Source organism: Cottoperca gobio, chromosome 11 (genome assembly GCF_900634415.1).
Source record: "Cottoperca gobio chromosome 11, fCotGob3.1, whole genome shotgun sequence".
Classification (NCBI taxonomy): Eukaryota; Metazoa; Chordata; class Actinopteri; order Perciformes; family Bovichtidae; genus Cottoperca; species Cottoperca gobio.
Genome location: NC_041365.1, coordinates 8,341,812 through 8,413,900, shown reverse-complemented (window position 1 = coordinate 8,413,900; position 72,089 = coordinate 8,341,812). Strand labels below are relative to the sequence as shown.

At 41.5% G+C, this 72,089-nt stretch overlaps 1 protein-coding gene across 2 annotated transcripts; it reads left to right on the top strand.

Annotated features, from left to right (window-relative positions):
* Positions 1 to 31,888: 31,888 nt before the first annotated feature.
* Positions 31,889 to 60,832, top strand: tshz1 (teashirt zinc finger homeobox 1). Of its 2 annotated transcripts, XM_029443721.1 has the most exons (3): positions 31,889 to 32,039; positions 32,240 to 32,883; positions 56,241 to 60,832. In XM_029443721.1, exons 2-3 carry the CDS (start codon positions 32,844 to 32,846, stop codon positions 59,567 to 59,569), a joined length of 3,369 nt encoding a protein of 1,122 aa, XP_029299581.1. In that variant the 5' UTR covers positions 31,889 to 32,039; positions 32,240 to 32,843; the 3' UTR covers positions 59,570 to 60,832. The 2 variants fall into 2 exon arrangements, with proteins under 2 accessions (XP_029299581.1, XP_029299580.1); XM_029443720.1 differs by lacking the exon at positions 31,889 to 32,039 and having other exon boundaries at positions 32,094 to 32,883.
* Positions 60,833 to 72,089: the final 11,257 nt, after the last annotated feature.

Below are 72,089 nucleotides of genomic sequence, written 5' to 3'. Positions count from 1 at the left end.
AATATGCAGATGATATGCCAATGTTTTTGGATGAGGATCTGGAGAAACGGTTGGTAAGAATGTGTAGTGGAATAATAAAAAAAAAAAAGGATTTTCAAAGAGTCTTCAGGATTGCAGCATTTACCAGAACTCCTAAACATTTGAATTACGTAAAGTGGTAGAATAAAAAACTATAAAAGATTAGTTTACATAGAAGCAACACAGACTTGGATTGAGTATAATCAAGATGTTCACAATAGATCATTGTGTGCACATGAAGTGATTGGTTGCCATTGAAACTAAGCTATTAAGGGAAATTTGTTTATGAGAATATAATATAATGCTTAAATAATACCCCTGTACATCTTGTTTAAATTTTGATATAAAATCTTGTGTAACACATTCATACAAGCCCCTCATGTAAGTGTGAGAGAGAGAGAGAGAGAGAGAGAGAGAGAAAAGCAACAGCTGTCAGGATGTGATGACTCAATTTCTTGACAAGCCTGGCACTGCGCAGCCATTTGGAAACTGAAGGAGATACCGGCTGATGAGGAACTGCCACTGCCTATTAATTGAAGCAGAGAGAGAGAGAGAGCACGTGGAGAGAAGGGCTCGCACAGAAGTTGTGTCATGTTTTATCACGAGTGTGTGGAGAAGTATTCTGTTGCTTTTGTCCGTGCACATGAGTTTGCCTCTGAAGGGGCTGGTTCGGCATTGCCTTTGCTGTACGCACTCGTGCTCCCATGGAGAAGAAACTTATTGATTTTGGGATGCCATTCTATAATCCATCTGTATTGTCTTGTGAAAAGAACAGCTCGCAACAGAACAAGGTATCAAAACATCCATAAAAGCTTCTCAAACCGCTTCTTCTGTAGCGTTCACACCTCTGCTTAAAGGGAAACTTTGCACATATTCTAACACTGCTACGTTCACATCTATAGCGTTACTGCTAACTTCCTACTCAGTACTTCGCTACCTCTATGTAGTCAACCAGTTTCTTTTTGCACTTGATTTTGGATGGTATTTTATATCATATACGTGTGTTATTTAGTGTTTCGAAAGCCTTACATTTACTGTTACATGTTGTCGATGGTTGACTGTTTTTCACACCTGTGTGGGATATACAGTGTTGCTGTTATGCTGTTTGGCCAGCTATCCATGGGAATAAGAAAAACATTCCTACAAACAGCAAAGAGGAAGATAAATATAAGCTAAGAAAACATTGTGAAACTTTATGTACTGTATGTGGCAGACTCCAGAGATCTGAGTGAAGGTCGTTCAGTGGACATAATAGTGTCCTCTATGGCTTATCTTCACTCAATCACTGTATCACAACTGACACGGAGAAAATAGCCCCATTCTAGGTACAGTACAACACACACACACACACACACACACACACTAATCTATTCCCTATGAGATATGCTGTAGATAACCCCAGAAACCATAGGTAACACACAAACAAATCACAACAAGTTCACTTTATCAGCAGCCAAAGGAGACCTGGCAACCTGTCTCATCGCTATTGTTAATCGCTCTCTCTCTCTCTCTCTCTCCAGCCTCCATCTGTCTTTCTCCCTTTTCTTACTCCCATGATCTCTCTCCTTCTCTCTCTTCCCTTCCCTCTCTCTCTCTCTCTCTCTCTCTCTCTCTCGCTCACTCGTTCCTTGAAGCCCGCAATTTAATAACATCAAGTGCTGTCAGAGGAGGCATTGAAAAATGGCTTCTATAAAACATAACGGCCTTAATCAGAGTGCGCCGAGGATTCTCCCTGCTGCCTCCGATCCCCCACCCCCCCTCCCTACTATCCCCCCCCCCAATCCCCGCCTCTAATGAATTAATGTTGAAATATGCAGGGGCTCAGTAGTCATTAGATGTGCGCTGTGAGACGTGATTTAAGATGGCTGCCTTTATGTGTCTGCCAGGCAAGATGGAGCGGGACGGGCCTGGCTGGACAGTGATTGTCTTGGCTGACTGAGTCAAAAGTGCTTTAAGAACACTCTTTGGTGAGGTGGATGTGTTACCAGGGAAGTATCTCTAACACAGTATTGTTGTTCTGTGCTTTTGTTTTGAGCAGGGAAGTGCTTCAAATGTCGAATTTGGACATGTGTTACGTGGACACAGAGAAATGGGCTGATAAGCTCAGAAGATTTATATCCTTACTCCACTGCCTTATTACAGCATGATTTAGTTATGGCGTGGCATTCTGTGATCATATGCATTCCCACCATGCCACCAAGGCCTGTAACAACATGGCTGGATTTGGCTTACTGTACCGTTGGCTCCTGCGGAGAAATATAGCAACAATTCTCAAAGATGATTTCTTTATTCTTCTTTCATTACTTTGTGTCGCTCAAGTCTCACAAACTGTACATAACAATCAATTAGAGTTGTTTCACTCCTACACTCTTGCTCGTTGTTTTCATCTCATCGTTCTGCGTTAAACCTGCGTTTGTGAGCGGCCCCTTTCACATTGTCATTTGATACAATCTCATCATAACAATTATTGATCATCGCTTCTGTAAGGTACTTTAGCTGAACTCTTCCTGTTGTTGCGTCACATTAACAGCTGTCTGCTGACAAGACACCGGGAGACAGGAAGTGTGGACAGAGTCACCAAGGTTAAGGGACTACTTTGGTAAAACAAAAGTTGATCTATTTGTAGATTTGGGCAATTTTATGCTACAGTTTGATCTGTAATGTTGCAAGGAAGGAAGTGTCAAATGAAATGCAGCTTCGATGCGCTCGTCGGAGGGAAACCACTTTCCCATTAGTTGTTTCACATGAGTGTGAACAGTCAGTCTATTATGGATTGGACAGAAATAGTTTTACTGTATAATCAATGTAATAATTAATGTAATTATTCTAGATGAATATGCCAACATGTCTCTGATTTCAGCTTCTCAACTGGCCTTCTTTGTCTTCTGCAATAATATATTGAATATTTTTGGGTTGTTGATTTCCTTGGTTTCACTTTGCTTTGTAAATCTAAAGATAAACTAGTCATTCTTCAACGCGTCACATAATACATAACGTGTTTGCTCATATTGCTCATGTTGAAATTGCTTTTCCAATTGGTTATCTATTGATATTGTAAAATATTCTCAATGAGAAAGCCTCAAACGTAAACGCTGTTATACATCTCACCAGCGCGCTTTACAGAATTCATATAATACATGATGCTTGTTCAATACAAGCCTTACCATCAAACATTCTTCAGACGTGTGATAAAAAAAAAAGGAACATCAAAGTAAAGATGCTGTAACTTTTCTGAACATTTTCTGACAATGTTTCATTACTGCTGGGCAGGTCTATAATCTATTTCCTTTGAGACTTCCTTCTTAAGTCGAGATCACACAATTACGAGAGCTCTCATTCTGACGGCAGGGCGGAAATTAATTAATAAATAAACACTGCATTTTTACATTCATCAACATGCGGTAAGAATAGCTCTAATTATCACAGGTGAATTAACACTTTCATTTTTGTGTCAAAAAATTAATTGTATCCCTTAACAGCTATTCCCAGGGGGAAGTTAAAGAAGAAAATGGGGAAGGTAAAAGGAGGAAAAACAGTGCAGACCACCAGGAGTGCTAATTGCTGCTTTCAAAGCCTTGCATCAGTGTTACCGTCTTTCTACAAGAGTGTACAGTGTCCCACAGAGAGATGCCGTAGGTAGTACCTTGTTACAAATACACGGATGTCAAGTCTTGATCTTCAGGACCTGGCAGGGAAGTTCTCTTCATCTTCACTTAACCAGGCAAGCTGACCGAGAACAAGCTGTATTTAGAGCAGCAACAGCATGGGGTAACTCTTCAAGTGAGACAAGACTTAACTACATAAGTCATTTGGAAAAAATAATTTCTCTTACTGCATACCACTTATGAATCTTTACTTTGATCACGGTGTGCAGATGTTAATGTACGGGTTGATCTATCAATCATAGCAAAGGTTTTGCGACGACCGACACCAAAATGCGAGACGGTAAACATTGGTTGTGTGGTCTAGTCCTTCTGTGATCAACATCATCACACTAAAATCTTCTTTCACATGTTGAGAAGGTTAACTGTGAGGTAGGGCTGCAAGTAATGATTGTTTTCCTTATTAATGAATCCGTCAATTGTTTTTTATTATCGCATTCATCGTATATACAGTATGTTCCCAGAGTCGAAGGGAATGTATTTGTATAGCTTGGTTTCTTTCTGACCAGCACTCACAACACTTTAATTTACTGTCACATAAAATGGAGAAAGGCAACATTTGAAAAGCTGGGATAAAGGAATGTTTGGAATATTTGACTTTTACTGTCAATCGACTGATCAATTAATGGAGTAATTGTTCCAGCTCTGCTTTGAAGTATAGTGTGTGTTCTTTTTTCTTTCAGAAGAAAAAACAAAACCTTTTTGATAAAATGGGTATACTTGCCCGTCTTTTTTCAATTTTTTATCTAAGTGTATGTTTGGTCTTCTGACTGACAGAATGTCTGAGTGAGCGTGTTCTATTTGAGTGTCTTTAACTCTTCTCCCATTTTGTGTGTTAATGTCTGAGTGAATATCCTTGTACTTCAGTTGTGACTGAATGACAGAATGAGTGGGAGTGAATTCCGAGATCACTTCATGCATGCTTACTGTGTGCATGTGTGGTCAACCCACTGGTGTATACCACTGCATTAGCTAGGCCATTAGCACATTTAGCTGTCTGTAATGCCCGACTGTTAGTGACACGTTTGGGTCCCACCTCCACTTAGGCACCACATTTGATAGACAGGACTGACATGCCAGGTGACAGTAATGTCACCATGTAGCAGCGAGCGGTGCCACTGCCCTCGAGACCACATGAGATGTTGTTGGTCTTCCATCTAAAAAGAAATCAGCCAAGTATCCAGTATCATTAGACTAACATTTAAACAAAAGTAAGTTTGATAAGTTGTTGAGACAACTATCTGACCAAAAAGAGTTGTAACCTTCTCAATACATAATCACACCACTATAACTATAACGATATCATTGGGATCACTTTCATAGTGATTAGATGAAAGATAGAAACACTGATGAATACAAAGGTGTTTTTGTTCCACACAGGAGGGTGGATTAGTAAAATGTCTTTTAAACAGATTTTCTATAAGCAATAAAGTGTACTAGTGTACTCTCCTTCCCTCTCCTCTCCTCTCTTCTCTGCTCTCTTCTCCTCTCCTTCCCTCTCCTCTCCTCTCCTCTCCTCTCCTCTCTTCTCCTCTCCTTCCCTCTCCTCTCCTCTCTCCTCCTCTCCCTCTCCTCTCCCTCTTCTCTCCTCTCCTCTCCTCTCCCTCTCCCTCCTCTCCTCTCCTTCCCTCTCCTTCCCTCTCCTCTCCTCTCTTCTCCTCTCCTTCCCTCTCCTCTCCTCTCCTTCCCTCTCCTCTCCTCTCCTTCCCTCTCCTCTCCTCTCCTCTCCTTCCCTCTCCTCTCCTCTCTCCTCCTCTCCCTCTCCTCTCCTCTCCTCTCCTCTCCCTCTCCCTCTCCCTCTCCTCTCCTTCCCTCTCCTCTCCTTCCCTCTCCTCTCCTCTCCTTCCCTCTCCTCTCTTCTCCTCTCCTTCCCTCTCCTCTCCTCTCTCCTCCTCTCCTCTCCTCTCCTCTCCCTCTCCCTCTCCCTCTCCTCTCCTTCCCTCTCCTCTCCTTCCCTCTCCTCTCCTATCCTTCCCTCTCTTCTCCTCTCCTTCCCTCTCTCCTCCTCTCCCTCTCCTCTCCCTCTCCTCTCCTCTCCTCTCCCTCTCCTCTCCCTCTCCTCTCCTTGCACCAGGGCTGTAAAGGCACAGCAGAAGCTACTTTTAAACAGTTTTCTTATTCTTATTATTCATATCCTTATCTTAATTTATTTCTCTGCATAAGTACAGCAGTAATAGGTCATCAATATCCATTGTGGGGCTCCGACACAGCTGGAGCGCGCAGCGCGTGCTTGGCAGCACTGTTTGAACATCGTTACCATTCATCAATGCAGATGCTCACTTCATTATATTTATAATTATTGTTATAGTTACAGTTCTTGGTGTGGACAGGCCTTAAAGCCTGTGTAGCCAAAGCCAGATATACAGTATCTTATTCCTTTGTGCCATAGATCTCTATGCATACAAAGCCACAATGTTTACAATGAACAGGTAGCATCAATGGATACCTTGGCTTTAATTAGTTAATGTCTTTTTACTTCATATACGTACAGCAACGTACAGTTGGAGTGACCAAGAAGATCATTACACGGGTTACATGTGCAGGCTGAGGTGTACATTATCCTCGCTCTCCTTCAGTGTCTGACGGTTTGCTGTGGTCAGACACCGGAGTGTCACTCTTGGATTAATCCGTAAGTGTAAATCCAAACGTGGATGATGAGAAGTGCTCCTCAATCTTTGCTCAATATACTGCACACTGCCAGTTCACCATAAATGAGGCAATTTGATGAGCTAAGTTTGGACACAAGAGCCTAATGGCGGCATTAAAGAGGAGACCTGGGAGAATAGATGGCCGGACATCATTCACTTTAATCACCTGTTTCATTATTCAGTGGATGGGTGCCACCTGGTCATACATGAAGGGTGTCAATGGGATCTGGGGTCTGAAGAGGAGTGAGACATCCTAAAGGGGAGCCATGGCGGGTCCAGTCCAGAGAAACCTCTTTATTTTCAGCGGAGGCAGGAACACATTTGTCTGGCTCAGCGACTGTGTGTTCGCTTTGTGAAAGATAGGAAATAAAAGAAATTGATTATATCTGTGTTGGTCCGATTCATCTTTGGAAATGAGGTCATTTCTTTAATCTCCTTCACTGAAGATTGCATCGTTATGATGAAAATCCAAAGAAACTGTGTTCACAGGGGTTGGAAGGTGCAGCGGTATTACAATCTGTTACTTCCACTTCTGCTTTACTTTATGTGTTTGGGTGATTGAATGATTGGGGGCAGCCAGATGCAGTCTGGAGTCCTAGTTAGGTCTGAATCTGGATCAGTCACTTTTTCTACTTCAGCAAGATGGTTATATCTATGTTGCTTTTTTTGTATAGTGCAGAGTGAATTATGAAATTGAAGAAACATCAAAATGAATGTAAAGGAATAATTGACCCTGCCTTCCTTTAAAGATGACCTATGCTTCTATGAACAGTTCATCTCAGACTTGCTTTTTTTAACAGTATTGTTAAAGGACAGTTCAAGAAGAATTGACCTCCACTATGATTCTGAGTGAAGGTCGGGATACAGGAAAAGTAACCCATGCCTATAGGATGATTCACACCCTCGCATTTCCATGCAGTCCTACCGTCCACATTTCACAGGCGCACACCACAGAGGAGATAAGAGAGAGAGTAAGCTGTCAGCAGGCTGAGTTTGCCCGTCCCCTCTATATTCTTCACATTACTACAGAGGGAACAATGTGTCTGCAGTGGCAGGTGGCCATAGTTCATAATGTGCTGATGCTGACCAAGTGTCACTTTGATCCATGGGATCGGTGAATGGGACGGGGCTGTGGCTCCTGAATCCTTAAGCAAGCAACTGTGAGGTGCTCCTATGGGGACGGTCGGAGACATGATACAGATGAGACCGGCAACTATCTGCCTAATGGCAGACAGATACAAGGCAGAGAGAGGGGGGAAGAGAGATGGAGAGGGAGGAAAAACAGTAGGCAGGACAGATGAAGGGTTGAGTATCACGTTTGAAAAAGGCACAAAGGCAGATACTGCACTTGTCATTCGGTGTTATTTGTCATCACGGGCCTGTAACTCTGAAACTAATGTACTGTATCCGTCCCACAAACAGTAAATGTAAGTGTTTGTAAGCCATTGTGCCGTAACAGTTGCTGTGTGTTTGCATGAACTGCTTGAGGCTGAAGCTTCATAAAAGGGTTCCTCCATTTGGTGGTTAGAAAGCAAACAAAGTCCTCAACACGGTCTGCCAGTATCATTACCTACATATGTTTGTGATAATGCATGATGGGGCATTCTGATATAATAAAGGATGAAGTGGAGATGAGATGGCCAGTTAGCAAATGTTTCTGAAATGTCTTCCATCATTTCAGTTGTATGTATTCAGCTTAAAATATAGTTGGGCTGGGCAGTAGAAACAATGGGAATGCTGATTGGGATAGAAATATATCATATATATGTATATTAACACCTCTTGGTGACGTACTACAGTCTACCGCCGACTTCGCAAAATAGGCACAACAAGGTTGGATGAGCTCGCTAAACACACCACATGCAATTGTTTTTTGGTTTTAAAAGTCTTGAGGCTCCTTGATTCCGCGAAGTCAAGGTGCTCCTTGATTTGTAACAAGGTCACAAGTTGTCGGTTGCATGGTGACATTTTGCTAGCTGTTAGCTGGCTCGGCCGCTTGGAGACCAATGCGAAACAGATTAGTGATGTATAATCCTAAAGTGGTAATAGACAAGTTGTTTTGTCATGAAGTATATGTTGATGGCCTATCGAATAATGACACCATCTGAGTTTAGATTTGTTCCCTATAAGCCTCACTTTCACTTTGCAACTCTGTCTGCCTCAACAAAATGCAATGTGTCCTGTGGTATGTTGCTCTTTTCCATTGAAAGCAACTGGCACTCCAAAAGTCGCCTGATGATGTCATATGCTCAGAAGATTGTGATTACTCTGAGCAGCATTGGGAATGAATTACAATATATTATATTTGAATACATTTCTTGATTTTTCCCTGCTGGCCTGAATAAGTCACACAATGTGTCGCTAGTGGTCGGTTCTGTGGAGAAAGGAAAGCGATCCGGTCGTCTGAGACTGCAATAATACCGCTTGGAAACACTGATATTTTACAGGACACCTACCAGCCAATCAGAAACAAGTATTTTCTGCAGCCATGATATAAGATACTATGATATTTTGTGGCAGTATTTCAGGTTGCACGTGTATAAACTACATATTTGAACATTGTGTTATATACACTGTAGAAGGGGATTCGTATAGACCACAGCAGTCTAGGTAGAGAGATGTACTTTTAGTCTGTAGTGCTGACACGAATAAACTCAACTTTGGAGGGACATAGTTATGACACAGTTGTTTACACACACACACACAGACACACTCCTTGAGGCAGGTTTTGCAGTGAGCGATGAGCCGAGTGAGCGTGATCAAAGCAACAAAGCACAGCAGAAGAGACGCACACATCTTGAGCAAAAAAAAAAGGAAAAAAAAAAAAAAAAGTGTAACTCACACGCATCGACAGAGCTACTTTATCAGTCTCAGGATCTGACTCACCAGCATTTACATATTCAACAAACTGTCACATCCACAAATGCACAGTGGAGCCCGAGGCATTTGTTTGAAATTCATTAAGGTATGAGCGAAATATTTACAGAGTGACAATATATTCATGTCACTTAAACAATGCACATGATAACGTGTAACATGTCTGTGGATTTATTCAAATGCTCACTCAATAAAGCTCGATTGTGAGGTGTTCAATGCAAAATATAAATAGCTTGAAGTATTTTTAGTTAATCGATGAGAGAAAAGTCCGACGATGACACGTTAATCTGTTGATAGATAACAGAAAAATACAACAAATGTAGATAATCCGATTATTTTTTTAAGATGTTCCTCCTACGTCTGAGAAAAATATGTTTCTGCGTGCAGGTAATCATTTCTTTATACGGCTCGGTAATGTTTTCTTTTTCCGGGCTCATATTCAACCGAGAGTCGGTGGGTTTACCCTCCACAACATCCCTGACCCCAGCTCATCTTCTCTCATTGTCCCTCCCTCCTCTTTCATCTCTCTCTCTCTCTCTCTCTCTCTCTCTCTCTCTCTCTCTCTCTCTCTTTCTCTTTTAGTCTTCCTCTGCGATTTATTGCACGGGGCAGGCAGACAGCAGAGAAACCTCCCTGTATGGAACGATCTGTCATCTCAACATTATCATCCAAACACACCGCCTTCCATATTGTGCTACAAGGGCTTGGGCAAATTGCTATTTTTATGGGACATGATAAAGGAAATGCTACCTTATGTTCACATTTTTTACTGCCCAATGTTAGAGCAGGACATGCCATGATTCACTATATTGCAAACTAGTGTGTGTGTGTGTGTGTGTGTGTGTGTGTGTGTGTGTGTGTGTGTGTGTGTGTGTGTGTGTGTGTGTGTGTGTTGCGTGGGCAGCTTGAAAGAGAGAAAATGAATATTGTTGTAAAATTGTCAACCATGAGACAGTTCTACAGAGGTTTCATTCAATAGATCCTCAAGTCATGTCAGTTATAACAGCAACCCCAACGAGGCACATGAGCCTTGCACGGTTGGTTTGAATTAGAGAAAAGAATCAAGTGATAGATTAATTCAATTTACAAATGGCAACACCACTGTGTGTGTTTAATCTCGGTTTTCAAATAGAACACCCATATATGAATTATTTCTAATCTATTTGGGTCAACTACTGGTTCTCGTAAATCAAAAGGTTGGTGCCTCGCAAAGGGTAAAAGGGCAAAATAGAATGTGAGGGAGAGAAAAAAAACTCAAAAGGTAAACCTATTACCATGTTCTGTGGGTAAGATGAGTGCATGTTGACTTCATCTGTCTGCTCTCTTTCCTCCTTTCCTCTCTCTTCTCCTCTCCTGTCTTTTTCCTCTCCTTCAATCCTTCTCTCCCCGAGCCCTCGGCATGCCTGACAGCCAGCGCTGCACCAAACTGACAGGCCCTCAAACCGTGGCCAAGAAAGCGAGCATTAATTAAGTCATTGCTGGACTGTAATTTCCTTGAGAAGTAAAAAAATTTCCTCACACGCGAAAAGGTTACCAAGACCTTTTCTATGTCAAAATTACCATGCGTCATGAATATTAATGCGCTTAATGAAGACAACCTTTGGTTCATCAAGAATGTTCCAGTAGCAGGTGCCAAGCTGATAAACTCACTCGGTGAAGGCTGTTTTTTCAGTTTTTCCTCTATCTCTTTCTTCTTTTTTCAGTTTTATGTCAGATCCTTAGAGAGTCAGTTATTTAAATCAACATCTTCCTATCAGAATTTACTGACTCACATGAAAACACACACACACATCTAAACACCTACGCCTCTTATTCACTTTCCTTGTCCTTGGGTTTGTTTCTTTGGTTTGGTTGATATTCACTGTTTTTCTCTCTGTACATTTAGCATAAGTTCAGTCAAGCCTGTTAGCACGCCAATTATATCCTTTAACATGTTTCAGAAGAAATCCTGAATGTTTAAGTGAGAAGACATTCCTGCTAAAGAGTCTCGTAAAGGTACTGAATGGCAGAAAACCATTAGCTCATTGGCTAACTAGTATTTTATATACAACAATCAGGTCTAATGGCAGTAGTAAAATAATGAAGTAACATCATGTTTAATGCTTTTTTACAAGAAATGCATTGTACCTGCCTGAGCTGTGCTGTCTTTAGTGTCACTGTCAATTACAAGAAGCTAGGGATGTCACAAAACCAGAAATGTAGTCAATACCAATACCAGGGAAATTCCACTATTCTCTAAACCTAGTTTGATACCACGGTAAAAAAAAACAATACACACTCGCTAGTGTTAGCAAGTTTAACAGGTTACAATTCTGTGTTTATTCAAGTTTCTTGCCAAAACTACATTTTACAATATTATAGTTGAACACATCATAATAACATTAGTTCTCCTCCTGCCGATTTCAACCCAGATTTGTTGTTCGCAATGTAGCGTTATAATATAGCATTAGCAGTCGATAGTGAGGTTATGGCATGGACTTGGTGCTGAAGTTCTCGTGACATCCCTAAAAGAAGCCTAAAGGAAAATACTTCCATGTCATATTAAGAGGTTTGTGCATTTCTCATATACAGAAACTTATGTCAACAACATAGATATTTCTGTAGCTTCTCCAGTTTTTGCATTGCTGTCTTCTGTATAACTTGTCACTGTCATGACATAAGAGAGTTAAATTGGCCTCCGAGGAAAAACAGTGATTTGCATGATTGGTTGATTCATATCAAAAATGAATGCTGTCTTCACTTCACACCCCGATATCACTGAGTGGCCACAGCTCATATTCATTTTCATTGTTCAACATTGATTTTGAAAATTCCATTTGTAAACAGTGATGGCGATGCTACATCTTACTGAGTGAGAACAAGTCACCAAGTGTCATTGACGGAGCCTTTGATCTCTCTGCTGTGCGGATGAGCTGCCCCTGTGCTCCTCCTCCTCTCCTGGCACACCGCTGCCTATTATTTCCGTTGTGTAATTGAGATGCAGAAACATTGACAGAACTCATTTACTGCGATGGAGAACTGTGTAATGTGGAAGGGAACGCAGATTATTACATCAACGCGCACGCACACAAAAGCAGACGGACACGCCATGTTAGTAAAAGAGAATGTAATTTGGCACCATGCTGAAGAGCCTCTTCAGTTGTTCTGTACTTGTGGTCTCGTGCAGTATGGGAGGTGAACAGAGGTGAAAACATGTTGGGTGATTGCTTCTTACACTGTAGCATCCCTGTGAGTGTTTGCACAGGTGCTAACGATGAGAATCGCACATCAGTATGGCAGTGAGGGACTGGCTATTGAAATGGAACCGCTCTGTCGTCTGGTGCTTTCATTAAACCAACAAATCACGCACTTAAACAAGATAATGACAAACAAAAAACTCAAATCTGAAAGGTTCATCTGTGTCAAAATGCTAAGAAATCTCTTGAGTCTTCTTTTTGTCTCGCTCTTCCTATTCTTCCTGCATCACGGTGACAAAGAAGGTGGTTCATCCTCTTGAGACAAAGGACCTCACTCACACACATGTGGACACACTCTCAAACACACACGCACACACACATACACAAGAGCACCGAGGTCTGCTGTCATACACCTCTCATTAATTCCTACCTGTCAGCCGGCTCCCCCTACCGTATCTGCCCCCCGAAAGGTGACAGCTTTCCAATGACTGACAAAGGCTCTTTAGGTGATACAGAAGATCCCTAGCAACCGCCGGCTTCTGTAAAGTGCCCCTCAAATGTCACTTTTGCTACTCCGAGACGTGCGCGCACACACACCCACACATAGTATTTTTAAAACAGAGGCCTGTTCTCAAGTCTTCAACCATCTTTGACATCCAGAGGCTACGGATGTCACAGAGGCCTCAGCTCTTAAAGCTTTTAACATCCGAGAGAGATGGCGTTGCTTGACAGTGCTATTGGTGGATGCTATTGTTGCATGTCGTTTTTACCCCCCGAGTGCATTGGATTTGCTTGTTTTTTTCTGTTGTAAGTGGCAGATAAGGAAGAGCGAGAAACAGAACCAAACTTTCCCTCCGTGTCCATTCAGCTGTCACGCGTTGAGTGGCAACAGCAAGCAATATTGGTGTCGACTCGTACCAGTTGGGAAGAGGTCAAGTACATAGAAATGTTGTGTTTTTGTGTTGACGTCGTTCAGCTGTCGAGGCTCATTCCAAAGTGCAACCTTACCTGTGTTCAGTGTTATCTGCGATGCAGAGCTGGTAATAGTGGGCAGAGACGTGTACACAATGTGACTGTAGTAAAACTACACACCTGACTTCTCCTTCAAGACCTTCAAGCGTGTACTAATCGTCTTAATACAAGGGGTGTAACCCAATGTGAACACATTATTTGAATATGCGCACTGGAAATGCAATCTGAACGTCCGGATTTATGTAGTTATATTCGTCCCACGCCACCCCGTCTCTTATTGACAAAATTGACTTTAAACGTAACACCACTTCCTCTCAGAGTAACTCAAATGACTTAGAGTAGTCGAATCTAAACACACAGACATTCTACTTTTTACAATCAGTGAAGACATCCATAACTCTATTTATAAATCCTTTAAAGAATGAGCTCCTCATGACTTGAGCAGATCTACAGATTCCGACTGAGATCAGGGGACTGCTATTAGCAAAAAGCAGCAGGACTTTTCATTATACAGACCAACAAACTATATGTTTCACCCGAAAATTACTCTACTTTTTTAATTGCAATTCATTCATTAAAAGGTAGTAAATAACTTAGTGGCTTAAAACATATATCTATGTCGGCAGGAGGGCCGGGAAAAAGCATCTGGAACTCAAACTTTAAAAGATTTCTTTGCTTTTTAATGACATAGTTAAGACGAGTATCAGCTTTATACTGGTTGCTGCAGTTTGAAACGGGGAATTTATGTGTGAGAGAGGGAGTGAGGGAGAGAGAGGGAGCTTATCAAATTAGCAAGTATTCCACACTGTGACTCAAATGAAAATCACAACAGGGTATCACTGCTTAGAGAACAAAAGGCCTCTGGTCTGTTGGTACGCTGTAGCCTTTCAACCAAACTAAAGTGGATGGTTTTTGCAGATGGAAAAGTGCTCCTGTGTAACTCAAAGGGAGGAGCATGATGCATACTGACTTTACTGGGTCTGCCCATGTTTAAAATGTACACTTGTAGTACAGCAAGCATGCACTAGTGTTGGATCGAATCAAGATGTTGGCTTATCGTGTCTGTGGATGCACTTTTCCACCGAGCGATGCATGTATGTTTAGTGGCACTAAACTGATAACACATCGGATTTTAATAATCATAATAACCTTGTTAGATGTTCGCTGGATTTAAGAGCTTGTTAAACAACTCAGATGAGTCTTGAGTCTGAAAGTTGTCAGACGTTCTTCACATGAAAATCTTTGAGAGAAAAAGATGAGACGAGCAAGTGATGTTAAGATATGAATAAGTGCCCCAGAAACCAATTATCCCAAGAAATGGAGCAAAAAGATTTCATATTCTTACGCACGCAGAGGATGTCGTGCAGGTTTGAATTAACTCCATCAGTAAACCAGATGATTACATTCAGTAAACAACCACAATGTGACGAGGGCTCTGAGCAAAGCTTCTCTGCACCCCACATTTCAATGCAAATAGATCAAATATGCAGGTGTAGATGTGTAAGACTGACACGTGTAGTATGTCTGTCAGTGGTGAAAACGATAAACTGTTGACCTGAAAACTATCTACAACCCTGATTCTGTTGTACACGAACACTGAAACCATGCGTCGGTTTACACCACGCTGCAAATGTTGACCTACCTCTGTCATTCATCAACAGGAGAGTGGCTGGCGATAAGATAATGTGACTGAAATATTATGTTATAACGCGGTTTTTCTCCTCGTATCTGTCATGTAATCTGTTTCTAAGGTTATCGACTGCGTCGGAGTCAATAATGTTGATCTTTGAACCTTGCTGCAAGATGATAATGGAGATTCAGTTTTACATTCTCCAACACCAAGGGACTATCACCCTTTAAGAATGAGGGAAATGTTGAGAATATATAGCTCAGGGATCCCTGCAGAAATTAATTATATAACCTATTGTAGCATGCCTCAAAAGTTCACGGTGCATGAAAAACTTAATATGCATGGCCTTCACCTTTACAGGCTCATAAAATCGTAGAGTTGTGCTTAATTTTTTTTTATAATGTGACAGAGATAATTTATTAAGACCGGCATATGTTAATAGCACTCTACATGGGTGAGACTTTAAAAAGTTGGGTTTGATGTCCACTCACACAACCACGGAAAGGTCAATACTATTTTTTAATACGACTCTAATGATATTCATGTTCTTCTTAGTCGCCACTTTTAAATTGGACTTTGTGGATAGCAGTGGAATTAATACTTCTGTATGAAAGAAAATCAGGGGTTTTGTGTGTGTATGTGTGAGTGTGTGTGTGTAAAATACATTATTATAGTGAAGGTCTTCTGTGATTACAGTACATGATTTAGTGGGATAACCTGTGTGAGTGGACAAAACATAAAGGAAGAAAAATGGTGACATTATAGGCTTACAGGATAACTATACTCAGACACTTTTGTCATAAAAGTATATTTGATTCCACTCGAACCAGATGCTTCTTTCATGGCAGTCTGGAATGTGAAACATGTGCCATTTAACACTTAAGTAATACTTTTCTTAATAAGTGACCTGGAAGCAAGTTAAAGTTCATAAATAAAACGTGTTTAAGGCGTAGCGTATTTGTTATTTTCAGTTTGTATACTTCTTTAGTGTCGACAAGATATCACATACCTCACTTTTCTATTCGACCCATAACTTCACGGTGCTGTCAGTGTGAAAAACAACCTTAACTGAATATGAAAGAAAGGTGAAATGGCCGTTTTAAAACCCTTTTTTTATGCACATGTATCAGCTGGACTGATGAAGTCAGGGCATTTGTATGTTCTCAGACCAGGGCAGGTCTGGCAGGTCTGGCTACTACTTGATTACGCCACTCTGACAACCCAGCAGCCTGGTAAGGTCAAGCCCTACAGAGTGTCAGAGAGGTGGGATGATGATGTATCTCTCTGATGCCTCCGTTTTTTCACCTCTTGACTTTGTTGTTTTTCTCCTTTGTGTCAGTGTCAACTTTTTCTGCCCATCTGCCGGGGACGTGTCTCCCATCAGAGCTGGACAGTCCAAACTGTTAACCCTCTGCATACCTCGGCAGTAAAGACGTTTCTCCTTCTCGTACTTTGAAATATCTTCTCTACCATTTCTTTCTGCAACTTTCTAATGATGTAACCAACACATACCGGCTACATTTGACTCAAAAGTGAGATCCTTTCTCCAAATATTTAAAGTCTGTTTAAATGAAAGACATTTGTTGTAACTTGATGAGTTTAACAGAAATGTACCCACATTCAGTTTCCATGTTGTACATTTCATTTCATTTAGCTGCCGCTTTTGTCCAAAGATGTGAGATATTGTCCTTCGCACCAAGAGGGCACAGTTTGCATGAGGTATTGCACAGAATGAATGGCAGCAGGTCTCTTACAAAGCAGTAAACTGGGATGCTACCGGTCTGATTATCACTTCAGTTATTATGACTTATTCATTATGCATATGAATCGCTAACCTAATCCCAGATGTGTGCGGTGATTTAAAGAATACAGGACTATTCTGGAATATAAACAATCACAATATGCATTTTCTAACCTGGTGTACCTGTCCTCTCTAAGCTTTTCTGCCATGCTTGAGATTATGTTTTCGTCAAAGCCCTGGAGGGTTAGGGTTAGGTGGTTTAAGAAAATGAAGGTTTTCACAGTTAAATTGATACCATCATAACTTTGTGTCCCGTTAATGACAAAATCGTGGAGGTAAATGTATTAGGGGTCAAAGTTCAATTTACTTAAACTGTGGCTGCACGTCTTTGTGAAAAATGAAGAAACTGCATGCCAGTATGGCTCACGCAGCTACGCTCAAATACATGATGTCACACCTTGGTGTAAATGTATATGCTACCTTAACCTCGTGAACAGTTTCCCCCCCCCCCCCCCCCCCAAAAAAAAGACATTGTTTGAAATGCCCACACTATTTACTATCCATCCTCAAAAGAGTTAGCTCTTTAATAACAAGTCTTGTGTCTCACGACAGGCATTTAAGTGCTGCGTTCGACTGTCATGGCAGCACATCTATTCATTTGTTTATAATAACAGCATCACCGCATTCAGCAAATGATTGTCATATCGTTTTAGAATGAAACAATACACAGAGACTAAAGCTTTATAGCAAATAAAGTATACATAAACATTGTATTTATTAACTCGCAGACGCTGCATTTTCATTACAAAAACAAATAGATGTACTCTTCTGCAGGATGATTGCAAGTGGCTTGTAGGTGACAACGGCCGCTGTGATCCGGATGTCTTGCCCTTAAGCCAGTCGTCCTGTGTGCTGCTGCCTCTGTGGAGACGTCTCTTGTTGTTAGCATGTAGTAGTGGATGTTTCAGCTGATAATGCACAAGACTTCGCTGGAGAAGCCGAGGTCAGGGAATCGGCTATTGTTAGTGTGACCTCAGTCATATTTTCCATTTTGTCTGAAAACAAATGGGTACAAATCACAAAATGAGAGTGTAAACTGTACAATAAAACCCACATTGGTAAATCTGTGTATTTGTCAGGTAATGTGACTCAGGACGACACAATGGGATGCTGCTCTGCCAGATTTTCTCTCTTTTCCCTCTTGGTGTTGGTGAGTCTCTGCGTCAGTGTCTCTGTATGAACAACGGGTAAGGAGGGGAGAAGCTTGTGTTCTGTGTGTGTGGGGGGGGGGGAGTGGTGCATGTGTCGGTGCTCAGGTGGCAGATACCCTAGGTAAATCATTTCAGATCCATTTATTCAGACGCCTGTGTGCAGACGACACCTGCACAACGCTGCCAAAGAAGTGCCACAATGTCAGCAACTTCGTTTGCGGCTCTGACCCCCGGCTGGCGTGTGTGAGAATGTGTTTGTGTGTAAATATATATATATATATATATATATATATATATATATATTTACACTGTGTCTTTATTTGTGTGTAGCAGTGTTCTGTCTTCACGTTGCTCAGTCAAATGTCTTATTTGGAGAGAGAAATAACAGCAGTGGGAAGCTTTTCTTTCATCTGAATAGCTGTGTTGCTTTGAATGCTTCCTGCTTTAAATCTAGCTTCACTCCCCGAGGATGATTAGTTAATTTAATTACTCTAATGAACAAACTGACGCTAAAAAGGAAAATAGTTTGGTTCCTAAATAGCAAATTAATTTTTGAAACGCCCGAGATCAAATTGATGGTATTTTTAGTCCAGATGAATTTATATATTTTTTTGATATGACAGCTGTCTTAATCTGTGTTCAAAACGAGCTTGTTTGAGTGTGTCATTTGCGCGTTGACAGTCAGTTGTGACAGTTGTAAAGTGTTCTTGAAAAAGCGTCCGACGTGGACACTCAAGGCAGCCAGACGAAAGATTTGCAGGCTGTGATGTCTGTGTGTCAAATTACTTATCTCACTAAGCATATGCTGGCACTTCAGAATCATATACTTCAAACCCTCGGCCTTCAAAAGCGTCAAAACGGACTGTCTTATTCAACACATCAGTCATGTAGCCACCAGCAAAATGAGCGAGATGTCATTTGCACTCAACAAAAAGCTTCCGGAGACATTTAAAGACACTCTTGATGACTGTTTCAATTTGAAGAGACTGTTAATGATATCGTCTCGGTTGCCTTTTGCCGGGGGTTTTTTTTCTTAAGATACAAGCGAATGACAAAGAGTACTTAGATGTGCACTTCAGCTAAAGCTTTGCCAATTATTCATTTGAGTCCTGAAGACAATTAGTAAATCACTATGGCGCCCATTATCCAGCTGTTGCCCTGGACTTTTGAAGAGTGAGCCAATCTTAGGGTCAATTTAGTCTGCCAGTAATGACAAAACATAAAGTCTTGATTATCTCTATCACACATGTTTTGTGCCAATAACAAAGCCTTCTTTTGTGTGACGAGCCTGAAATATAATTCTGCAAATAATATTGACCTAATAATGGAGAAAAACAATAAAAATATCTTTACAAAACACCCGCTGTGCTTTCTCATTCACACTTTTTCTTTTGTTTGAACCCCTTTCCCTACACCTCAATACAGACACACACACACACACACTCACACACACTTACACAGGGATACAACACACCAGTCCTCGGAGCAAATATCCCATTTGGTTTGTACTGCTCAAAGTGTTAGAGAGGGTTAAACTATTTCATTGCACTAATTGGCCAGTGTCATTCCTGACGTTTAGATAAACAGCGGAAAAGAGGGAAAGCTGAGACAAATGATGGCTAATTAAACTGGTGTGTGTGCGTGTGTGTGCGTGTGTGTGCGTGTGTGTGCGTGTGTGTGTGTGAGAGCGAGAAATGCAGGGACGGAAACCAGCTGACAAAAAAAATGAAGTGACGAAACACCAGCTTGACAAAAGCAACAACTACTTCTTGCGATGGAAACTTAACATAAAGAGAAAACTTCTTTCTACTTTCTTTGAAATCCTAAAACTTCTCTCTAATTGGGTTTCATTCAGCGTTGACTGGGAGGGGAAGGGAAACAAGGGTCGGACACATTTTACTTACAGTATTTTGGCAGGAGCAAGCACATTTTAGGCTTGAACTAGACGGTTTTTTTATCCGGGCTAGAATTTTCCATTTTTTGCAATTTCCTTTAAATTTCCTTTAGAAACAGCGAAGGTGTGTTTACACGTCTCTCTCCAGCAGTTATCCCTTACTGCTTCTAGTGATCTGATAAAACAAAAAGTCAGATAAAAACTCATCCTAAAGGAACGAGAAAAAGGACGATAGAGAGAAAGTACGGGGAAGCAAACTCTAAAAATGAGCTGAGGCATGTCTGAACTCCGACCCACAGGGGACATTTGTTTTCAAAGGTAGCGTGTTTGCTCACCACATCATCCCCGGGGAGATATCTTCCTCACCATTTCTCTGCTACTTCACCTCGTGTTACAGCCTCTTTCTCTCTCTGTCTGACTGACTCACACATGTGAACGCACACACACACATGCTCACATACAATCCCTCAAACCCTCGCCCAACCCCCCCACCACGCCTTTCTCGCATTTGACCACTTGTCAAGGGATGTTTATGGGCCATTGTTTGCAGTGCTGATGATCATTGTCACCGGTTGATTCCATTACCCATAGCCCTCTGATGGATGGGGCCTACCCTGACGTCCACTGATACGGGTGTCCTTGACCACTGGGGCAGACGCGATGAACGGAAGGGGGCAGTGGGGTGGATCTTCTATTTTTTTTATTCAGTACAAACAATATATCATCCTTTTCAAATTATTTTAGGGTGCTCGATTCGCAGGTGTGAACAGGCAGGACTGTGGGAGACGATAGTTTCTAAAAACGTTGAAGCATGTTTTAAAGCACATTTCTGAATCTGTGTGTGCGTCCCACAACGATGTGACGACTTTACATATTTGATTGATTGTTAAACATCATGACACAAAAGGGAAGTTGGTTTTCCGTGTGGGCATTTATTCTAAATGAAATGACAAAATATGTTGTTTGTAACTAACCCTTTAGGAAGAAAGAAGGGGTCTCTGACCCGACGCCCCCCTTCGGCAGGGCAACATCATTTGTCTGTGCCTTCCAACACTGTTACAGATCCCTGTGGAAAAATAAATACGTTTTACGATGTGGCAACACAACGGTAAAGGTTTGGTTAGGTTTAGGAACAAAACCCACAAGGTTAGGGATCATGGTTTGGATTAAAATGATTGACTTTGTTGCTCAGTAACAACATCACTTGACTCGGTCACTTCAACATCAACATACGCCAATTTGGGGCACTTCCTGAAACAGGGGTGGGGGTGGGTGGGGGGTTCAGTAGTTTTTCTTGGAATCACAGTCTCCTCATGGCAGACAGCCAATGAGAGGGACAACATATGCTTTCATACCACACGGGCGACAGAAAAACAATAAACGGTTCCACCTGCAGTGAAAACTTACTGACGCAATACAGCAAAGACGTTTACACATACATCACGGTGCTTCAGTCATTGTTGCTTCCTACGTTGCATTTGTGGGGTTTTTTATGTTTTAATGAAGAAATGTGTCTCTTCTGGTCCACGTGCATCCTGTGATGTTTGTATATCATCCCCTATAATGAAATAAGGCCCCCCCCCCCTATCAACTTAAACCAGGGACGTTGCAATTACATACACCTGCCAATACCAAATATTTGTACTCTTTAGTCTTTGTACCGTTCAAGAAACGTTAATATTTTAGAAAATAAAGTGTGTGCTGTACATGTGAGGTAGCCTCAGGATTAATAGGATAACCAATAAAGAAAATGCAGGGTGAATTTAAAGAACTCCCTAATGCAATTATTGCAGCGTTAGTTCTTCCTCCTCCATGCACGTCGCTTCAGTCAAACCACTTTGCTCTATTGATAACGAGTTTAAATGACAAGAGTCATTTGAAAGAGACATGTGTAATGTGTCTGTTTATTGAGTTTTGCATACTTGATTCATATAATATAACTTAAAGAGTTAACATGATCGCTGTAGTTACTGGTGTTGCTTCATACCAGCGCATGTAAACCCACTGAGGAGTTGCCCCGTGGTCCGGCCTCCTGCAGTGCTCAAGTGTCACAACATTATTTGAACATTTCTCCCCCCCCCCTCTCATTGAATTAGCACTCCAGACTCACGAAAACAGATGAGCTTGAAGTGAAGGAATCACTCAGAAGTCCCACATCTGGAGCAGACAACAACAACAATTACTGATAGGAGGAGATGGGCTTGGATTTAAAAGGGCCGAGGCCACAGTGTAGTGTCAGTGAAGGATTGGCCGTGGTGTTTGGTGACGGGGGATGAAGCAGTGTTGATAGCTAAAACATTTACCGTGGCTCCAGCTATCGTCATTCCTCACAGAGCCGAGGCGTCATTGATCAGGATGATATCTGGCGGAGGGGAACGTGTAGTTAAAGGCACATGTTTAACAAGCTTCTCCCAAAAATTGTCACATAAAGACTTTCCATTATTATTCTGAACAAAGACAAAGTCGTTTTCTATCCCTCAGATCTGTCTTTCGTCAACTCATCCTCACCGGATAAATTACTTTTCTTAGAAAATAGCTTTCCCGGATCAGACGGAATATTGTTCTCAGAGAGAAACGAGGTCAGACGCTGCACTTTGAGGTAGAAATTAGCCCCATTTTGTTAAAGTGTCTTAATGATATTTGAGTTAAACCGTTACTATAACTATCAGATGGACTGTCTTGTCCTTGTTCCTTTAAGACAATGCCAACGTGCAAAAAAAAAAAAAAAAGGCAGGACAACCCAAGCCTTCAATAAAACTAACATTAATGGCATTGCAATATGCAAAGCTATGCTAATTTTATGCATACTGTCAACCTACATTGTGGCTGTTCTTCGGTCATTTCAAAAGATATGACTGCAATTAGGCGACAATTGATTGAAATCATTTGCGTTTTATGATTCTGTTACTTTTGAGAGCTGACAGGGTGTTGTACAATCCACTGACAGTATATTTTCTTTGCCCGCGGAGATTAACAGCTATTATTGACCCTGATGCAAACCAACGGGTAATACATTTCAAACAAACTACTCACTATCTCTTTGATTTGCATGTGGTGTGTCATTTACCATATTCCATGATTACCTAATGATTTATGCTTTAATATAATGCACAGAAGGCTTTCAAGACAATATGCGTACCACACCTTTACGGTGACTTAACATGTCGGAGACAGAGAGAAATTGAAATGATAGTTTAAGAGCTGCGGGGAAAAGAGAAGTCTTATCAGTTAAGACTTGCTTTGTATGTAGGATTTTTTTTCTTCTTCCCTTCTCTCTTTGGAAGGCAGGGGTGCAGTTGATGAATTCTTAAGCAGATCTGGCTGATAATTGTATTTCATAACTGTCATGCGGAGAGGGACTGTCCGCTGAGAAGCTATTTGTGTCACTGCATCTCTCTCCCTCTCCGTCTCTCCCTCTCTCTCTCTCTCTGCAGCCTCTTCAATAAAACTCAAATCACGACAGAGATTGTTAAGTCTACCTCCAAGATTATTAAATCCAAATGGAGAATTTACGGGTGACACTTCATAACAATTAATCTGAGATGCTTGATTAATAAAGTTCGCTCATCCCCCCCACCCCCCCACCCCCCTCCACCGCCCTCCGATCTCTCGCTCTCATTCTCTTCTGTCTTCACCCTCCCCATCACTAAAGTTGTCCTGTTTGAGTGGGATGGAGGAGGAGGGGAACAGACGTACGGGTGGCAGGATGGTTGTCAGGGACGACATGAGTGTCATTCTTTTTGATTAATGGAGCATTGTGACCCCGCCCCTAACCCTCCTTCTTTCCCAGCATGCCCACTCTTACCTCTGCAAAGCCACCGCCCGCCCCACCACCACCACCTCACCCCACCCTTAATAACAGGTAAAAATAGATGTGGGACAAGTTATGCTCTCCATTTGAATTGTAGCTAGGCATGAATTGATAGGGGGGGAAAAAAGGAAGGAAGGAAAGAGAAAGAAAGTCAGAAAGAAGTAGAAGAAAAATAGAAAGAAAGAAATGGAAATGTTGATGAAAGAAAGATAAAATTGAGAAAAGATAACAAGAGAAATGGAAAGAAACAAAGAGCACAGACCTAAGGGAGGAGTAAGGAAAGCTGTAAAGCGGAAAGAAAAGAGAGAAAGAAGAAGCAGAAATACCGATTTTTGGAGAATGTCACCTACCTAACCTTGTCACCATGTTAAGTCAGCTGTGATTAATTAGTTGAGTGAGACTGAGCAATTAGGTCAGGAGTTTGGGGTGTGCTTGAGTACAAATGTATGTATGCATGTATGTATCTGTGTGTGTGTGTGTGTGTGTGTGTGTGTGTGTGTGTGTGTGTGTGTGTGTGTGTGTGTGTGTGTGTGTGTGTTCATGCACTACTTTTGAGCAAGATCCTTTCATTAACAAAGTATGTAAGCAGTATGTACAACATGTGAGGACTTCTAGTAACAGTAATTATATATATATATTCATAATTATAAAATAAATAAGTAGTCACTGGGTAAAACGTGAAGAAAGAAGACAAAATAGCAATTCATAAATAAATAGATGATTGAAAAAATAAAAAAGTATGTTGTAGTCCAGTTTTGAAAAAAAGGTTGAAGCATTTCAGGATTGTTCCTTTAATAGAATACTGAATCCGTTCGAACCGAATGTAGTTCTTGACTTCTTTGACCCAATGTCTGTGTACTGGTGGCAGCGGCTCCCTCCACTTTAAACTGATTAAATCTCCGCAGCAAACAGGACCATCACATTTGGCCCCGAGACCGACACACGTGAAACATCCCTTAAACAGTGCCGTGAGAAGTGTGTGTTCTGATCCTTTCTGTGTATGTTTTCCAACGCTCCCATGTGAGTCTGCTCTAATCTCACACCGTCCTGCTTCGCATCAATAATAGCTGATGTACAATTTTTTAGCAGTTTGATATGCGACTTGCATTTGAATTCTTTGTCAAATCTGAATTTACAAATACATGCAAATGTGTAAATTGGTCATATATTCACAGTTTTTGCTTGGTATGCAATAAAGAAAACCAAGAAGGGTGAAAATAATTGTTTTTAAAAACAGGCCCCGGTGGAGTATTATGGCAGAAATGTGGCTCTCGATTCCTTTGAAAGAGTTTGAGGATAAGAATCCCTTAGACAAATCCTTGAACCAGTAAAGGCTTACAAAAGATCATATTTAACAATGATGGCTATATATTTTCCTTTTTGCAATTAAAGAGTCCCTCTGTGTAATTTAATGCTTCTTTTCAAGTGTCGGGTCCCCTGAGACTTGGCCTGTAGCTATGCCATCGCTCTTGGTGATTATCATTAATGAATGTCGGCGAGGACCATCCCTCAATGTGACTAGGGAGGAAACACAAGCCCTAATTAAAGGTTCCTATTCATAAATATATGCCTCAAACTGCACGGATCGACAGGCGTTGTGCACACAAGTCATTTTAATGTCAGAAAAGCACCTTTTTAAGAGCGTTTTCTCCCTTTAATGTAGAGCACACCAGCAGCAATGACAGATTTTTGCAGCCAAAGCCCGCAGCAAGGGCTCTGTGCAATTTGAGATTCGCAGATTTACATTTAGGAATAAAGCTGAAGATTAGGGTGCACTAATTTGACATGTAAGTAGACTGATAAGAAATAGCTCGACTGCTAACTGTAGTCTTACTGTAAAACTGAACATTATGACAGAGTTTTTGCATGTAATCCTCAAGAGACTCTGCTGTGTGTTATCGCAAAAGGTTAAAGGGAGCTCCTCGTGTTGAGAAGTCACACTGTGCATGGGAGCGTGTTCCTCTATGTAAGGAGTGGAAATATTTAGAAACTGAAAAGGTTTAAGCAGTTACAGAATGTCCCTGAGAAAGAAAATAATCCTTGTTGCTTGTGTTCGCTCATAAAAAGTCATTTTCAATCATTTTAATAGCTCTAAATACAGACCGACAACTGCTCTCATAAAAGCTAGCGGACGCATTGTGACGTCGGTTTCCCAGACAAAGCTTTTGTTAATTGTTACGTGAAGAAGATCATGTTAATATTGAGGATAATCTTGAGTCCGTCTGAATGTTGTATTGATTTTCACGGGGGGGGGGTCAACGAGTCTTGTTAGAAAAGGATCTTGGTGAGACAAACATTTGGCTGCTTCTCTTTCCTCCTTAATGGCTGAAAAATGCTAATTGGAGTGCACGTGTCAAAGAAAACAAAAGGGAAGGGAAGAGGAGGGGGAATGAGTGTGTGTGCGTGTGTGTGTGTGTGTGTGTGTGTGTGTCTGTGTCTGTGTCTGTGTGTCTGTGTCTGTGTGTGTGTGTGTCTGTGTGTGTGTGTGTGTGTGTGTGTGTGTGTGTGTGTGTGTGTGTGTGTGTGTCAGAAAAGGCTGGTATTTGGAAACGTGAAATATGTCACTTTATTTAGCCGAGTTGGGGATGATTTTTTAGCAAGGTTGTTTCCAGGAAGAAGGAAATCTCAGATAAAGTTCTGCCCGTGGTGGTATGAAATGTAGCTCATGTTTAAAAAGAAGAAAAAGAAACTGTGCTTCCTGAGGCTCTGTATATATTCTGCTGAACAATTATTTCATAGTTCATGTAAACAAGCTGAAGTTGCTTCCTCTCCTCTCAGCTTTCTTGTTGCTATAAAATAACACCTGAAATCCCTGCGAGACTCGGATCCTTTAATAAACTTGCATCTGTCACCGCTGCGCAGCATTTCATCACATTCTTCGTCCAAACTGACAAAATCACAAAAAGCTCAGGTGGGGATTACAAACATTTAATTGCATTGTCAAAACTACAGCAACATATCGTTTTTTAAGTCTACACATTAAACAAGTCGTGGAAAAGTAAATCTCTATAAAATATCAACCCCTCTCTCTCTCTCTCTCTCTCTCTCTCTCTCTCTCTCTCTCTCTCTCTCTCTCTCTCTCTCTCTCTCTCTCTCTCTCTCTCTCTCCATACTCACACTTGGCATTTTAATTATGCAGTCTTATCTGATAGATGTGGAGATATAGCTCGTGTCAAAGTTAGAGCCTCTTCTTTATTAATTTTTTATTATATATTCTTATATTCAGGCTGTCAATGAGTGTCTGGAATCTGATAGGACCCATCATTGATTGAAGATTACTCAAGATTATGAAGAGAGGCATTATCATAAGCTGTAAGCCTTCGTCATTCCAAATGTGAACTTATTTGAATGACACTAAGAGAAAAGATTACTCTCCATTTCAGTCCACCAAGAATAAGTTTAGACGTCCGGCGCTGTGGCAGATCTCTACACAACTAACGACTGAAATATAAGAAGAAGAGGTTCGTCAAAAGGCATATGGCAGAGGCGTTAAACACCACGTTACACCCCTGACAGCAAATGTGCGATACTCGCATTCCAGAAGAGCCCAAACCTTTTGACATCAGAAGGTTTATGGCTGCAAAATAGCTCGGGTGGTTAGCCACAGGCCAAAATCTGCAATACACCGTTCATTATTTATGAGCATTAAGAGGTAGGCATAAAAGTCTTGGTTTATGTCATGATTATTTTTGTTGATATACTTTGCTAGATAATTCTAAAATGTATCCTTCAATTGAACTGAAATGCATCAGTTTCACCAAATCAAACGTGATGACAAGTGAAATATTTAAAGGATCATATTCATACGGTAATCTCTAGTCTTTGTCTTTGCAGAAAAGAAACTTCTCTTTACTGCAGAGCAAACAGTTCCACTAAATCTGGTTTCAGCTTGTTTACTGGCGGCAAACAAGGATGGCGAATGAATTAAGTCATGCTAGCGTGTGTGGCTCCGACACACATTTTATATCATTTTAGTGTGGAATTAGTTACTTTTTTACAAAAACAATGGATCATGTGATGCTCTCTGTGGTAGTGATACTGACTAGTGGAGGAGGACAGGAATAGTAGTGCAGATGATGAAGAATAGAGAAGACAAAGAGGAAGAAACTGTCAAAAATATATATTTAATATTTGCTGTGGTTTTAGTAGCTGCTTATGTTTAACAACATGTGACCACACAAAACTCAAGCCATGACTTTGCTTTTATATGTTGTTGTTTTTAAACTGCTCATTAGATTATACAAATCATTTTCAGAATTGTTAGGTGGCATACAGAAAAATGAAATAAAAATATAGCGCAGTAGGAATTATAATTCTTGGAGTTCGTGTGAAAAATGTAATGAAATGTGCAACATTTATAATTCACATATTGATATTATTAATGATGTTTTTCACTCACTATAAATCAAATCATATTGATAGTAAATGTATATTTACTGGCATATCATTGACTATATTTCTGTTTTGTTTTTGTACACAATTCAAAGTTACAGTATTTTTTGTCATTATTTGGTCGTATCAGTTTAAGCTTATCGACTTCTTCAAACAAGGTCCCTCACCTCATTTGACAACCTGCAGAACTCCTTTGCAGTACGATCCAGTACATCTTATAAACAGCTTCTCTTTGTAGATGGTCGTGTCAGACCTGGGGGGGGGGGGGGAAGACGAGAGACAAAAGAAAGTAGAGAATAATGTTTGTGAAATATACATGACGACTACATGGATGTTACACAGTAGTGTCACACTGAAGAGAAGGAAACAGGATGACATGTCATCACGCTGTCACTGTGCCACAGTATGTGGAAGAGGGGCTCCATGTATACAAGTTGGGGGCGGCGGGGGGGGGGGGAACAACTGTTTGTGTGTTCGGCTTTTGTCATACATGCACATGGACACGGGTGGTTGCATCACAGGTAGTGTAGCTACTGCAGCAAGCAATTTGGATCATGGTCGTGTGTCTGCTCTCTGTTCCAAAAATATACACATATGTGAAGTCACTCTACATCGATCACATTACACTTATGTCTACATATATATATATATATATATATATATATATATATATATATATATATATATATATATATATATATTATACATATTAGGTCATAGGTTATAAAGAGAGTGGTACAAATTCCAAAACAGGATTTCTTTTATATTTTTATCTCAGCTGTAACGTTGATATCATATCTGTGACTTTCAGGGAGGAGCAGTGCAATTTAATGGAAATGATTTCAAATTAAAAGCCCCACTGATATGCACAAATACATCAGATAACACTCATGGATATACATTTTTGTACTTTCACAGTAGTTGTATACACTGTATGCCGTCTACAGAGACGAGGGACAAAAAAAGGAAAAGAGACTGAATGGAAACGAGCAAGATGTTGTAGAAGAAAGACAAACACACCGTGAAAGAGGTGGACTACAAAGACGGAAAATTGTTCTTAAAAACAGAAAACTTTGTCATTATGACAAGAACATTTGCTCTCATTCTGAATAAGTCCTGCTCATGTTCAGACATTTCAATGCAGAGATGGCGGTTACTACCCCTGCCTCTTGAACCACATGTCCCCCCCTGCTGGCCCAGGATCAGAACCTGCACAAGCTTCGCTGCTGGGATCCCTCTGCTCCCCAAAAACATGCAACCTTTAAAGCAGGAAAGGATACTCACTAAAAAATAAAAAATACGATATCAATATACTCTAGCTTTTATTGTATATGACAAAGGTGGGTTAATTCTATTCCACATTTTAAGTCACTGACCAACATTTATTTCCTGAATAAAAATTGTACATCATCAACACTAAAGGTAGAAAATAGTTTAAAAGCAAAGAAAGTATGATTTATTTTCAAATGAACCATCAAGCATCTTGTTTTTCTTATTGATACTTTAATATTGCTCAGTGTCACTAACACTAGTAAAATAAATTATCTAATAACAAATGTTACATCCACCTTGAGGCATGTGCATCCCTGATGTAATTACAGCCTACCTTTAATGTTTTTGTTTGGTGGATGAGGTGGTGCAGTCTGAACACAGTCCTGCACACACTGCACAGTCACACGGCTCAGGACAGAAAATTCAAGCTTTTGACTTTATATTCAACAACCGTGTTCACAATTATCATAAATGAGCAAGCTTAGGCTGCACAATGAGGCATTCAGATTTAACTTTGGTTTACATAATCAGGTTTGCAATGTAGTGTGTGTGTGTGTGTGTGTGTGTGTGTGTGTGTGTGTGTGTGTGTGTGTGTGTGTGTGTGTGTGTGCGCGTGCGCGCGTGTGTGTGCATGTGTGTGTGTGTGTGTGTGTGTTTAACATTGTAAGAAATTAATCTTAAATCTGGATCAGTAGACATGCATGTTGAAAAAATGTAATATTTGTAAAGCATCTCTGAGACAATGACCATCAGTGTGTGAGCTGCAGCTCTCCTCTCTGTCTGTATGTATGTCTGTCTGTCTGTCTGTCTGCAGACTTTGGGATGGAAATATTAGTGACGTAAGTCGGCTCCATCAATCAGCGGGCAGGCCACTTTGACAGACAGGGACAGACAGATGTTGGGGCGGTACTTGGTATTTCTTTTACCTCATAATAGGCGACCTGAGACATCCTCTCTGCGCAGATGATCCATTTTTTTACAGACTGGCACTGGCTCAAAAAATACCGAGCGTAAAGACGCAGAAATGTTCTGAGGAGCTTGACTGCTGTGCGTAATGAGGAGGAGACACTGGCTGTTTATTACCTGTATCACTGAGAAAACGTCAGGTTTTAGGGGTAAATTCAGAAACTCACCAGATTCAGTTAAACCAGGACGGTTTGCAGAGAGTTTGTAATCCAGTTTCTCGTAAATGATCCGGTCCAAACATCGTAGCCCGGGCTGGAGCCGGTGTAGCTGGGTGAGTCATGTCCTAATGTCCTATGGCTAGCCGCACACGGAAGAAGAGCGCATCCAGTCTGAACTGAGCCAGCTCTCATGCCATCCAAGTTATGTTGTGATTCTTTTTTTTTTTACTCAGTAATAAAAAACAAACTTTAGACTTGTTTCCCTTCTCTCCTCTTCACTATCCTCTCCAGCAGAGAACGGATAAATCACTCTGTCTCATTTACGATAACATTATCCTACTTGTGTGCCCTTTATAAACACTTTATGGTGGATAATAGTTAGGATGGAGTGTAGGCTATTAATGGAGCCTCTTGTGGATTCAGAGCCCCTCCCCTTCACCCCGAGCCTCACTAAAAAGGTGTAACGAATCGATCTGCAGCCTCCTTTGTCCCGCTAAAGAGGTCACCGCAAATCTCCACATTTTTAGCAAACTTGGGAGCAGAGCTAAGAGCGGATTTGCACTGCACACTTAAGACTGCATGAACAAGGGAAGCTCCTTATTTTCCTTACATGTTGTGCTTGAGTGAGAACAAAATAAACAGAGTTTCATAATAATGTTATTCAAGGAAAACTGATGTAATGTTTTTTTTATATATATAATGCCATATACGGAAGTCAGTATTTACATTTTGCCACGGATTCTAAGTCCCACTGTTCATATGCATTATTAGTAATTAATGTTTCAGGTTATAATCCCAATAATCAATCAGGCCTTTATTTTGCTGTTCTTGTAGCGAATTGCTATCAACAAAGTCTACTATGTGTATTAGTGATTTTATATAGAGATATATTTTGTTTATTTGTATATTTGTTTTGCAAATTAAAAAGCAGGATTTGTATTGTCGATGAAAAACAGGATCACAGTCCTCACATAATACCTTCACTGACTGAAATACTGTAGCAGCAGTGACTATTAAACCAAATCTCATTTTGATATTTAGAAATAACACACACACACACACACACACACACACACACACACACACACACACACACACACACACACACACACACACACACACACACACAGGCTGCACGTCAACTTTTCGAGGCACCTCTCATTCTGTTGTTTTAGTGCTAGTCTACAAATCGGCCACTTGCATGTCCACGCGCCTCTCCTGTATGTGTGGAGACCGAAAGGCGTTGCAATGAAAGCCATCCCAGTGAACAATTAGAGCCGCAGATTGACAGGTGGGCTCTGACTGTCAGGGTGACGATTGTGGAGGGGTGGAGTAAAGGAGAGGCCGGAAAGGCAGCTGGATGTGTCTGTCTATCAGTGGGAGCTGTCTGAACGCACGGCGCATCACCAATGTGCGCACATTTCACTGCGGAGAATATCCAGGGACTCTCGTTGCGCTCTTTTAGTACAAATAATAATACATAGAAAAGCCGAAAACAATAACAACAGTAAGTCTGCAGCTCAGAGGGCGGGCCTGCTCGGTGTGTTTTGTGATGACTTTCTGAGAAATTCGTCAAGTGTCCGTGTTGACAATCGGACGGACAGCGTATATGTGAGTATTTCATTATCCAGGGGGTGTTTTAAGGGAGATGGGGTGTGAGCTGATTGCTGCTGCGGGCTTTCTCCGCACATACACACACACTCATACACACACACACACACACGCACACACACACACTTGACTGATTGACACACACCCAGCCCGGCTAACGTGTCACTCTTTCCTCTCTTTCCCCTGATCTCCTCCCAAAGGCTGTAGCGGAGGTTGAGAGCGGAGCTGGCACCTGGACAGACGGACGGACGGACGAAGGGAGCGAAACACTACAGCGCAGTTTGGACTCCACCGCCGAGTGAGTTAAAACGCAAGAAGAGGAGCTTCGTTTTCTTCACTTTTGCTGTGAATAGAGGTATGAAATAGTCCAGTGAGGGGTGTAAACCTCTTTTGATGGAAACGCGGCGAGGATCTCCGGCAGCTGTCCACATCCCCCCTCGATAGACTGAGATCCGCACGGAGCTTTCCGCCAGTTTTCCACCGACACCAGCCTGCGATGAGTTTCTGAGATCGGCAGAAGTTAACGGACGAGCCCCCCTTTTGCTTTAAATGATTTGTAATTTTCATTTTCTCCCCGGACATACTGGTTCTAAAATGATCAGTAGAGATTAAACCTCCACTTGCATCGATACAAAAAAAAAAAAGACTTCTTCACCCTGCGAGGGATCTACACTTTCATTCTAACATCCCGCTGAAGAACAGAGGAAACGCTGCTGGCTTTGATTTCCTCCTTTGGTTTCCTCTCCAGCTTGTCCGCTATTTTGATCTCTGCATGAAAAGTCAAGCGGAAAGTCTTGCAGCAGCATGCCGAGGAGAAAGCAGCAAGCACCGCGGCGGTCAGCAGGTAAGCCCCGGCTCTTCAGACAAACGCACTTTATTCACCTCACTCTCACGATAAACTGCCAGAAATGCGATTCAGTACGCAGATAAGTTTACACAGCAGCGTATAGGCCTGATGCAGGACACAATACAAGGACAGCAGGACGTGTTAAGAGACAGTACACTCGAGTCTGTATGTGTGCATTCAGCCCAGAGAAAAGCAAGATGTCGGTATGCATAGTTTTTCAACATCTCAACAGCCCCATAATAAGTTTATTTCTACTTATCTATGGCGTGTTTGACTGGCAACCGTTTTGTTGCATTTACGCAGCCATGCCTCGATGCCAATTCTGCCTCTTGAGAAATGAATGCGCTCAGCTGCACTTCAGTTTCAACGCTTTAAAGCTGATCCTCCACTAGGTTGCCAGCATCCAAGTTCTCCAAACAAAGCTCATCTTATCTCATTTTTACAGGCTAACGTGTTTGATGCGTTGATGCCAGAAAGAAAAAGAAAGAAAGAAAGTGGTGTATTTTCAGCTTGTGTTCCGCTCAGGGATTGCCATCCTTGATTTGATGCTTGATTGATCGCCTGTCATGCGACTGCCTTTGATCTATTCATTCCTGATAAACATCAGTAAATCATTCACCATAGAGACACGCATGCGCCCCGGCAGCTGGACTCCCTCAAAGGATAACTTTTTGCCCCCGCCGAGGAGCAAAGAAAAGACAAATTGAAAGAAAAGTTCTCAAGCGGGATAAATACTTTGCGATTAATACCCAAGAGGGAGGGAGCAAGGGAGGAGGGGTGCTGGGGCGTAGCGAGATCACAGAAAAGCATCTTATACAGAAATAGTCCCAAAACACTGCAGGGTGAAGTGGGGAGGTTACCTCTAATGGTCACTTCAAGCTCTTCATCTGACCTCTGTGTTTATCTCTCAGGGGAAAAAAAGTGTAATTATGTCCTAAATGTTTAAGAGGCAGGATGCTACAGCAACATCATATACATCTAAACATGACTATAACAGTGATACAAGTATGTATCAAGTGTATCAATCACTAGAGTGCAAAATAAAGCATTTAGGTCTGTGTAATATTAGGCACCTAAAGTTAAGCACTCATTTGTATTTAAGCTTCTTTTTTTTTCACAGAAAAGGAGCTCAGCAAAAGTAAATAGTTACATATTTTCAAAGAAATTCTATGCCTCAATATTCTTCCTCTCAATGTTTCAGTTTCCACATATTGCCTTCTGACAGTCATGCCGACATGTTGTCGTTAAGTTGACCAGACATGAACTGTTCTGAGAGAGAATCGCATGTTTGCCTGAATCCATTTGATGTCCCTGGGCGATGTGTGTGATTGACATGTGTTTTCAAATGACGAGGAAGAAAAGAGGAGCCTTTGAAGTTCGTGCAGTAATGACCAAAGCTGAATAAAACAGCTGTAGAATGTTAAGCAGGCGGTGGAAATGTGAGGTTAAGCAGACTTAATCAAGGTTGTGACAGAAAGACTTTGAACTCGGTGGGGCTGTAATTTCTAATTGACGCCAGGCTTTAGTGATGGATAGAGAGAAATGTGTTTGAAGAACAAGCCTGGAAGTGAATATTGTCAGTTTATACCTCTGCCACTGGTGCAATCCCCCAAAAGAAAGCCTTTAAAAAAGAAAATCGGGTTTCCTGTTTTTCAGCGTCCTCTGGTCACTCTCAGCTCTGAAGTGCCCCCATTCCGGCTCAGCTTTTGAATATTGATTTAAATGTCTGTTTTTGTGACAGACGCATACATCACAGGCAGTAATGGTCAATCCCAACTTGGCAGGCTTTGTCTCTACGTTATTTCCAGTGCATGACATATGGTCAATCCAAAAACTGTAACACCTCTACTGAAGTGTGTGTGTGTGTGTCTGTTTGTGTGTCCGTGTGTGTGTGTGTGACTGCTCCCTCCGTGAAATGGTGTACACACCTTTAAACACGGCCTATTTAATTTTTTTACAATACATTAGCAGATATTTCCACAACCTGGATTTGTCACTTTGGTGTTGCACTAAAACAAAAATGTTGCACACGCTCCTGAGAGAGAGAGAGAGAGAGAGAGAGAGAGAGAGAGAGAGAGAGAGAGAGAGAGAGAGAGAGAGAGAGAGAGAGAGAGGGGCTTCAATGGCTCTTTGTATGCCATTTCAAATGGGCTCTGTTTCATCAGTCACAGTGATGATTTTAGACCCTGTAATGGCGCTGTACCCTATCTAGTTTATGACCAGTGACAATACATCAGTGTTCTTTCATTTGGAACCACATTACTGCATCTGTTAGTTTTGGCACTTGAGTTCAGTGCAGTGCAATTTGAGCAGCAGAGACTTTTGCTGCAGTCATTTATCGTCATTTTCCGTTTATTTTCCTCGTCTCCTCTCACTGAAGTGCTGTTGTTCTGTGAGGTACTTCTCATAGGACCCCAAGGTGAACACTGCAGTCATATCAAGTAATTAGGATGAGGATTAAAAATGTCGTTGGAAGTGAAATGTAAAAAGATAAACAGCATTGGGACAGAGCGGGTTTTGTTTCTCTTTCTGGGATGAATTGTGTATCTTTAATTCATGTTGACAAAAGTGTAAAGCTAATGTTATTGTGCCAGTAGTGCCTTTTTGAGTGTATGCATTTAAAGTTAGCGCTGAAACGATTAGTCGGTCGACAGAAAAATCTATCTGCAACCATTTTGATAATCAATTACTTGTTTATAGAATTCATAACGCAAAAAAAAACATTCTTCGGTTCTAGCTTCTCAGATGTGAGGACGTGCTGCTCTCTCTGTTCATCATCGGCAATTTTATATTTTGGGTTTGTCGGTCGGACAAAACGAACAGTTTGAAAGCGTTACCTTGGGATGTGGCAACTTTTGAAAGTTTCTCTATATTTTCTGACATTATATCGACTAAACAATTAATGAAAAACAACAATAGCTGCAGTAATGAGCACCTTTGCATGATATCTGTCTGTTCGCATCAGTAGCATTAGCATGTTTAAATATGACAACGTGTTGTGCGTATTACAGCAAGATAAGCAGTAATTAGTTTAGTTTGTAGATGTGAGATATTGTATACAAGATTAACAAAGAAGCCATAATTCTGCATTTGCCTTGATACCGAGGTCACGGTTTTGATTGTTGTCGGAAATATAATGGTATTACTGCATGTCTACCATCGCTTTTAGTTTGCCAGCCACAATATCTTAAATCAAACACTGTCACTCTAAGTAATGAATCTGTCAACTAATCATTCAACACGTCAGTGTGATTACAGTGGGACCGTGTTGAATTTATTCCACGGGAGTTAAAAAGGTCTACTTGCCAAAAAAATACCATTTTTCTATTACCTATCCTGCACATTACATTAGTCTTACTGAGACACAGGAAGGGGCGGGGCAAACTGTGGGTGACCAATCCACAGTGGGATGGACCAGGATACAGGTCCGTACTGTAAGTGTATGGTTTAGACATCTTTATACTCACTGTTGTCATGTGAATTAGGCAGGAAATCTGAAATCCACTCAGTTTCATTTCACTTTTAGATGTTTAACTTTAGAAATATTTGATCCTGTGCTGGATTCTTATCTCCACCGACAGCAGAGAGAGCATCTTCTACACTGACAGAATTAGTGCAGGTCATGAAGGGAGAAAAAGTGACATGCTGTGATACTGTCAAACATGGCCGTGTGGAAATGTGTTCCTTCTTAGCTGAAGACCGTAATTAGTTTGCCTTTGTCTCCTCTTGATAGAAATGTTAGGCAACTGGCTGGGTTTGGCCACTCACACAATGATGCCACTAATTAAAAAGTTTAGCACTCTAAACATAAATCAAGAAATCAGGTTACAGTCAGAGACTGTAGACGCTGTTAATTTCTTTAATATGTATGATTCAGTGTCTCAATAAACGGACATCAGTGCTCCATTTTAATGATCTGTCTGCATAGCTTAGCTCAGCACGTGTTCAATTAAAGCACTCTGCAACGTTTGTCCAGATTGAAGCTACAATGAGGTACACTCTGAACAGTATGTGCAGACAGTGCCTTGCCTTATGAGCTTCTCCACTGACATCAGCGGCAGATCCCCCTTTACTGCCACTATCGCTAGCTCGCTGCAGAAGGAGTCTCTTAATTATGACTTGTGGGTGGGGGAGAAGTTGAGCTTCCCTTCTTCCCGGCGGCATCGTTAGCTGTGGTCCCTAATTATCCAGGTAGCTGACGGATCAGTGACAGGGCCCCACCGATTAATGCTTACAAATTCAGCAATGTGTCAAGTCTGCAAGCTGCCTTGATATAATCAACTCGGTGTTCGCCACTTTTCATTCACCCAGTTGTTCCAGTGAACACTCAACAGCAGAAGTTGCTTGCAGTGTGACGTGACAAATCGAAATGCGTGACCGTGCTGGACACAAACGCCCCTGTAACGAGGTTATGAGCGGTTGTAGTCTCAAGTGTGGATGTGCACTTATGCTTAGTGATTTATCTCTCGCTGTAAATAGTCGTACAGTGTACGCAGTGCAGGTAGTTTTTAATAGTTAGAGAATAGCTGAATATATGTGGCTTCCATTGGATGTGAAAGATTTTCCTTAATACTTTCTCTCTGATCTTTCTGCTAACAGCTTTTTAGTTTGTTTGACAGAACAGGAACAAAGTTCTAAGCTGAGCAGCGTTAATACATTTTGTTGTTGTTGTTGTTACTACCTTGCATTGTATTTCCTCTGCAGAAATTTAGCTCACGACACCTGTCAAATAAGAAGCCATCGCCTTGGAACCTTGTGTTGGTTTTATCGGGATGTTTCTGATAAAGTATTTAATGACATTTGTCAGGAGGTGAAGCTGCGTCGTGAGAGAAAAAATTATGTTATTTGAAGTGAAAAGTCTGTAGATGAGAACAGAGCATGTCGGTGTGTTTGTGCGTGTGTGTGTGTGTGTGTGTGTGTGTGTGTGTGTGTGCACGAGTTACTGAGCAAGACGAGGAGTTTGTGTGTGGGTGTGTCGGTGTGTGTGAATGTGAAACATTCTGATCCTGTGATAAGGCAGTGTATGTAAAGTGTCATTAACAGGTGACATTGACTGAAGGAGTCGGTGGATATATTTACTATCCCACACTCCGCTACACCCGCAGTTTCATTTGCATGTGGTGTCAGAGCCAGTAGGCGTTCAGGAAATCAAAGACACACACTAACACGCACACTCGCACAACTGCACTCTCTGTCCTCATCTTGGTGGAGGTTAAGTGACAAATGAAGATCGATGACTGGTCTTATGGAAAAGAGAGGGTTGGATTGAAAATATGTGCGAGTTAGGCTTGCCAGCAGGGTGACGATGTAAAGGCATTCAGCGCCGCAGCCGTGAGGTAAAACTATCCCAGAGCTTGATGAGGTTCAGAGGAAGCAGGAAAACCTGGTTTTTCACTTGAGCACGAAACAAGGAGCCTTGACGAAGACGTAAAGAAAACAAGGTCATTCTTACAGGAATAAAACTCACTAGCATAATCACTCTTCAACACTTCCTGCATGTTTGTATTGTCTCTGATTTTCAGGGTCTGCGTGTCAGTGTTTTGCTTTCTGCAAAGATATCTTGGCTTCCATTCAAAACAGCTGCACAACAAAAGCCACAATGTACAGTGGGGATGTAAAATAATAACGGGAATAATAACAACAATGTAATCCACATGACTTATCCTTTAGGGGTTTAGGGCACCAGTTGCAAAAACAAAGTTTTGCTGCTGATTGAGTAAAATGGTCAGTTGGGTAAAAAGGAGAAGAGGGTGAAATCACAGGCAGGGTTTTTAAAGTTGCTTTACATTTACACTAGCTGAAAACCTATTCACTGGTGTAGCCAACACAAACATGTGGATTTCACCAATTGTATGTGATGGTGGGCCCATCAGGATTTATAGATAGGGCTGAAACTAACTCATATTTTCATTATCAGTTCATCTGGCAATTAGTTTTTTTTGATCTATTGATAATAATGTTGCCCAAAGCATATCAGAAGATAGGGAAACATGCCTGTTATAATTCCACAAAGCCAGGGGTGACATCTTGTAATGTCTTGTTTTGTCCGACCAACGATATGCAGTTTAGCGTCGTGTATGTAAAAGAAAGGCATCGGTTCGTTACATTGTACAAGCGGAAAACAAAGAAATCAAAATAGTTGGCGATTCATTTTCTCATGATCGACTAACTGTTGCAGCTCTATGCTGGTATTTAACTTGACCAGTACTTTATTTTCTCACATGTTAAGAAAGTCAGAGTTCCCGTTATTGGACGCCATTCAACTCGAACTATGCTTGAAGTTGCACGCTATTATCACTATTACTTTAGGCTCTAGCAAAGCATTGTGGGCAATCAGACAGCCCAAGTGAGCCAGCTGCGTACGCTTCTTCACACTAACATTTATCTTGACAGTTTCTCTGATAATTCAAGCTGTTTAAGAATCAGACAGAAGAAGGACAAAGTGAATAAGTGTGGGAAAAGGAAAAAAAAAGGGATGCGGAGAAGAAATAGAAAAATGTGAAGCGATGATTTAAGGCAAGATGACGGGAGGTCCAGGGTACACTCAAAGGTCAGTGTGTACTCAGGGGAGTCTCCAGTCTGGAGTGTGTTATCTCAGTGTGTTTTGTTGTTTACCCATACTTCCTTCGCAACACAGCAGTGTGTGTATGTCTGTCATCTACGTAGTTAAATATAAATGCACTTTATGTTTTTAGTAATCAATTCCAGTGCAGTGTAACACCAGTGTTTCTGTATGTATCGTGTGTGTGTTCCTTGCGAGATTAATGCTCCGTCGGCAAGACTGACGCCGCTATTGGTCGGAGGGACCGAGTTAGCGAGTGTTGGCTGCTGTGATCTAATTTCTCCAAAGCCAAAAAAGCCTTTTGTTTGTGCTACTCTTGATGTATTAGAAATTCCTTTCTGAGGCGGCGCCTGATGCAGTAATCACGGTGATCATGCTAGAAATAAGGCTGCAGATACACGGCCATCATAGCACGCGCAGTGAGCTTTAAATTACTGTCAGTACTCGTTTTTATTGAATCTCTTGCTCCCTCACATTGCTGATACTTGAGTCGAGAGCTCAGTCCGTTAAGCTAAGACTGTAAAACTGCCTTTGATCCACAAAGTAAACGTAAAAAAAAGAAAGAAACAGTGTTAAGGTGAGTGAGCCGCCACCGGAGGCCCCGTACGACCCAGCCCTTGTGCTGCTTCTGTTAACCAGCCTTGAACATCTGGGTTAAAGCGGGGTGAGTAAGAGAGGGTGTGGGTGAGGGGAAGAAGACAACAGAGGGAGAGAAAGATGGGCTGTGAAGAAAAGGTATTAAAAGTGACAGATGAACAGGACTTGGGTAGACGTTCTCCTGCAGCAGCTGTGACTGCTGCCTTTGCTCTGACAGGTGTCAATTAAGAATTACTGCCGAGGCCCTGTAGTCATTTCTTCCTGCCCAGCTGTCTGTCTCTGTGCCTTTTTGAGAAATAACACTTTACCCTTGTCACTGCTTTAGTGCTTAGCCACGGTCGCCCCAGAAAATGAGAGCATGGCGGGCACGCTAATCGATAACCAGTGTATTAGCAATTATTTTGCCCATTGATTTACGGTGGGGCAGCGACTCCCATCGTGTTATTAGCCGCTGATTACATGCGCCTGGGCTATACTGCAGACAAGCATGCCAACGCCACTATTGCTTTGCTGTTGCCAGGTAGACTTATTTTATCCTTTAGAGTTAAGAACACATGTAGGGACAAAAAAAAAACAACATATTTCCTTCTTGATTGGAGAAGTTTAGTCCTTGAACTTGTTTCCAGATTTAATATAACCATAATTTAATACTCTTTATAGGACAATTAAATTATGGAAGTCATATAAAGTCTGGTTACAGAAACCACTTTCACCACTAAACTGTCATGTGACTGCTACAGTAATACACAATTTAGCTCTCAGTCATATCTCAAATTGAAACAATCACTCAGGTGTAGCTCTCTTGCTGAAAGAATGTGTAATTCATGCTTTCTAGGATGATGATTTGAAGCACTTCCTATGTTGGCTTCCCATAATTCCAACAAAAAGGAACCTGCTAACAATTTTAGAATTATAGAAACGTACTTCTGTGGTTTAAAGATAACTTCATAGGCCCTTAAATTAAAGGACACATAATGATTTAGTTACGGATGCTCCAATCCAATCCGTATTGGGGCCTATGCTGACCTAAATAAGCAGTTATCAGATGTAACAGATCCACATTAAGTACAGTTTCCTCATCCGTTGGCTCAGTTCATCCCTACTTTTAGCAACATCAACTTTTCCTTTACTTTAATTCTTTAACTTAAAGCTAATGAATTAGAAAGTTCTTTATAATTTCAAAAGGGTAACTATATCTATGATTTGCAGGAATGCTTGAAACAATAAGAAAGAAAATAGTCACTTCAAGGCACTAACTACTGCAGTGCTCTGTGGCTGAATATTGTATCTCAGCAGAAATTCCATTAAAGTTCAAAACAGCAAAATGAAAACTTTGTAATGGAGACTTACATCAATTCTTCACACCAAACCATAAAGCAACCCTAGAAAGGCTGGAGGCTTACAAATAGAATTAGTGTATGTTGTTTATTTTGTTTGTGGTTGCCAAGGCAATGGCTGGATATGAGCTGGAATATTTATGCACATGATAGCTGTACACTTCTGGTGTTTTGAATATAATCCCCCTCTAAACATCAGCGGAACATTAACATTAATCAAACGTATGCAAACTAAGCAGCAGCTAGTGGTTAACGTTTATTTTCCCCTTCATAGCTCCATAGAGAGCCTTGGTTGTACTGCATGTAGAGCATGTTGGCAATAACCAGTACTGTACATCATGAGGAGAAAGGATAAAAGCTGGCCTCAGCATATCCAAAAAAGCCGTCGGAAATTTCTATCCCCAAAGGAGTGTTTATTTAACTGATAAGGCTGGTTAAGAAGCAATGAATATAATTTTTTTGGACACTAGTTTACTGCAGATAAGCCATCTGGGAATGGATACAGTTAACAGATGACACTTTGTCCTTGAGAGCGGACGGTGGGGAAGGTCATGCTGCAGCCTGGTGGAGTGCCACTTCCATCCTCCCCTCACCTCTTCATCTTTATCTCAGCATACTCCCTCTTTCTCTCCCGGTTTTTTTTTGGGATTACTGGCCCCCTTCTTTCTCCCTGTAAGCCTTTTCTCATCTTCCTATCTGTCATCAATCTCTATCTTACTGACTCAATTCTCCTCTACCCTGCTCATATTTTCTTTCATCTTCCTCCCTGTCTCTCGCCCTCATCTATCGCTCTCTCTCTCTCTCTCTCACCGGATGCTCAAGAGTCAGTGAGCTGGTTACAAGAACATGAACTCGACATCTGAAAAGGAGAGCGTAATATACCCTTTCTGGCCCACTGGCCGTGTTCTCATATTTCAAGAACCTCATTTTGCAATAGTCTGATTTCAGCGACATCCCGCAGTCACACTTCTGAGTTGTAAAAATCTGAAAGGTCACATTGCAGTTAAGTCATGTGTCATCTTCTTTGAAGTCTAAACACATGACTGTCACATCTTTTCCAAGAGGAGACGTTTCCATTCCCATAAAGCATGTTTCACAGGAAAAGAATGGCATATTTTGTTGGTGTGGCGCCGTTCAGTTACATTTAAAAGAAACCCATTGATCACAATTTTCTTAGGGTTACATAAAGTAATCACTTAACAGTCCTCAGCTTGATGGGCAGTTGAAAGGGGATATAATGTATCTGGATCCCACCCCATTCAACAGCACCACATGCTACCCCCAAAAAGTCCTCCCAAATCTTTCCTGAGCCGCCGTGTTGTCTCAGACGTGACAATCACGGGGGGTATAAGCTCAGCTCTGTCCCTCTAAGTCGTCTGTCTCAGAGAGAACAGCGGGAGGCCTCTTGTACACCCAAACGTCTCCTCTGTCAGTGTCACTGTCACTCAGTCCCCTCGCAAACCAACTCTGTCTGTCTTACTCGCTGTCCACCTGAGCATCTGTTTCTGATTACCTGTCTCTGCCTGTTGTCTGTTGACCCAACTGTTGTCCTATTTCCTCGTCTCTCTCGGGTCCATCTGCCTCTCCGATGGTACACGATGACAGGACTGCCACTGCACCAAAACTAACCACCGACCAAAACATGTTGACATTGAATAATGTTCGTTTGATATGATCGCAGCCGCAAGAGAAAGTAGCTTCACTGTACAGGCACGAGGGCGGTATCAATCTTATCTAACTCTCAATATGTGCATTTCTCAAAATGTCAAAAATATTCCTTTTGGGTTTTCCATATAAAATATATGATTAGCTAACATAATATGATACATTGTTATAGACTGAAGAACCCAGCAGCTTATTAAGTAATGCCCTGCCACACCATTAACAGGATGCTTACAGTGATAATCTTTAGAATATTCCAGCATATAGTAATATTCCACTGACAGGGGCCACTGCCTGCATAATGAGTACTTTCTTTACTGTTCATACTTTGAGTACACTTCCCTTTTTGAATGCAGTACGTTGACTTTTGCAGTCTGTTTACATTATAGTATTACTACTGTTACTTAAGTAAAGAATTTAAATTGTGAAAAATACTTCTTCTCTGGCTGGTTGTAGCCCATAGCTACTACTTGTATACATGCTGGATCCAAAATGAATGTCTCTCCGTTCGAAACCTTGGACATTTTGTGCTTGTTTCTGTTTGCTCCCTCCTGCAAAATATCGTCCATGAATGGCATCTGGTTCCTGTCAAACTGGTCCATTTTGCTTCTACCTTCTACTGTACTGTACTTTGGGTACTGCTTGCTTTTTGAACTCTGTGAAGGTCTGTGTAATATATCTGTCATCTTGCTGACTACTGACAATATATTTTGGAATTGTTCTGGCCTTAGATTCAAAGTCCAAGAATGGACACATTCCCAGTGTGTATGACTCATTTCTAGGTGTGAGTGTGACTTACTTATTTCTTTTACTTAACTAATCTGTTTTAACTCTCCATCTTCTCAGTGTGTCACTTCATTCTTTCCTTGCCTTGCCTCATAGTTGGAGCCTCGTACTTTAAACTATCAATGCGGTCAGAGAAAGTTGTGCCATACACATTGAACTGGAAGTGATGACTAGCAATATTTACATAGAAATATACTTTGTTTCCCAAAATATACTGATGGTGTACAGTAAGGCTGCATATCTATTTGTACATCAACATTGAGTTTGATTCTGATTCAGCGTGCTACAATTTACTTTTCATACTTTTCTTGATTATTCAGTTTGAAAATTGGCCATCACAATTATTAAAATCCCTGATGTGATGTCATCAAACTGCCTGTTTTTGTCAGACCAACAGCCTGAAACACAAATATATTCAGTTTGCTCAATCAGAAAATTGCAAATCCTCACATTTAGAAGCAGGAACTTCTTTTCTTCAAAACTATTTAATCTATTTGCGAGGCTTGATACATCATTAAGCTTTTTTTTTTTATTCCCATAAATATGGAACGTATTAATAATAGCATAAATATTAAATATGCTCCGAAAATGTTCTAAATTCCAGTTTTCACGAGGACTTTGATGCTGAATTGTTGCAAAATGGTTTCTTCTCTCGTTTTCTTTTTAAAAAGCAATCTGCATTACATACAAAAATGCAGTTTTTTTCTGAGGGATGGAGAATTACAAGGTATTACAAGGTTGCATTTTAACATTAACACTAACATCGTACTTACTTACAGACATTGTGCTGCAAGGTTCAATTCTAAAAGTTCAGAACACCTAAAAGCTTGAAAACTTGTGCTAAGCTGTTAAAAGTGCTCTCCTTGGGACAGGAAATTAACACAGATGACTGGACAGGCTTGTATGAATAGAAAGAAGTTGGTAAAAAAAAAGACGTTTTCACATATTCATAGGAAGCCTTAAAACTATTTTAAAACTACGGTCGGACATTTTTAGCCTCGCAGGGCCAGACAGTGGAGCTACTGTGAAAGCAGTGCTGATGGCACAATCCTGAGCGGGTGGGAATGTGCGCCCCTCCTCTTGATATTTGGGATCTATTATGTATGGAGGAGCTGAGTGTCTACATGACCGGGGCCAGAGAGCTAGACAGGACTGAGTGAAGCACTATTGTTTGTGTGTGTGTGTGTGTGTGTGTGTGTGTGTGTGTGTGTGTGTGTGTGTGTGTGTGTGTGTGTGTGTGTGTGTGTGTGTGTGTGTGAGGTAGGGTGGGGGAGACGGGGTGAAAAAAAAGAGGAGAAAAAGAGAGTGACAGCAGACAAAAAAGAACCAGGGAGGAAAGGGGGGGGTGAGGGGGGAGGGATGAGGGAGTGGAAAAAGAGGAGGCAAAGCAACAGAGGAGTGAAAGAGAAATGACTTGAGGGGTTGAGGGATGGAGAGAGAGGTGAATAAAGCGAGAGAGAGAGAGAGAGAGAGAGAGAGAGAGAAAAGTATCAAGGCAATGGGGAAGAAAAAAAAAAGAGAGAGAGAGAGAGACAGTGAAAGCAGTTGGATGGTGGAGGAGAGAGAAAGAGAGAGGGGAGGATGTCACCCATGGCTGCCACTCATCACTCACAGCTTAATGACGCTGTTTTTTTCCCCCCTTCTCCTGCTTTTTTTCTGCGGTAGAGGAGGGAGGAGGGAGTTCGGCCCAATCAAACAGGGTCATACAGAGTTCACAACCTCCAGGTGGGACTGTCCTCCACCAGGGAAATGTTTGTGCATGTAAGGCTTTAAGGACCGTCGAGACCTGGAGATAGTTTAGAGAAGACGTTCAGAGAGATCCTTATCAACAAATCTGGCAAGGTTTTGCTTTCACGATGAGAGTTAGTTTTAGCATTAAGGTTAATCAGGTTGTGGCGAAGAACGAAAGCAGACTGGAAGATACAGGGTTTCTTTTTTTATGTCTGACACTTCTGTAAACATGGTTAGGTTTTGTTTTGCCTGCCTGTCAGCCTTTTTATGTTGGTTAAGGTGCAAATGCCTTGTCCAAAGTTTGTGTTCATGTGTTTACATATGTGTGTGCTTGAAGCATGTGTGTTTACATGTGTGTACGCGCATGTTTGTTTTCAAGAAATCCACTCCGGCTGTCTGTTGCTTCCTTCTGGGATTGGCTTGATTCCTATTGGAGCTATGATTCTGTTTGTGTGTGTGCGTGTTATGTGCGTGTGCGTGTGGTGTGTGTGTGTGTGTGTGTGTGTGTGCACCCTCAGCTCTACTTGTCCTCTCACTCAGTCCTGTTTCTGGGAAGCATCAGCCGTTTAAAACTCAAACGGCAGGATTTTATCCCTCGCTCTTCTCCTCGCACCAAATTTGGGGAACAGCTGGGGCGGCCATGATGATGATTTGTCTCCCTCTGCCCGTCCGCCTGACAGGTTGAGAGCATGCACATACGCACACACACACGCACGTGTACACAGACACTCACTAATAGGCACATACACACACAATTAAACATGCACTCAGTATCACAGACAGACAGGCACAAACACACAGACACATACCCCTTATAAGAGGCCATGTTCTCAGAGAGCTGCCAAAACACTCTGATTTCCTTTAGCCTGGGCGGCCATACATCAGCTCGGGGCCTCCCAGCCCGGATGGCAGGGGCTGACAGAATGACATGTGTCATTTATCAAACGAGGGGCGCCAGGCCTCAGGAAAAGAACAGACCGCCGCGTGACAAAGCCCCCCGAGAGCTCTCCTCCACTCGCAACGAGGGGAGTGTGTCATGGGATAGACACTGACAAATCTGCCGAGATAGAACACACATGGATACACGCTGACACCAACACACAAGCAGAGGAAACACACACTGAGAGGCACTTCCAGCACAGATACAAACTCAGTGATCACACATTATGTCCAAGCTACATTGTGGCTTTAAAAGCAGTATTTTTGATTGTGTTTAAAGAAAGAAAAGTCTTGCAAAAAGCTCAACTAAAGCAAAAAAGTATATTTGCTGGATTTTAACGTGCTGGCACTGGAACCTACAAACACACATACCCACACATACACCCACATATATGTTTCCCTTGCAGGCAGAGAAGCCACATGCCAAAGCTTCTCCTGTTGCCAGCAGCAGGCCTGTCTGTGTGCCCGTCCTTCTTAATGAACGGTCACTGGCTGCCGAAAGAAACTCTCTTAGTTGGCAACGCCGCTCCATCTCCTTCCTTTCATATCCTTGCCACCACATACTCACAATATCCCTCTTTTCTCCTTCATTATGTCTCCCTCCTCTTCATTCCTTTCCTTCCCTCTCTCTGTCGTGATCCCCTCCATCCCCGTTTACTCTTTCCATAGCCTGTTCATTTGTCTTCATAAGCCTAATTTATTTTCTCTGCCAGATGCAAGCTGACAGCCATCAGTCTCTCTCCCACACACACTGACGCACACACACACACCTGACCCCCTGACATGCAGACAAATACACTACCGTGTACGCACAAATGCACAAAGCTCTTTTCTCGCTTTTTATTCATTTACTCTGTCTCTATTAAGCACACACACAGCCCATATTACCTCACACTACTCTGAGGTCAGCTCTGCAGTTGCGTACCCTCTGTTTTACCTCTGTTCCCCACCCCCTCCAGCCCCCAAAACCCTCCCATTAACATTACTGAAGATGGATGTGTCTTCATAGCCGAGATTGATTGCGGATATAGAGTTATGGTGCCATTTGTGTGTGTGTGTGTGCGTGTTAGTGTTAGATGGAGGGCACTTTGGGAGGCGGCGTTTGGAGCTGAAATGTGAGGGAGGCAGGCTTTTCTCTCGTTTCCAGAACCTTCCAGCCGTTCGTTGTCTGTCCGCAGTCTGATATTGTGCTCTGTTGAAGGATTGCTTCCTCTCTTCCTGCCTCTCTCTCTGACTGTGAAGCTGTTCATAGCCATTGTACGCACTCACACACACACGCACACACATACAGGCATGCATAGTCGCACACAGACGCAATCAGGCTCAGATGGCTACTGATACTAGTCCACTTTTAGAGCCCAGTACATAATTTACTGACTTTCTCCAGGGACCCTTTTTCAGCCCCTAATCCCTCCTCCCTCCTATCATTTCTTCTTTTGTCACTTTATTGCCATGGTCATCAGGAAAGGGAGAAAAAAGCTCTACACCAGCACACATACACACTCCAAACTGCTGTGTGGTTCAGCGTATGCTTTTGTTATATTTTTTTGTTACGCCCCCATGCTATTCATCAAGCTTTAAATCCTAAACTAGTGTTGAAATGAAACAGTAGAACTTTGTTTAATGGAGCGCCAGACTTCAGCACTAACTCGTCAGTTAAGCGGGCAGAATGAAAAAGAAAATGTGGCGATGCATAAAGGATAACGGTTTTGATTGTGCACAATCGCTGGAATTTCCCTGGTGACACATGCAGTTAAAAGCACTAAAATGTTTGGGGACGTTTGGTTGTCCTGAGCAGCCTCCTGCCCTGAGGGTTTGCGGTTCTAATTAATTTCCCTGAAGTGACTTTATGGTTTTTAAAGTTATGATTTTCTTTGTGTGTCTCTCAGGTCATGTTCTCACAAAGTCCTCTGCATTCTTGTGTTTAGGCTTGTGTGTGGTTTGTTTTTGAATGTCTTACTGAGAAGTAGATAAGGGTAGGGAGGAGCTGATGAAATGTTTTGATCCAGAAAGACAAAATGGTGTGTGTGTGTGTGTGTGTGTGTGTGTGTGTGTGTGTGTGTGTGTGTGTGTGTGTGTGTGTGTGACTGTTTAAAAGTTTGGGGTTTGTTTCTGGTTATTAGACAGTTATGATGCCGGTTTGAATCCATCTTGAAACCCAACGACAAACTTGGGTATACGTGTGTTGCTGGTCGTTTACAGTCCGATTAACAACATGAGATGGGAGAATGAATTGAGTTGAGGGACGACGTGTAAGACTGGATTGTTTCACAAGTAGCCAGTTTACAAGTGAATTTTAAGCTAATAAAAAGCGAAATCCTCGTCAGACAATGATGGGATTCGAGATTGCATTTTGGTCAAGTCGTGTCGCTTCTTTTGCTCTCCACACAGACTGTTTAGCTGCATTCAACCAAAGCCCACTCGAATGAGATTGGTCAATACTTCTTGCACTACTAACAAAAAGCAGAACGTTTGCGATACTAAAATCGTGTCTCGTTGCCGACAGATTCTGCATTCATATGTAGATATCTGTTTAAAGAGATTAGTTTTGAATAAACTGTGTGAACTTATTGTCTTACAAGCTTGCTAGCGTACGGTTAGCATTCTTACTATCTCTAAATGGGGACTAAACGGCCCATTGTAGAGTTAAAATATTTTTTCGTGGCAGAGTAACGCTAGCACGCTAACACATGAGCTAACACTCATCTAGCTAGCTTGTAAGCGATTAGCTCGCCAGCTAGAGTCCTCAACTAACCCTGCAAGTGTTTAGCTTGTTACCAATCTTTTAGAGCCAAAGATTTTTGCAAAGATCATTGGATGAATTTCACTGTGCCATTTTCTGAGTGTGAGTGGGTCTTTAGGCCTTCTTCCTACAGAAAACAAAGGATCAGATTCGTAGAACTGTGTGTGTGAGTGTCGACGTGTGTATGTATTTTTTTTCTCTCCCTCTGTCTCTTTTCCTTTTCTAAGTTTTGTTCCTCATCCGTGTACAAGTGGATGGCCTCTGTGAATCGAGGGGAGGTCTGACAGCGTGAAGAAGGATGATTGATGGCTTATTGTGCAACCAGACTCGGCTAGACCAAACTGGTTAGGTTGTGACCCTGTTTTGGCCCCATGTCCTCTCATTTTCTCCTTTTTTTAAATTTTCTCATTTTCCCTGTATCTCACCGTGTAGCCTACCATGTCACTCTCCGACATACTCAAACAGACACACACACACTGCATAAATATACACATATTTTCAGACTGTAAACACACTTCCTCTTTGTGCTTCTCCTCCGACCCCCCTCTCCTTCTTTGCTGCACTAAACTCATCATTGTTGCCATCATTCATTCTTCGCTGTTTCCTTTCTTCCTTCCTCTGCCCACTTTGTTTTCTTTGTCCCTGCTCCTTCAGGACAGGTTTTGTCCCGTGAGTCATTTCATCAGGTTTCATTTTACAGCCCCTATTCATACAGACTAAAACACTGACCACTCTCAAGAAACGCTCCAAATAACACCCTAATAGACAAATCTAGTGCCCCTTTTGATTTGGTTTAGCAACCAGTTCTCGGCAGCAGGAGAATCTACCAACGACTACAATTCAAACAGATTCACGAGAGACAAAGTTAGCACCAGGTTTAAACTGTGTTTTTTTTTTTCTTTCCCAACAATGATTTTCTGCTTCTATTCTCCACACAACCATAGTGATTTATGGTAATTATCCATCTTTGGGGTCATCCATCAACTGGTTGTTGCTAGGCGATGGGAGCAGCTGTTGTTTAGTCGGGGGAAGCTCCACTGTCAGGGGCAATGCAGGTGAATTCAAAAGACGGCATCTATGAAGAAAGGATGCAACCATGTTATTTTGTTAGCTTCCGACTTAAACAGAACACCATCATGTCATGTAACGGCCACCTTTGATTGAACCAAAATAGAACAACTTAAATAATTAAAGATGTGTGCAGTCCCCCCGATGTGTAAAACTATAACAGAAGATTAAGACAATACAGATATTTAAATCGGAGGCTAACTAAATAAGGCTAACTTCTTATGTATAATAAAGAAAGTGACAATTTTTCCTTTTAGAAAAATCAGTTTAACAAATGACATCTGTCTGATGCAGCCTACATTGAATCAGCGCTTGGCATTGATTGTGTAAATCTCACTCACATTATCTTTAATTAGCATTAGTAATGCTTTATCTGTACTTCGCCTGAAAACAAACCAGATGGTTTGAAATGTGTGTGCAGCACCAGTGCAATGTTCGATTGTTGGGTGTGGGGGGTTTTGGCTGTAAAGCAGAGCAGAAAGGGCTGGAATCTGCCGTGCCGATGATCTAATGGCTGTTGTTTCATCTCAGAGCAAGCAGGCACTGACAGTTCAGGGAAAATGTGATTTATAGACCACAGTCACTGTCATGGCGTGTCGAAACTGGCTCACGGGAGATCTGAACAAACAGGGGCAGAAAGAAAGAGAGAGAAAAACAGAAGAAGAGGAGAAACTTGCAAAGCGATTCAAGGAAGAATTGGAAATAATTTCCTTCAGAGGAAAATGGCTGCTGTTCTCCAGATTTGTTGCTTTCTTTCATCACTGATCTATTCTGTCAGAAGCTATCATTTGGTTTTTCTCAGGCACACATATTGTACTCATAGTGGCCTGATGAAGCTGAGCCAGAGGTAAAATGCACTGTCATATGTGACCCATTTAAAAAGGCTATTAGCATAATATGAGTTCAAGTAATTGCAAATTACTTAGAAACATATGTGAAAGCCCTCAGGATAGTCAAAGGTTTAGGAAAAGGTCATTTAGCTTTACTATAAAGAATCCAAAGCAGTGTGTGCAGTAACAGAGGAGAAAAAAAAGTCAGATTTAAATGTTGTCTGCACATGTAGCTGGCAGCATGAAGAGCAGGCTGTTTTGTTTTCCCCAACCGGAAGAGTCGTGGAAGCTGAGAAGGTGGATTTGTACGACACACGAGCTATTAGAAGCCTCGGAGCTATTGTGCCATATGGTGGACTATTCCATGTGGGTTAGGGGAGGGTGGGGCCGCGGGAGGGGGAGGGCTCTGTTAGTTAGGCTTTTACATGTCTGGTCAAGCAAGCTGCGGGTTAAATTATGGCTAATACATGGTTTCCACGGATATCTATGTAGCTTTGTACTGTGTTGGGAGGCGGTGGAGATATAAAACATGCACTTTCATTTCACCCTGCAAGGTGCTCTCCTCAATTCAAGCAACAAAATGAAATAGTCTCCATTCACTAGAAAGACAAAAAGGAACGTTGATTTGATTGAGTTTATAATTGAACTAACTTTGTAATACTTTTGAAGACAATGTAGATCTGAAATGATTTCTCTTAACTCTTATTGCAGAATTGTGTAAAAAGCTCTATTAGTTTGGTAGTTGTCTTATGGCTGAGAGGAGACTGTTGTTCTGTGCCAGTCAGCCTCAGTCAGCCTCAGTGTGCGTCGTCCACAGAGGAGTCCAAAGAGAGTGTCAGGTCCTATGAAGCCACAGCCACGACTACCTCAGGGAGAGAAAAAAAGAGCAAGAATGAAGAGGATGGGGGAGAGCAGAGAGAGACAGAGATTGCCTGACATACTAAGCATTACCATAATTGGCTTTTCTACATGATAGGACAGAGGAAATAATAATGTCATTTTATTTACAGCCTTCTCTCTGCTGAAACACGCACACACTCATGCACGCCGTACAGGTCAATGACACACACTGATCAGGCCTGTCCAAAGCCATCAGAGGTGAGTGGCAGGGAATGGAGGGGCCGGTGACAAAGCGAAACGGGAGAGAGAAATAAGACTGCCAGGGCAGAGCTTGCATTTTGAAGGGCCACTAAACGGTGTGAGGGAGCCTCGATGGCTGCCCCGCTCCGAATGCAGCGCTCGGCCACGCAGGGTAAATCAGCAGGGTGAAAGCTGGCGGAATTGGACATTAGCACTGCAAATGAGAGCCAGGATTGCCCTCTTCTCCAAGACAACATGAATAAATGAAGAAGGTTTAGAGGGGATAGTGTGTGTGTCTGTGTGTGTGTGTGTGTGTGTGTGTGTGTGTGTGTGTGTGTGTGTGTGTGTGTGTGTGTCTGTGTGTCTGTGTGTCTGTGTGTGTGTGTGTGTGTGTCACACTCAAGTTTGACACCAACCAAATGTTGCTGGATTTGTCACTAGAATGGAAACATATTGCAATCTTTTTGTGCTGTTGGGCAGTCACAGTCGTACTTAATGTAGCTTTGAATTAAAAATAAATTAAAAATTCTCTGTTTTAATATGATTTCCATTGTTTGGCACAGTTGTAATGATTACGTGTATCCAGGCTAAGATAGGGCTTGGTGTTATGTGGGGCTGAAATAGCTTACCTGAATTTACTGTAATACAAAATTATATATCTTACTTTGAAGAATACAAAAACATTAATTTGCCAAATATCTCTTTTTTCAAATATTAAATGTCTTAACAAATGCAGCCATACACAAACTTGAATTAAATACAGTTCAGTTTCAAATTGGTAAAATTATGATTTAAATCAGTAAATATCCAATTTAGAGAATAAAAAACACAAGATTATGAATCTGACTTGACATTAAATGCCAATTTTTGGTACTCATTGCTATGTACACATTTTAGTCGGTAAGCAAAAGTGTTGAGGTTTGATATCAAGTCCTAGTCAAGGGATATGTACATTTTTGCATGATCGATGCATGTGTGTTACATCAGCAACACAGCAAGAAAATCATTGTCTCAACTGTTTTCTCAGCTCAGTTGCATTTGTTCTCTCATACGTGTATAAAAAGTAAGTGTGTGTGTGTGTGTGTGTGTGTGTGTGTGTGTGTGTGTGTGTGTGTGTGTGTGTGTGTGTGTGTGTGTGTGGACCTCACGCAGGTTTCTGTCTTGGGGGAGGGATGTAGTTTGGGGGAGAGGTGTGTGTGTGTGTGTGTGTGTGTGTGTGTGTGTGTGTGTGTGTGTGTGTGTGTGTGTGTGTGTGTGTGCGTGTGTGACTGGGTGGATGTCCTACTGTGGTGTCACCTGTCTGCAGCAGGAAATCCTGGACTCTGGGCACAACAATAGTGACAGGCTCCTCTCCAGACGCAGATGGCTTCGCTTTCCCCCCGCCAGCCACATTGCGTCTCTGCATGCACCTGACACACTGTGACACAAGTGATCAGCCACACCTATCTTACACACACCTACAAACTTGCGCACACGGCAGTAATTTCACTACTTTCTCTCGCTGGAAATCTCATACTTAGTTTGTTGGATGCTGTTTAAGTTGTTTCCCTGTCATGTTTTATTGTGTGAGATATGCGCGAGCACACACACACACACACACACACCAACACACACACACCTCAACACACACACACACACACCTCTTGTTCGCTGGCCTGAACACATCTTTTCTCCTCTCTTTTCAAAACTTCCCCTCTTTTCCCTATCCTCCCTGACAGCACAAAGTGGGCTTACGTTTTTGACTGACAACCACAACAGACACCTTCCCCCACTCCTTCCCTCCACCCCCGTTTTAATCCCCTCCCTATCCCTCTCTCCCTCCCTCTCCTCTTCCTCTTTTGTTCTGAGTGACGCTCGAAAGCCGCCGTGTCAGCATCTTTTCCATCTCTGATTGCCTTATTAGCCGGCGGTGGCACCCGCAGCTTTTCTGACACAGATGGTGAAGGAGGAGGCTCGAGCAGGGGGGTGAAAAAAAATGGCTGACTTGTGTTTGTTGTTGTTACTTTCCCACCCACCTCCTCTTTGGCTTGTTTGCGTGGACACTGACACCTCGGGCTGACACTGACACACTCCTGACACTGATGCCTGTCAAGGCAACATACGGAGGATGGCAGGGAAAGACTAGAATTTAGTGTCAGTGTGCTTTCCATGTGTGTTTGTGTGAGTGTGTGTTTTTACTGCTGTCAGGTTTCTCTCACTTTGTCAGCTAAGCTGCTTTGTCTTTAACTACTCTCACCACATTGACTTTGAATAGCTTCAGTTTTGCATTTATTTCAATACAGTGGGCTGCCTCTCGACAGGGAGGACAAGACAGGTTGAAAGAAAGCTGTGCAGCTGCATTGGCAAAAGGTTAAAATCTTCTAATTTAGTGACAAACTCGAGTGAAGGATTTCAGTGCGGCCTGTGTATAATTACAAGCTCTTACAGTTAAGAGCAAAACTAGCTCTGGAATAGTTTAATTAAGGAACATTGTACATTTTAGCCTCTATGTTCTCTCACACACAAACACACACACTTTTACACACACACACACACACACACACACACACACACACACACACTCACACACAAGGCTGAGAGTTGCAGCTGTTGGACCTCCAGCTTTTCCCAGGCAGCAGTAACTGGCACCTCACAAACATCAGGTATTATGTCCATTCCGATTATGGGATAGAGAGCTACATGCTGTTTGAAGCTGACAGCACATCTGCCTCCTCACTGGAGACTGATTCTGGCACCTCAGACAAGCATCTTACGAGTAATGGATTGGGGGAGCCGCCTTAGCATATTTAACCCTCCATTTTCCCTCTCACTTCCTCTATGTAATATTTCTCTCTTAATCTGGTTCCATGATCACATGTAAATCTTTTCATGTTTCCACTATTGTATAGAATTCTTCCTTTTTGAATTCTTAATTTTTTAAAATCTTGGTCACTCGACAGAATTATATCGCAGATTTAATCTTTTTCAACAATTGTGACAATTTGTGAAAATCGTCGAGAGTTACAGATTAGGCAGCCATTTTCCATTGATACTATACATCTCTCTCTCTCTCTGTTCTTTTAAAATGGCACACTTGAAGCTGTGAGTACTCGGGGAGCATAGGCAGTAACAACACTGCTTGTCATGTCCACTGGCCGTTTCCTAGCATCACGCTGTGAGGACTTCCACAGCCGATGCCAAGTTGACTCCAGCCAACCATGGCTTGGCAAGACTGATGCAGCTGGCATTTTCCTCCACTATCTCTTACTTGTGAATCCATAGTATGTGTGGCATGTTGGAAGAATAGAGCAAATCAAAGTCAAAAACAAATCTGTGGTCGCTTTACAGCAGCAAAAATATACAATGAAGTACTCTGCATAGAGTACATGGCTGTAGGCAGCTCTGGCATTTCAATTTGTTGATAACGAAAAAATGGTTTATATTTGATGAGTGTACTAAAATCTTTCCACAAATGCAGTACATTCATCTTATTCATTTATTGTTACCACTCAACATATTTTGTGAAGGAAGCATCAAAATGAGTCTTTAACAGAACAATCTGTGAAGCAGATTTTCTTCTTTTCTGTTATTTTTTTCAATTGTGAAGAAACAAAAATACCTTCATTTCTTTTGGGAAGTAACAGATCTCACCGCATGATTAATATGTATCATCTTTGCTGGGGATTTGTTGTCTGTATAATATAACATTTTGCTTGTTTAGTGTTTTTAAACTAAGCAGAAACATTTCAGTGGCTCATCTCTGCTCTCTACCCTTGCTGAGCTGTAGTGTTCAATAGCTTCATTAGGCAGCGCCGTGAAGAGGACTATTTGTCATTGTCAAGATATGGATGTTTGCCACTTTATTATTGCAAACCTGTGTCCTCTGCTGGGACAATTGACAAAAATCTCTTTAGGATTATTTTACATACTGCCTTCATAAAGTAAGGGTGGTAGATGCATAATTTGTCATTCTAATGTGTTAAAAAATATATTTATATCCAATATCTAATGTTACTTTTCCGCTCTTTTGTGTTTTCCAGTTTATGGACCAGAGGACGAATTAAAACTGGATAAGATTGATGAAGAGGAACATCTCGAAGATGACGGCCTTTCCCTGGACGGTCAAGATGCAGACTATCTTCTCAATGATAACGAGGACGCAGGAGAGCGTTATAGCTGCCAAAATTCTCCACTCAGCAATGGCACCAACCCCGACGCTGGCTACGCCTCTCCACTCAGCACCACCAGTGAGCATCTGGTGGACCTTAAGACCACATCCACCTTCAATGATCAGGAAAAGGCAGAGGAGAATCTAGGTGAGAGCACAGAGTCCTTCAATGGCCTCTCACTACAGGACAGTCTGTCAAAAATGAAATCTGTCTATGCAAACTTGATCTCGGATGCCTCCTGGTCCAGCTTTGCTCTTGACATGCTAAAAAGTAAACAAGGGAAAAATTACACAGCTAGCAATGACAGTGGGAGCAATCACAAAGGGAGCAATGGGTTCCTGAACAGTCACAGCCCAGGCAACATCCATCTGAAGAGCAGATGTAGCACGAGCAATGCCTCAGCCACTAATAATATTACCATCAGCAGTACCACCACCAGAGCAGTGTCAAGCAACAGTGTAAGCTCTGGCAGCACAGGGGGATTAGCTTATGACTGGCACCAGGCAGCTTTGGCCAAAACCTTTCAACACACCCCATACCAACTCCTTCCTGAGCCAAGCCTTTTCAGCACCGTGCAGCTTTACAGGCAAAACAATAAGCTCTATGGCCCTGTGTTTACGGGTGCCAGCAAGTTTAGGTGCAAGGACTGTAGTGGCGCCTATGACACTTTGGTCGGCCTGACGGTGCACATGAACGAGACGGGCCACTACCGTGATGACAATAAGGATTCCGAGGATGACCGAAGCAGGAGGTGGTCCAAGCCACGTAAGCGTTCTCTACTGGAGATGGAAGGCAAAGAAGATGCTCAGAAAGTTCTTAAATGCATGTACTGTGGCCACTCTTTTGAATCCTTGCAAGACCTCAGTGTTCATATGATCAAAACAAAACACTATCAGAAAGTGCCTCTAAAAGAACCAATGCCAGCCCTAACCTCAAAGCTGGTACCCCCAACCAAAAAAAGAGCATTTCAAGACTTGATGTCCCCAAGCTCGCCAGAGTCTGTCTCATCAGGCATACTCCTGGGAGAGTCTCCCAAAGACCAAAGAGTGACCAATCCTTATGTCACTCCAAACAATCGATACGGTTACCAAAACGGTGCCAGTTATACTTGGCAGTTTGAGGCCCGCAAGGCACAAATTCTCAAATGCATGGAATGTGGCAGTTCACATGACACCTTGCAACAACTGACAGCCCATATGATGGTCACAGGGCACTTTCTCAAAGTAACCAATTCAGCTTCTAAAAAGGGTAAGCAGTTAGTTTTTGATCCTGTCATTGAGGAAAAGTTTCAGTCAATTCCTCTGCCACCGACTACCACACGACTCCCAACACCCAATGGGAAGTCACAGCCTGACTCCCCGTTGCAGCCCACTAGCCCCAAAGATAAAAATGCAGAAACGAGAGATGAAGAGACAGAGGAGGAGAAAATGGAAGCGATGGAACCGGAGAAAAAAATTAAAGAGGAAAAAGAAGATCCTCCTGAAAAAGCTGATAAACCTAGAAAGGCCAGATCTTACCAATATCTGACAGAAGAAGACTTGGAAGAGGCGCCTAAAGGTGGCTTGGACATCCTAAAGTCTTTAGAGAATACAGTTTCTAGTGCAATCACCAAGGCCCAAAAAGGAGCACCAACCTGGGGTGGATACCCCAGCATTCATGCCGCCTATCAGCTCCATGGATCCTTGAAGTCTACTTTTCCGTCATGTGCACAAATTCAACCTTTATTCAGCAGCAACAGTTTGAAGGTACTGTCCTCTGATTTAGGCAATCTGATCCATTCACCAAATAGCCCCTCTCCACCTCCAAGTCACAAGAGCAATGTGCTGGCCATGGAGGAGCTTGTTGAGAAAGTGACAGGGAAAACTTCAGTAAAGAGTGAAAAGGAGGAAAAAACTGTACAGAGTAAGTGCAGGCCAGCAAAGTCTCCATTGTCAAATCCTAAGGACAAAAGGGCTTCACCTAAACCAGAAAACAGCTCAAGGGCAGTGAAAAATACTGCAGTAGAGGACCAGACTGAGTCGAGAGGCAAAGAAGGAGAGCAGACGGAGAGTAAAGTACAGATAAAGAGTGAAGTTGATTCACCTAAAAAGCCTGTAAGAAATGGCTGCAATAACCTGAGCATCATCACTGATCACTCACCTGAACAACCACTTGTCAACCCTCTCAGTGCTTTGCAGTCCATCATGAACAACCACTTGGGGAAAGCTGCAAAAGTGGCCACCCCCTTCGTAGACCCCTTTGCAATGCTTTATAAGATCAACAGCAACTCTGCTCAGATTAAGTCAGCAGAGCCTGTGAGTAAATTCTACGATGACGACGATCAGCCCATGGACTTGACAAAATCCAAAAATGCCAATGGAAGTTCACCTAAGGGTGTTTCTACACCAAGCAACAATGGCAACATAAACAACAGCAAAGCAGCTTTCAAAGATTTCTCACAGTCCTCCTCTCCAGTCCTTCGAGAGAATGCTTTGATGGATATTTCAGACATGGTGAAAAATCTCACGGGCCGTTTGACACCAAAGTCTACGACCCCTTCTTCTGTCTCTGAGAAGTCAGATCTCGATGGCTGTTCTTTTGAGGACAGCGTAGATGAGCTGTCTCCCATCCAAAGACGGAAGGGCCGTCAGTCGAACTGGAATCCCCAGCACCTACTGATTCTTCAGGCCCAGTTTGTCTCTAGTCTTAAGGAGACTCCGGACGGAAAGTTTCTGATCAGTGACTTGGGACCTCAGGAACGGGTCCATATCTGTAAATTCACAGGTCTCTCCATGACTACGATCTCACATTGGCTGGCCAATGTAAAGTACCAGTTAAAACGGACAGGGGGCACAAAGTTCCTAAAAAATATTGACTGTGGCCAACCTCAGTTTTTGTGCAGTGACTGTGCTTCCCAGTTCAGAACTCCCTCCTCCTACATTCAGCATTTGGAGTCCCACCTTGGGTTTACCCTGAAGGACCTCTCAAAGCTTTCCATAGATTTAATAGAGCAGCAAACAGTCAGCAGAATAGAGGACAAGACTTTCAGTTCCTCTGGACTTACAGAAGAAGATGCTTGCTTAATATATCAGTGCATACTGTGCAATCGGACATTTGTGAGCAAACATGCAATCAAATTGCACCTTTGCAAAACACACGGGAAGTCGCCAGAGGACCATCTTGTCTTTGTGAAAGAGTTGGAAAAGTTTGACAAACAATGAAGATAAAGCTGATAGCATGACAGCTTACTGTTGCACTATTACTCGAAGCTACAATCTGTCACAACAGATAGTGCCACAACTGTATTGAATATTGTTACGACACACATTGTAGTGAACTTGGTAGCTTTAATACCACATACTGTAATTATTCAGTTATCATAAATGGCAGGACCTTGCACTGCAGAGGCTCAAAGCTAAGTTTTAAAAGTAGACTTTTTGTTGAGATAAACGGTGCAGCAGCCAGGGCACTATATAGTCACTGACTGATTGTTGCTTTCCTAATGCACTGCATCCTATCTGAGCCTTTGGGAAAAGTCCATCTGTTGTTTTAAAACTGGACCACGCTCTTATTTCGATCACTGATTTTTGAATGATTTTTTTTTTCAAGATGAATATATTTCAACACAACTTGCATATTATTTATGAGACAATTTGTGCATGTTTTTATGTAAAACAGTGAGCCTGTTATGTCTAATGAAATGTCTACCATGATGACAAAACTGATTTCCCTGTTTATTAAATTGCAGGTTTAGCTGTTTAAATGAAGGTATATGGTTATACAAGTAGCCATGTGAAAGATAATGTTCTAAAATATTAAGATGATTTCAGCACTTTAAGGAAGTGTAAATTGATGAAGAAATGTGTGGGTAAAAATGACAACACATCACCCTTTTGAGTTTTAATTCCCTTGATCATCATGGCAATTTGGGGGACTAACTATAATATTGTTTTGTATTTGCCATTAAATCACAGAAATTCTTACAAAATGTTTAGAATATTTGTTTCTCTAGTCAAAGATAATTTCCTGGTTGTTTCAACATGTACAGTATTTGCGTTAGTAGGCTACCAATTTTATTATTGTGAAGCTACAGTTGTAAAACTAATGAAGTTTAAAAGTTATTGTATGAATAATCAGCAAGTATGTATACATGTATGTCAGCATATCTTGCTCTTTACAGTTCAACATTATTTGTACTGTGTGCATTTTTATAATGTTATTTTCTAGACAAATATGGGAGGGAAAGGAATAAAACTACCGAATATTGTCGGACCACAATGTCCTTTTTCAGTGAAAAGTCCTTCAATGTGGTTTAAATAAAATGACAGAATTCTACCGGCATCTGCTCTGATGCATGGTCCTGTACATAACATTGAAAAAAATAATTCTCACCTAATGATAGATTTGCAGGTTTTATCATCAACCCAATTATTCAGAATGGCATTCTTTTATCCTCAGTTGTAAAATAAACTCCTTGTCCTGGATTAAATTGTGGTGTTGTTTGAGTGATTTGGGGAAAGTGTGAAACATGAAACACAATATCATACTGCAAACTATTGCCAATTTGTTTTAAATAATGTTTGTGCTGCTGTCCTTCTTTTAAATGTTTATTTTCAGGTTTTTATTTTATTTACAAAACCTTTACCAGACAGTATTTCTCTGCCGCATTTATAGATTTTACAGCAAACTATATGATTCTGTGAGTGTGTAAGTTACAAGATGTGAATTGTGGCTTTATGCTTCACATCAAATCATCCTCTCTTAGTATTTTATATATGAACAGCGCTTAACACCACCTGGCAGTTAACAAATTGCATCCTGACCCAGGAATGCTTTGAGCGAGGCTATAGTTTTCATCACAGTTACACAACATTGAGGATGAATTATGACATGGATGTGAGAAGATGTTTTAAATTGACAAAGCTCTGATTTAAAGATGCCAGCTGCTGCGTGGACAGAAGGAAGTGAATCCCGCAGAGGTCCCTCTACTACAGGTAGAGTGTGCCCTTACTCTACTCCACTGAAATGTCCATCCAACCATCTACTGTACTGTCAGGATCAGAAATACAATCCAGTGTGACAGATTTTGACAGCTCTCTGACAGCCGTGGTACTCTGGCTTTAAGCAGACAAACAGCTGGTCTGACTCTTTCTGGACGTGTGTGTAAATGAACTCTTCCAGGGGCTCAAAGGGGGTCGAACAACTCGGGGCACTTTTGAGGAGGAACATTAGGTTCAAATCCAGCATTCACCCACATCCGATTCTTCCGGCAGGCTTCATTGTGATGCACCAACAGAGCCACCTTCTTGGCTAGCTTTATTGAGACACAGCAACAGCCACATCAAATCCCCTACATTTTTGTCCTCAAATGGGGCTTGCTGCTGCACACTCTGGACCATCTCCAGGTCCCACTGAGGGAGCTGCAGTTTTCCCACTGTGAGCCACAGCTTTTCTTAATCTGAGCAACTTCCATAAGAACTGAAGTGTGCTTGAAACAGTGTTCCCCTGCCACATGTTTCAAAGATCACCCTGCAGGGCCGTGATCTCTGACTCTGTTATGGCTGCAAGCTCAGTCTCCTCAGGTGCCAGACAGAGCTCGAGTCCCTTTGGTGAGGATGACAGCAACTCCTTCCAGACTGCACTCCCTCATTACTTTTTTTGGGAGATAGCAGGAGGCTGAATAGGAGAAGCAGACTGCAGGGTCTGAGTCTACTGCTGTGAATCAAAGCTGAGAAAGGGAGGTGAGCCAGCTCAGAGCTCCAAATAATGATTCACGTCCTTCAGCTGACCGACACAATTAACAACATTACCAATGTAGCAGAGACCATATCCATGAATATAGACGGTTTCAACTCATCACCAAAATTTGACACAAATCCATTTATCTCAGGGCTATCGATTTTTGTTGAATATTATAAAAGTATCTTTTCAGATAATTTACAAGACCAACAACTTTATAGTGTATGTATACTGAGTAATTAAATCATGCTATATTCAAATTATTAATGTGATATCCCTTCTTTTTATTCATACTTTGAATATGCATGGTTGCACGTTACAAAACCAAACCCCTTTAACTTAAATGTAAAATAAAGCGAAAAGTTGCAGTTTTACGAGATGTAATGTGCTGGACTATTTCCTGTTAAGAGCCAGTGAAGAAGTAGTCCAGCACATAACACCTCATTAAACCACAACTTGTTGTCTTAACACCTTTTACTGATTAAACAAACAAGATTCAACGTGTTAATTAAGTTTTGTAGGTGCCGGTAGGTGGATTTTGTTACATGTGGCCAGAGCCAGGCTAGCTGTTTTACCCGTTTCCTGTCTTTATGCTAAGCTAAGCTAACCGTCAGCTTGCTGTAGCTTCATACTTACCGTACAGATATGAAAGTGGCGTTAAGCCTCTCATCTAACTTTTGGAAAGAAGCCTGTTGACCAATCTGTCAAACTACTAAACCTCTTGGGTAGCAGGTTTCTGTCTTTTGTTGATTCGGACCAGTTACAATAATGTACCAGCAGGTGCTGTGAAAAGAAACGGCAGACATTGCTTGCTGCATTAATGAGTAGGCAAACTGTTTCCACTATCGCTTTTATGTTTCGTGGGTATAGCAAAGGATCTATCTTAACGGGCTGGTAGGATGATACTCTGTAGCATACCGTTTTCCCCTGTTGAGTTATAACTGAGCACATTTCTAATGCAGCCTGGTAGCTCGTGTGCACAACTTGGATCATCTTTTGCATATTTCGTTTGCTACATAGCACCCTGTTAGGATGACACATTTTCATAGAGTGTTAAATGAATGTGAGGTTTTTTAATTCAGAATCCATGATGAGCCCAAATCAGTGAATGTGTATGAACAATTTCAAATAGAGACATAATCCCTTTTAGGGGGGGGGGGGGGGGGGGAATAAAAAAGTGAATAAAACATTGTCATAATAAAACAGGATTTGACTTTATGGTTTAACATAGAGCTAAGCTTTATAGTTCAGCTAGTGAGACACCTGATAAAAGAGGCCATGGCATGTCTCCACTGAAGGTATTTAAGTCGACATGCTCCCACCCTACGCAGCTCTTGAACACTAGCCTGAGGCGTTTTCCCCCAAGAAACAATAGAGTTCCAGTTCCTCGCAGCGTGCTCTGTGTGGCGGGGAAACATAAGAAGCAGCAGTGACGAGAATACAATAGAAGTGGTATATAACAGACGGCAACGTGCAGGAGCAAATGTACAGAAAGTTAACTAATGTGTGCAAAAAGGAAGACTGATTAACAGAAACACAAAATAGACGTGATATGAAACAGTTTGGAAGGAACTTCTTTTTTTTATTAATAATTGTTTTAATAAAGAAACTTTAATAAGAAAAGTTGAGAAAAGCTTCATACGGTGAGAAAAGAGCATAATACACTTGTAACTTTGAAGAATTTCTGTCTGTTCATGACGTTCTTTCTCAAGTTTTATCAAAATGTGCTTAAAATTTGCTGTGAAGAGTCAGTTTGACATATAGTATAAATTAAACATGGGAATTTGGATGTCATTTATAACTGAATACTTACAGTCTGTGTGGGCTGTTGGTCACATTGTGTAATATTATGCCACAGGTTTTCTTTAAAAGGCAATTGTCATAATACACATTACATTTGACTAACTAAACAATGTACACAGTAACTATTGGAAAGAATCATGAGTTTCAACCTTAAACCCTGAATGTCACCTCTGGTTTGTCTTGTGAAAACTTTGAAAACATGCACATACAGTGGAACACCGTTACATAAGGGATCAAATTCTTAGCTGCTTTGTAGATTCACCACATCGAGCCGGCCCACTCCGGATCCTTCAGTGGAATACATGTATTATGATGTTGTCTCAGACATGGTCTCTAAAACAAGCCATCTTTGTCTTGTCACAACAGATACAAAAGCTCCACGTATGACTTTGTCAGGCAGTCGATGTTTTTGTTCTCTCGTGACTCTCGTTTGCGTTAAAGCAAACACTAAATAAATTGGCTCCGTGTCATCACCATTACCAGGTGAGCAGAGGCTCACGAGACAGCGGCGCAAATCTGATATTAAACAAAAGGGTGTTTATGACAAGAGGTGTCGTGATGCAGCCTGTTATCCATCTATAATAATCAAAATGGAAAGCTTGGAGTCGGAGTAAGCTGCTCTGCTCCTGAGTGGTAGCATCTGCACATCCATGAAGTGTTACGTGTCAGCGAGATGCACACGATGGTGCGGGCAGGGTTTGAATCCTTGTGACATGCATATCATGTGTACTCATGTGCGATTTGGTGAATTAACCCCGTGCTTTCTTGCACCCCCCCCCCCCCCCCTCACTCACGGCTCTCTGGGCAACCTTCTGTTGATCTCAGCTCTGCACGACAAGACCTCGCTTTCAAAACACGTGTGCTCTCTAGAGGGAAGATATCTAGAAGAATCCCTCTCCTCTACAGGAGTGTGGAGAGCAGCATGTCACAAGATGCTTTCATGTGAGCTGTTTCAGGAGGAGGAGAGTTACTGGGAACACATCGTCATTTTAGGGCCATAAAAAAAGAGTGTACAGTAGGTCGGATTTCAAAAGTAGGGAGACGGAAAACACAAATGCTCTGTAAATGACTGCATTCTCAGGAGAATATTAACTTTGAATCAAAATGTATACATCTGTAATGTTTATAAATTCAAAACCAATGCTGAGAAGTTCTTCCTCTTGAGCTGCCACCGGCCCCTAAAGACAAGACAAGACCACAAAGTCCTAAAGCTTGTTGCTGCGAGTGTACGTTAATAATCGAAAGCACTGGAAGGATTTTTGTGAGTAAATCAAACAATAAGTAAAAAAAACGATGGGATTGGTACCACTTCTCTAATAAGTCGTGCTTTATAGTGTAAGTGTTGTAGCTACAGTGATGGCTTTTTTAATGCTTACAAATCATTTTCTAATGCTTTATGAATCAGTTAGCCATTAATAAGAAAAGCATTTGGTTCCAAGGTTATGACAATTGCCCTCCGTTGCTATGTTTTCCTTTCTATTTGCTAATAATGTTGTTGTAAATGTTAGTAATCAATTAACAATGATTGATAAGTTGTTAATACATAGAATTTGGTGCAGATCCTCTACAGCTCTTTTCTCTAAAGTCCATTCAGTCAAAGAGATGTTTCAAAAAAGTTGTTCTTATCATTGACTGACATATAAATCTTTAGTAGAGATGAACTATTAACATTGGCTTTTGTTAAAATTAATATTCCAGTTATAACAGGTGCCTAATTAGAAAAGGTTGTACCCAAGATGACATATTTAAGTATCTTGTTTTGTCCGTCCAACAGTCCAAAAGCCAAAGATATAACATTTGCAATCTGCAAAACAGATGAAATGAATTCTTCACATTAGACCTGGAACCAGTGAATCCCTTCGTCCCTCGTGATGACTCCACCTCGATGGTGTCTGAAGTTGTGAGGCATCAATCAGAAGTGAGCTCGCTTGTTTCGCACATAAATAAATATTTCTGATGTGGCAGACTCATTTCTTTCTGCTGCAGGCGTTCTGACAGCAAAACAATATAGCACCTTACATTTTTTTGTAAAAACATTAAATGCAGGATTTGAAGAGAAGCTGAAGGTTTAAAATCACCCGAGACATCTCATCATGGACAGAGAGTTCAATCCGATCGCTTGTTGACACGTTTGTCCCCGCTGAGATCTGCAGGCAGTCAAAACCATCTTGTAAAGTGTTGTGTACCTGTCAGGAATGAGCCTTGTTTTGGAAGATACAGACGACATAATTCATCAGGCCGAGGGAGAGCCTCTTGAAGAATGGAGAAGTGACAAAGTCGATTCTTTCGAGAATAATGACGGCTGCCAGCGTGCTGAATGGATGGAGTGTCTTTTAGGATCTATCAAAGCCTTTTTCCATTGCTGTAAAGCCCACAGGTGTGAAGCACTGTCACTGTTGTGTCAAAGTATCTGAAACATTGAGACATTTATATATAAATGTGATTTTTTTGTTTTGTGGATGCTGTACTTTCACCATTATATTATTTCATTTCTTCAATCGATGGAGTGGACCTACTGCGAAAAGTGGCCGCACTTTAGGAAAGCACTTTCTGTGGTGGAAGAATCATTCAAATAGTTTATTAAAATAAGTGTAGCAATACCACACTATAAACATACCCAATTACAAGTAAAAGTACAGAATTATAGCAACAAAATGTACTTGACGTGTCAAAGTAAAAGCACTATGTTATATTATGCAGAATGGCTCCTGTCAGTGTTATATTACGCATATCATTATAATTGGACCGGTGTTGATGAATTGATGTGTAAGCGTTTCTTAATGTTGGGACTTAGTTGTGTCGGTGTGGGGATACTTCTGACTGCTTCACACACTGGTGAGTACTTTAATCTATAATAATTCAGCTACTAACAATAGCTATAAAATGAATACAATATTTCCCTCTCAAATGCAGAAGAATAAAATGAATATACTCAAGTCAAGTACAAGTACCTCATATGTGTACTTAAGTAAAGTATCTGAGCAAATGTACTTAGTTACTTTCCCTCTCTAGAAAAGTGACATTTCTTTATTTTGCTATGGTTTCCACTACAGGGATAAACTAATCTGCTTCCCGTTTAAAAAATGTAGGACTATTCATGACGTAACATTTGTTTTTTTATTCCATTGCTAATAATACATTTCAGATGAGCAAAAGATATGAAAAAGTAATTTTTATTTTCTGTATTTATCATTTTCTAACTCTCTCGAAACTGGAAAACACATGTTTTCACACTGTCAGCACGGTGTGTGTGTGTGTGTGTCCATGTGTTTAATAATAATTCTAATTGCGTGTTCCTATTGGAGTGTGCATATGTGCTATTTAGGACCTAAGGAAAGGTAAATAGGTTACACTCATTGTGCTGTGGTTCCGCTCACAAATCCCTCATTATTTTGAACTATTCCTGGTATTGGTTGCCAGGTTTGAATGTCAAATGTCGTATTTATTTCATCTTGAGCTGTGGGAGAAACCACTGTCATGTGGTTGGGTTTAGACCCTTGGACAGTGTGACGAGTCTCATTCACATTCTGTCCCAACCTGACATCATTTGCATGAGAATAAGCCCAAACTCTGCAAACGTGACACGTCCCAGACAAGGGATCACAACTTGGCTGTCATATTAGGCCGGTAAATTCAGGTGACACGGATCCTGTGTCCTCATCTGGGCCAACCTGACAGTGGTTCATGTTCCCTGCTGTCTTTTTCTGAGGGGCTTTGTGAGGGGGGGGGGAGCTTTTAATCAGCATGACGAACCCTGCCACCCCCTGCACGCACACACGTACACACATACGCACTCACACACTCACACACATATGTGAGAGTGGGCATATGCTGAGGGGCAGTGGGCTGGCCGTTGTGCCATCATTAGTCCAAGCCTACACGGCAAGCTTCTGACACATGTCGAAGGAGCTTCATTCGACCTACAGAAGGTGCATCCGCATTATGCAGAGGTAGCAGTGTCTTTATGTGCAGCACTACTGTCAGGGGCTTGAAGGAAGAACTGAGGAAGAAGTGCCGGAGCCGGGGGGCGGCGGGCGTGGGGGGAGGGGGAGAGAGGGGAGGAACAGACACAGAGAGAGAGAGAGAGAGAGAGAGAGAAGCTGAGAATCAATAAGAGAAGTGGAAGAACCTGATTTAAGTAATAATTATGCACCGCAAAGTCGTATTTCTTTAATAAATTAAAAATTGAATGAGATCTTTGCACTTGTTTCTGATTCAAATACATGAATCAATATTCTTGAAACAAAAATGACACCTTGTTTGAAGGTGTTATAGTTATTTAAGATGCACATTATATTATCTATCCCATTGTCTCATATGTATTCTGTGTTTTAGAGAAAACAAGATTTCTTGACTCAATATTAGTCTGGGGCTTTTATTATGTTGCAGTGAGAGGCGTTCGTGGTGGCGAAGTGGCATTTTTATCAAGACAAAAGGCTGTTTTGTTTTCTCACCTGTGCCCTCTGGCATTTTGATGACTCACTCTGAATTGGACTGTGTTCAAGTTAGAGGCACAGTAGGACACGTGTCACCGATGATCAAGTGCTGCAGTGCAGCAACATTAACATCGTGGCCTACATGACGCCTGCCGGCCGGCTCTCACCTGCAGTGGAGTGCACGGTGTTGTGTTTATTTTGTATTGTTCTGGCATTAGTGTGTGATGCATGCATGAAGCAATCATCAATCTTATCTTATTGAACTGCTTTCAGACTCAGTCTGTACACACTGTGGTCTGTGGCCTCAGGAAGTATCTCTTCAGCACAAAAATATGACCTTTCTTATTGTAATTTTATATGTGGCTGTGACTTTAATATATGTATAATTATTGATATATTATACATTTTCTTTCACTAGTGGTGGAATGTACATTTACTAACGTATTATACTGAAGTACATTTTCTCAGTACTTTACTTGAGTATTTAAATGTTATGCTACTTTATACTTCTACTCCACTACATTTAATTGACAGCTTTAGATTTGTATTATTTATCCTAAATATAAATAAATATATAGATGATGATATATTGTTATAGGTATAGCTACCTGGCAGTATATAAAGTAATTAAAATTAGCTCCATCTTTACCTGCAGCAACATTCAAGTCATTAAAGATTGTAAACCAGTTATATAATATAGTATGTCTGAAATGGGCCATTCTGCATAATGAGTACATTTACTTTTGGTACATAAAGTATATATAAATACTTTGTACTTCACCTCCGCCTACAGCCAACTATTGATTTCCTATAATCAGAAAAACAGTGGTCCAATATAATACAAGGTTCTTTAATTTAAGGAGACTCACTTCTCGTCCTGCACAGCCTGAACTATGGACTAATCCACATGCGTACGTAAGAATATGTTTTTCTTATATTTTGCAAATGTCACTGCACAATGTGAAAAAAACTGTCACTTAAAGACTCCAGTCTAATTCAATTCACAGTTTAAAGGCGGCTACTATATTTGGTTATTTTTCTACTGTTCTATTTACTTTATACAAATGTGTTATTGGCTCACAAAGAACATTGCTTACTGAAATATCACCCTACCAATGAGTGCATTCGTACAAGAACATAATTAAGTGCTCGGTGTCGCAGAAGTGAGGCTGCCTTTGTCACAGTAGACACTGATAATTACAAAGTCTCTTTTGTTTTGTTGTTTTTTAAAATTAGTGGCTGACTTAAAGGTTAAGCACCATCCGATCTGATGCATGGGCTCTCTGCTCCCCGGCCAAAATGTTCTCATCTGTACAGACGGAGAGAGGTAAAAGTTTCAAAAGAGTCACAAAGCCAAGGAGTCGTAAGTTATTAGTTCCTCTCTCGCCCGGCTTCAAACAGACGCTCAACAGATACACTTCTATAAGAGATGTGTTAATAGAAAAACCAACAATCCAATTAATGCCCAAAGTGAAGGATAGAGTCATTTTTACAAGTCCAGAGATGAGATTCTTCTTTCATTGCCCACGTCAGAGCAATGATTTAGTAGCAGGCCCTGCCAGTCCTTTGTCACTTGGGCACTGCAATCTTTCTCTGTCACTTGCCAGGGGGAAGGACTGAGATTCAGTTTTTCCAATAACGCTAAATGCATCGCCAACAGCGCATGGTCCAATAGCTCATGAATATGAATACACATATAAATAGACAAGTTGAGGAGGCGGATGGATGTTGGCCTGTCACTTTTGCCTTGCCTAACATATCCACTGAGGGTAAGTTGTGTCTTGAATCCACAGCGCAACCAACTTCCTGCAAAGTCACACGAGGCGTCCCTCTTTCTCCCTTGTGCTGTGTTAAAGGCACTGCTGCGTAGACTGTAGTGTATCGCTGTTTTATTTTCTAGCCCCAAATTAAGTCGCTATCGTTAACAGTGAGTTTGTCATCTCTTTAATTAACAGTTATCCAACAATCACGATCACAGTTGGAATAGAGTGACAGAGAAATGACAGGAGGGCGGTGGAGGAGCGGCAGCATGGTGACACGTGTGGACTTTGTACTAAACTGTATTAATATGATGAGTTAGTTTGATGAGCTAAACACACCCAAACAGCTGTTTTCATGCACGCATCTGGGTAGATCTAATCTGAGAGAGAGAGATGGAGATTTGAGATGTTTATCTTGTGACTTGAGGGTGTAACTTCGCTTCATTACAGAATGAAAACTGACAACTGAGTGTGTATGTTTACTCATTACTGTGTTGGACTTAGTGTGGGGAATTCATGTTACTTTTGTGAATCCTGTTTCCTCTTTACTGTACTGATTAATTATGCAACACCTTTCTAACTGTTGTTCATGGTATCTCGTCTTTTTCTCATACGTAATCAATATTTGTCAATTTGCTTCCTGTGAAGACTTTAAAGGACAACTCACTTTATCGGAAGTGTGTAAAGCTCACTGCGTAGCGGTGCACGTGGTTAATAGGTTTAATTCCCATCCACCTGTTTTTATGCGCATTGTCAATTTGCGCATAAAACAATTGGAAATGCAGAAAGAAAAACACAAAATATCACCAAAAGGTTCTTACGCTTGACTGAGGTGGAGGAGTTGGGGTGTCGATAAAAATACATTTGAAAACAGACTTTTCAAATAAAACATGACAAACAAGTTTCTGCTTGACTGGAGGTACGAAAAATGGCGGCAGACAAAAAGAAATCTGATCAACAAACATAAATGGCAAATTTTCATCCCGTTTTCTAATGTTTGACTTTCACTGCTGCTCTTTTAATTACATATTCTCGTTACATCCTCTTCTACTGCAAAGGATTAAAGGCACCTGACTGGAGAATTAGTGACACCAACTGTTTATCTCCAAGTCTGAAAATGGTCTTCTGAAAATGTGGTTAAAATGCGAGTTACGTTTGGATGGAAACCTGCCTATTGTAACAAAACAGTGTGTTAGTACCATGACACCTGCACAGCCCTGTGTATCCCCCCAAATTGCAACTGTATATCATTTGATGAATAAAAGGAAAAGTCCTCTGAAGGTCGTATAAAGAGGTATTGCAGTCATCTTTGTTAGAGGCACTATAAAAGACTTCATTTGAAGCTCTACAAACAACTTTGTTCAATGTAATGTAATGCACTCAAATTCCAAATACGTCTTCTCCAAAACTGATGAACTCCTGTCTGTTGACCTTTGCCAGGACGCTCGTTGAAAAAGGAAAGGATAGTAGTTGATTAATAGAGAAAACTAAATAATAAACTTGCAAATTGCATACATAGTAAGTCCAAACATTACCTCTGCTCTGTTAAAATAATTATTGGAGGGCATCTAATAGTCTTAAAACCATCAATGCTCTAAATAAAAGAGGAACTTTATTGTGAAATGTATCTGTTGGTGCACCATTGGAAGCTTTTGGTTTGAGCATGCTTCTAGTGAAACTACACATATTGCTCTTGTCACACCTGCCCAGCACACAATGCAAGAAGAAGCTCTGCTTTGTTTGTCAAGACACTCACCAAACTCGGCTCTCCAACTCCTGGTTTAACTCCCACACTGTCACTATCCGGCTTGCTTCTCCACCACCGTGGGAGTATTAACGCGTGACATCTACAATGGCCTTAACACAACACGCCGAGATTGAGTTCCTCATTCTGCCTATACGCGTCTCCTCTTACCTTCACTCTGAGTTAAGCCAACCCTACTGCTGGGAATGAGATGTGACAAAACCAGGGGGAAGGGAAGTGGAAAATAAGGAAGCGCCAA

Coding starts and splice junctions, on each gene's coding strand:
- tshz1 (XM_029443721.1), top strand. CDS start 32,844: ATGCCGAGGAGAAAGCAGCAAGCACCGCGGCGGTCAGCAG. Junction 32,884..56,240: donor AGCACCGCGGCGGTCAGCAG/GTAAGCCCCGGC, acceptor TGTGTTTTCCAG/TTTATGGACCAGAGGACGAA.